The sequence below is a fragment of the Camellia sinensis genome, chromosome 8 (assembly GCF_055761805.1).
Source record: "Camellia sinensis isolate YWXY chromosome 8, ASM5576180v1, whole genome shotgun sequence".
Lineage (NCBI taxonomy): Eukaryota > Viridiplantae > Streptophyta > Magnoliopsida > Ericales > Theaceae > Camellia > Camellia sinensis.
The window spans coordinates 165,988,888-166,047,151 of NC_138968.1; the positions used below are offsets into that span (position 1 = coordinate 165,988,888).

At 37.3% G+C, this 58,264-nt stretch overlaps 1 protein-coding gene and 3 long non-coding RNA genes across 6 annotated transcripts; 3 read left to right on the forward strand and 1 right to left on the reverse strand.

Annotated features, from left to right (window-relative positions):
- Positions 1-20,975: 20,975 nt before the first annotated feature.
- LOC114299465 (putative amino acid permease 7) lies at positions 20,976-26,284 on the forward strand. 2 transcript variants are annotated; one of them, XM_028244205.2, is made up of 7 exons: positions 20,976-21,387; positions 21,506-21,742; positions 22,447-22,540; positions 23,848-24,071; positions 24,410-24,543; positions 24,685-24,912; positions 25,696-26,284. In XM_028244205.2, exons 1-7 carry the CDS (start codon positions 21,291-21,293, stop codon positions 26,095-26,097), a joined length of 1,416 nt encoding a protein of 471 aa, XP_028100006.2. In that variant the 5' UTR covers positions 20,976-21,290; the 3' UTR covers positions 26,098-26,284. The 2 variants fall into 2 exon arrangements, with proteins under 2 accessions (XP_028100006.2, XP_028100017.2); XM_028244216.2 differs by having other exon boundaries at positions 23,857-24,071.
- On the reverse strand, positions 23,435-23,971 carry LOC145797293 (uncharacterized). Its single transcript, XR_014338623.1, has 2 exons — positions 23,832-23,971; positions 23,435-23,599 (listed from the first exon to the last, which is right to left on the reverse strand). It is a non-coding gene; the product is annotated as an uncharacterized LOC145797293 (long non-coding RNA).
- A 406-nt stretch (positions 26,285-26,690) lies between the features above and the next one.
- On the forward strand, positions 26,691-33,892 carry LOC145797292 (uncharacterized). Its single transcript, XR_014338622.1, has 2 exons — positions 26,691-27,391; positions 32,836-33,892. It is a non-coding gene; the product is annotated as an uncharacterized LOC145797292 (long non-coding RNA).
- A 38-nt stretch (positions 33,893-33,930) lies between these two features.
- Positions 33,931-42,845, forward strand: LOC145797291 (uncharacterized). 2 transcript variants are annotated; one of them, XR_014338620.1, is made up of 4 exons: positions 37,684-37,981; positions 38,112-38,382; positions 40,775-40,891; positions 42,599-42,845. It is a non-coding gene; the product is annotated as an uncharacterized LOC145797291 (long non-coding RNA). The 2 variants fall into 2 exon arrangements; XR_014338621.1 differs by lacking the exon at positions 38,112-38,382 and having other exon boundaries at positions 33,931-37,801.
- The last annotated feature ends 15,419 nt before the right edge of the window (positions 42,846-58,264 follow it).

Below are 58,264 nucleotides of genomic sequence, written 5' to 3' on the forward strand. Positions count from 1 at the left end.
ACTTCTAACCACGGTCTGGTGCCTGAACACCTACATATATATATGAGCAGTGAGCTAAAGCCCAGTAAATAACATAATGCGTAAAGAGGTTAGGAATGAATGTCCTTACAGTAATGAAAATAGTTCGTTAATTAAGTATATCAGTCATTCAGTCATATGTGGTACATCCATTAGCATAACAGTACAATAAACAGTAGGTCTTAAAAGACCGAACAGTAAATGATGGCCATCAATCAGTAAACAGTAGTGGTTCCAACAAGGGAACCGACAGAGATCTCTGTAACAGTAACAGTAAATAGTAGTTGCTAAGGATGCCACAATACAGTTCAGAATATAGGACATACATTCATTCAATTAACAGTATCAGTTCAGAAAGCAGTACAGTTTAATTGTTCAGAAGATAATCATTTTGAACATATCTTTGCACAGTTGTTACTCACAGAGTTCTGGGCTACAGTAAAGCTAGAGTGCGTCCCCAATCGCCAACCCTACACAGTTACAGGTTGAACACACACTAAGCCACACAGTCGGGAAAGATAATAACTTAATCCCTAATTTGCCTCGGTGTGTTCTACATCTATATCCTCACTAAGATGTCTTAAACTAGGCCTAAGAATGCCTAGGATGGGATAAGGATGCAAAGATGCATTCAGAAAACATTTTCAGAATTTTCAGAAAACAGGGTCATGCTTGAGCGTAGGTTAATCCGCTTGAGCGGACATCCAGACAAAGGTTTCCGCTCGAGCGTAGACTTACCCGCTCGAGCGTTCTGCAAAACAGTCAAAAGTGTTGGATGGGTGAAAATCACACTCGATTGGGCGCTCGACACCCGCTCGAGCATGAGACACAATGTCCCACTCGAGCGTCAATTATTCCGCTCGAGCGGACATCAAAACAGTGTAAAGTACTGGGAGCACGAATTTCACGCTCGAGCGCTAGTAACCCCGCTCGAGCGTGAGTCCAAATTCTGGAAATTCCAGATCTGAACCTCAAGCTCAAAACCAAGTTTTAAAACATAAATTTCGATCCTCTTGGGCCAATTTTCCAGAAAACATCTCAAAACTCATAGTTTAACATGATTCCAAAGCTCAATTGTAAAATCAAAGCCCAAGGGTGTTTCAAACAACTCAATTTCAAACCAATTTTCACGAATATGAAAAACATGCAAACACGCATGAATTTAAACCATTTCAAAGCTTCAATTTCATGCTCTAATGAGCCAATTCTTTCAAAGACAAGGTGAAAACATGGTTTATGATCAAAACATGGACATGCATGTGGCAAATTCATGAAGAACAAGCTCTAAAATGCAAGAGTATGCCATGCATGCAATAATTAAGCTTCAATTCAACACTATAGAACCAATTCTTGACTTAACTCTTTAAACTACCATGATCCATGCTAGAAGGAACTTAAATACACAATAAGGAGGATGAAATTCATACCTAGGTTCCTTAATTACAGGTCTAGAGGCTCAATTATGCACTTAAGCTTTCAATTCCTCAAGATTCAAGCCAAATCTCTATGTTGAATTCACTACTCTCACTTTCACTCTCTCTTGGTCAGCTAGAGCTCTCAAAAGGCTGAGGAAATGTTGTGGTTCAATGTATATAAGTCTCAAAATGTATAAGGTAGTGGCCACTAAGTGGCACTAATGTAATTAAGTCAAACAATGCAATTTAACACCATTTAGCCTAATTTAATCATACCAAATCAATTTTTAGATAATTACACCATTAAATCACATAAATTCTACTGATCACAAATCATCAATCAATTTCAGATTCGGCCGCCGATAAGGCCTTCAATTCGCAATTTAAACACAAAGGCACGAACAGATAATCAAACAGTCAACAGATAGACATACAATTGAACAGATAAACTTAATCAATTCAGTTCCAGATTTCAGTCAGTCAATCTAGTACTTCAATCAATTCAGTTACCAATCATAATCAGTCTCAGTTTAGCAGTAATCAGTGGTTAATCGGCAAACAGTGACGAGGGTTGTTACAACAATGTGTTGCATGTACCGGATATTCGCAAGAATCTTGTTTCCGGATCTCTGTTGAGTAAGAATAGGTTTAGGCTAGTATTTGAGAGTGATAAATTTGTACTTACAAAAAATGGGATGTATGTTGGAAAAGGTTACATGTTTGATGGCCTTTTCAAATTAAATGTAATGACCGTTGTACCCTCAGTTATTAATAATAATACATCTTCTTCCTACTTGCTTGAGTCTTCAAATTTATGGCATGGTAGATTAGGACATGTTAATTATGGATCTTTGCGTAGATTAATTAATATGGAATGTTTACCTAAATTTGACATTGATTCAAATCATAAATGTGAAATTTGTGTTAAGGCAAAATTATCTAAAACTCATTTTCATTCAATTGAAAGAAGTACAGAACCACTTGAATTAATTCATAGTGACATTTGTGATTTTAAATCAATTCAAACTAGAGGTGGGAAAAAGTATTTTATCACTTTTATAGACGACTATACTAGATATAGTTATGTTTATTTAATTCGAACCAAGGATGAAACTTTGGAAACTTTCATTCAATATAAGAATGAAGTTGAAAATCAACTTGGTAAGAAGATCAAAAAATAAGAAGTGATAGAGGTGGTGAATATGAATCACCTTTTGGTGAATTTTGTAAAGAACATGGAATAATTCATCAAACCACCGCTCCTTACCTCAGCAAAATGGAATTGTTGAAAGGAAAAATAGGACTTTAAAAAAAATGATGACTGCCATGTTAATCAGTTCTGGATTACCTCAGAACTTGTGGGGGGAGGCAATACTTTCTGCTAATTATATACTTAATAAAATATCCCGAAAGAAAGTGAATCAAACACCTTATAAATTGTGACACGGAAGAGTACCATCCTACAAATACTTAAAAGTGTGGGGGTGTTTGGCTAAAGTGGCTATTCCTAGTCCTAAAAAGACTAAGATAGGTCCTAACCCCATTGATAGCATTTTCATTAGTTATGCTAAGAATAGTATTGCATATCGGTTTTGATTCATAAATTAGAACATACCGAAATGCATGTAAATACTATTATTGAGTCTCAGAATGCATCATTCTTTGAACATGTATTTCCAAATAAGACTGGAAAAGAGACTAGTAACGATAAAAGATCTCATAATGCTATTATTAGTCAGGATCAAGAACATGATCAAGAACAAGAGTTAGATCAAAATGAGGAAGAAGAACTTAGCGTAGTAAACGTGCTAGAACCTCAAAATCTTTTGGTCCAGATTTTCTAACATATTTGTTAGAAAATGAGCCTTTAACTTTTAAAGAGGCTATGTCCAGTCCTAAAGCTCCTTTATGGAAAGAAGCTGTTAACAGTGAAGTTGAATCCATCTTGCAAAATCACACTTGGGAACTAGTGGACTTGCCACCAAGTTGTAAACCTCTTGGGTACAAGTGGATTTGCAAAAAGAAAATGAAAGCAGATGGATCAATTAACAAATACAAGGCAAGACTTGTGGTCAAAGGTTTTAGACAAAAAGAAGGTCTTGATTACTTTGACACATACTCACCGGTTACCAGAATAACATCCATTAGAATGTTAATTGCCATTGCATCTCTATACAATCTAGAAATTCATCAAATGGATGTTAAAACCGCTTTCTTAAATGGTGAGTTAGAGGAAAAAATTTACATGGAACAACCAGAAGGGTTTTTTGTTCCAGGGAAAGAAAAGAAAGTGTGTAAATTGATTAAATCGTTATATGGTTTAAAACAAGCGCCAAAGCAATGGCATGAGAAATTTGACAAGGCAATGATGTCAAATGGATTCAAAATTAATGAGTGTGAAAAATGTGTTTATATTAAAAAAAAAAAAAAAAACACAAACAAAGGTTATGTCATTGTATGTCTTTATGTAGATGATATGCTCATCATAGGTAGTAATAATGATATGATTAAAACTACCAAGAAAATGTTAAATAAACATTTTGACATGAAGGACATGGGCATTGCTGATGTAATTCTTGGTATGGAAATTACCAAAACATCAGAAGGATATGCTCTGTCACAATCTCATTACATTGAGAAAATACTTGACAAATTCAGTAAAGATGATGATCATCTTGCTAGAACACCTGTAGATGTTAATTTGTATCTTTCTAAGAATTTACAGGAAAGTATTTCTCAATTAGAGTATGTCCAAATTATTGGAAGCTTAATGTACTTGATGAACTGCACTCGCCCAGATATAGCTTATGCAGTAAGTAAATTAAGTAGATATACGAGTAATCTGGGAGTAGAATACTGGAAAGCAATTATAAGGGTTCTAAGGTATCTCCGATTTACTCGTAATATTGGGTTGAATTATACTAGATATCCAGCAGTACTTGAAGGATACTGTGATGCAAATTGGATATCAGATACTAGAGACTCAAAGTCCACCAGTGGGTATGTCCTTACTCTTGGTGGGGCGGCTGTATCTTGGAAATCTTCCAAACAGACTTGTATTGCTAGGTCTACTATGGAATCAGAATTCATAGCTTTAGACAAAGCTGGGGAAGAAGCAGAATGGCTTCGCCACTTCCTTGAAGATATTCCAATATGGCCAAAATCGATGCCTGCTATATGCATACATTGTGATAGTCAATCAGCAATTGGTAGAGCACAGAGTCATATGTATAACGGTAAGTCCCGACACATTCGTCGTCGACATAATACCGTAAGACAACTACTCTCTAATGGAATTATTTCCATAGAATATGTTAAGTCTAAAGACAACATAATGGATCCACTAACCAAAGGGTTAGCAAGAGAGTTAGTTGAGAATTCATCGAGAGGAATGAGAGTAAAGCCTATTAAATAAAAGTTACCACAATGGCAACCCAACCTGGCTGACTGGAGATCCCAAGATCTAGGTTCAAAGGGACAACTGAGTTGTGAATGACTCAGCAGAATCACTGGGGAGTCCAACTCTTACCCATTTCTATGATGAAATAGCGATGTCTGCAGCGTTTTAGGTTAAGTAAAACTTTTAATGATTCTTATATCTAGGTTAACCTCGTGGAGTATAGCAGGATACTCTTCATAAGAATCACCTATGTGAGTGTGAACTGGGTCGGTTCTGTGAGATTTGTGAAAAGATACAATTTTCTAGAGCACTCATGAAATACCAGGTTGTTCAGAGCCAAAATAAACACAATAGTGAGAACTAAACTGTGTCTGGGGATATACTGTGTGAGTTCTGTTGTCTTGGTTTATACAAACGGCTGAACAGTTCAAGACATCATGTTCACTGGTTAGCTAGTAAATCCGATAGTGTCTCACAAGGGAAGGTTCAAAGCCAAAAGCTACCTATCATTTGCATAATATTTTCAATTTCTGTACTCTCTGTAATTTAGATCATGTTGTTGCATTTTCTCTCCGTCAAATTCCTTTCATGTGGGGGATTGTTGGAAAAATTGGTTTTTATGGCATATTTTGGACAGACTTTGAGGCCAAAATTGAGTGGGCCCCAAACGTCTTTTGGGGTGGGTCCGAATAGGTGACGTGTTCTTTGTCGCGTGGCAAGTCACACGGTGAAGACGGAATGTCAAAACCATTTATGAGTGAATGGGAAGTTGACGTCGTTTTCGGGTCAAACATTAACTTTTTAGATAAAATTCTTTTGAATTTTTTCAATAAAAATTATTGTGGGAATTTAATTTAATTCAATTCAATTCTAAATTCAAATTTTGGGTTCCTAAGTGGTTTCCTAAAGTTTGTAACTGTGGAAACTTAATTTAATTCTAAATTCAAATTTTCGGTTCTTAAGTGGTTTCCTAAAGTTTGTACCTCTTCCTTTATTTATTAAACTATTTCAACAGTTTAATATATATATATTTTAAATAGTTTAATTAATAAAGTTCCAACAGTTTGAAACAGTTCCACTAACGGACCACTTTTCAATTGTTTGAATTTTAGTGTTCCTGTTCAAACGGTCAAAATTGTTTGAATTAAAAAAGTGCATCTGTTCATTCAAATGTGTTATACTTGTTCGGCCTATTAACTGTCACTATGTTGCCTATAAATAGAGAATCTATTCCAGCAGTCTACATACTTAGAGAAATCTGAAAAAACAGTCTGAAAAATAGATATTGCTGTCTAGAATTTTTCCTTTGCATTTTATTCTTCATTCTAGTTTTAGAATAAATATTCAGAGAGTTAGATCACAGGCTTGGTTCGCCGAACAATTTGTTTTGGAGTGCTACTACAAATTGGTTAAGATCATTGTATCCTGGGAGATAGACGTCACTCAACCGTAAGCACCGTAGCGGGGCGAATCTATCTTAAGGACAGAGTGTCACACACTCGACTTGGTCTTTGAATTATTTATTCGGTTCAACAAAATAAATTCTGTAAGTTTTATTTTATTTTATTTGAATTATTTCAAGTTATTTTATTTTACACAGAAGATTGTTCCAACACTTCATCTTATTACTCTACTAGTGATCACTCTTTATCTTTATCATCGTATAAATACTTATCATTTGGTTGATAATTCTATTTGCTTTGAATATATATTATTTCTAGGGATTTTTATTAATAAATTCCATTTAGAAGTGTTCTAACTTAAAAAGTCTACGAAGGAATTTTTTAATCCACTCAATCCCATGTATTTATACTTTTATTCCATAAAATCATTTTTCTTGATTTACACTATTTTCTTAGACTCTTATGCCCTTATATTTAATATTGATATTTAATGTTGGGGGAGGAGAGAGAAGGGAAAGGATCAAGGCATTGAAAATTTCATACACAAATTAAATAACATTGATGTTATTAGTTTATATTATTATATAACGTGAATATATTTTTAAGGACGAATTACACTAACGGTCCCTATAGTTTGGTCTTGTGTCACTTTGGTCCCTAACTTTTCAATTGTGACACATTTGACCCTGAATTTTAAATCTTGTTCCAAATAAAGACAATTAAAGATACTATTGCTCAATTTCAGGGACAAACGTCAATTTGATAAAATATGAACTAATTTGACAAAAATATTTTTAAATTTTTAAAAATTATTTCTACCCACTAAAAATAAAATTATGTAAAATTGATGAATTCTTTAGACATTTATTTATTTACCAAATTATTTTTTATTATGTGTTTGGATGATAATCATGTAATGGGTAGTTGCATTTATTTTCATTAAATTAGTTTTTATTTTTTTTTTTAAAAGTCAAAAATGGCGACAACTTTGATATCATTATTAAACAAATCTATTAAATCAAAAAGTCCAAAACTAAAAATATTTCATATATTAAATATATTGATTACACATTAAAAACCTAACAACTACCCATTACATGGTCATCATTCAAACACATAATAAAAATTAATTTGATAAAATAAATAAATAAATGTCTAAAATATTTATCAATTTTGCATAATTTTATCTTTGGTGTATAGAAATTATTTTTAAAAATTTAAAAATATTTTTTCGACATTTATTTTTGTCAAATTAATTTATATTTCATCAAATTGATGACTTTGCCCTTGAAATTAATCAATAGTATCTTTAATTGTTCTTATTTGGAACAAGATTCAAAATTCAGAGTCAAATGTGTCACAAATAAAAAGTCAAGGACCAAAGTGACATGAGCCCCAAACTACAGGGACTGTTAGTGTAATTTTCCCTATTTTTAATTGACAATACATTAAAAATAATGTGAACATTCGCTCTCATCTAATGTGAATGTTCACAACACCTTTCCAAAAAATTATCTCTCTTCTAATGTAGTGATGTAAACGTTTACCACGTGTGAACTTTTTATTTTTAATTGACAACACATTCTTAATCACAACATGCAGTGATGTGAACGTTCGCATTCATATATTTTAGTATGAATATTCACATAATGTAATTGACAACACAATGACAAAAATTCATTTCAAATTAATGTGAATATAATTATGTGAATATTTATTTCAATTATATGATGTGAATATTCACATCATGTAATTGACAACACAATGACAAAAATTCATTTCAAATTAATATGAATATAATGATAGTCAACATCTTGATACATAGGAACTACCAAAACATGATGACAATAATATTAATAGGGGCATAAGAGATTTAGGATATTTTGGTCTTCTTACATTAAATAGGATCTAATGAAATAGTCCAAAAGAATATGGATTGGATGGAATAAAACTTTTAGAAAGAGGATTTGTAAAAAAAAAATGCTTGAGACCCCTTTTTTTTAAAGACCCTCACTACCCTCCTTGGATTTCAACCATTAATGTATGTGTGAGACCCACTCATATATATGTGGGGCCCACACCATCAATGATTGAGATCCAAAAGGGATTGTGGAGGTCTCCAAAAAAAAAGAGGGTCTCAATTATTATTTTTTATATAAAAAAAAAGGCTCCATTTTTTCTAATTGATTTTGGGGTTTTAATTTTGGGGTGGTTGGATGTTAGTGGGAATGGCTTGTTGAGGCTTGATTGAGTATTGATGGTGGCTGATTTTGGCTTTAATATTTGGTGGTTTGTGGGGTGGGTGGAGGAGGACTGGGTAGGGTTTTTGAGGGGTGGAGATAATACAGTAGGATCAAATTGAAATTAAAGGGTAAGGATCAGACTGTTAACTTTAAAATTATAGAATCAGACTGTTAAATTAAAATTATAGAAATTAAAATAAAATTTAACTCAAATTATATTAGTGAAAAGTGTAATCAATTGTATACACAATGAAGGAGTAATAAATTGACCAGAATATCCTTTTCTTGTGAGTAATAATTAACAAAAATACACTCGGGGATAGAAATTGTGTTCATTTTTGTATGCGTTAATTATCTAAAAGTCCGATTTATAAATATTATGGTAGCTCAAGTCCTATCTAAGATTTTTTGAACCAGTAAGTTCTTTTTAGTAAAAATGAGATATTATCAGTTTTTATAATTTTTAAAACTAAGAATATTATCAATTTTGCATAGTAATGTTCTTGATAATTGTTTCACTAACTGAGAAAAAAAACAGAGTATGAGATTAAATATTTTTGCCCTTCTACTTATTAGTTTGATTTAGCTATCCAATAAAATCGATAACATTATCAATTTTTTCCAATTTTAAAACTAAGAACATTATCAATTTTTTAATTTTAAAAGTTTTTTTTTTTCCAGTTTTGCGATAGGCACAAAATTTTTAATTTTGCACAAAAAATAATTCAGTTTTTTTAATTTTTTCAAATATATATATATATATATATTTTGTACATATTTTTTTTTTTTTAGTTTTTTCAATTTGAAAGTTGATAGTTTTAAAGTTTTGAAAATCAAAATAAATGTCAAATCATCATGTTCATTTATAGATAATCATAAATGATGAATAATCATTATTTGAAGGACAATTCCGACTATTAAAAATTTAATGAGATTTTAAGTTCAAAAAAATTTTAGTTAAGATTTAATGAAATATAAGTTCATAAATAAGGACCGGAGTGTAAATGCCATTTTTTTTAATTTTGGGTTCATTAGTCCAAATTGAAAAGGGAAAATTATTGGAAAGTGCTATTTGGGGGAGTTTTGATCTGAATGGTCCCCTATTTTTTTTAATGAACCATGAAGTCCTATGAAGGGGAACGTGATCCAGGAGGTCCTGTAGGGAAACGTGGTATGGATTTTGGTGATGATTTTGCTCCTTCATTGATGGGGTGGCAAGTTTAGCAGGGATTTTGAATTCCTTCAATCACATTTGGTTATTGTCCACATTTTTTGAAATAATTTATATGGACAAAATCTTTCCGGAGGTAGGGTGTAGGGTTTGGGGTAATTGAAAAGTGTGTCAGTGTGGGGGTGTTGTTTCAAACGTTTGAAGGCATGGGGGTGGTGTGTTTTGTGAACAGTATTCAGTGCTTGTGTGAAAACAGAGGATTGTCTCACGAAATTTCAAGCAGTAATGTGTTTGTTTGTGTTCATTGCCTTTTTTCTGATCTTTTTTAACGTTTGATTTAGTAAGGTTTTGTTCCACATTTAGGTGGCTCGGACATTGATTGGTTCATACAAGGAACAATGTGATGTTTTGCTTTGTTTCATTATTAGGGGATTCCGTGTGGGAGGTTGTGTGTCAACGACGGTGCACAAATTTTTTTTCATTTCAATTGTATTATCGCGAAAACATTAAGTTGCGAGCATGATGTTAGTGTCAGTTTGGATTGTGTTTTTAATGTTGGGTGTTCGACAATTCCACACCCTTACACGTTTCACGTATTGCTGGAACAATCTTCCATGTAATAACAAAAAAATTGAAACACGTATAGAATTTCGTTGCACCAGAAAATGAAATAGCACAATGATGATCAAGCAACACTCTATCCTTAAGATATATTCACAGTCGCATAGGTGTTTACAGATTATCGGCGTCTATCTCCCAAGATACAATAATCACTCTCACAGATTGTAGTAGCACTATAAACAATTTGTCTTGCAAACCAGAACCTGAGTTCTGCACTTTCTAAATTTCTATAAACTAATATGAAGAAACGATGCATAAAAGAAAGAAAAACAGGAAGGAAATCGATGAATGAATCTGCTGAAAAATGTCTTTATTTGTAGGCATTGTGGTAGCTATTTGGAAGGGTAGAAAACCCCTCCAAATAGGTGTGAATTTGAATTGTCGGAAAAGATGAAGGAAGGTGACCGGAGAGGCACTGGTTTGGATAGAAAATTTGAATTTTGAATTTTCACGCAAAAATTGGAATCAATTCGTTTGGAAATTTAAATTTACCCGCAACAATTTGAAAACATTCAAATGAATTTTGTCCAAAAAATTACAAGTAGAACCCGACCCATAACCCATACCACCCGCTTGCCCTGGCACAGCACGGTGGCGTGCGCGTGGTGGATTTAGGTCAAACCCATTTTGTTCATAACTCCCCTCCTTACAAAACTTGGGGTGCCCCTTGGGACCCATTCCAAGTATGCCACCTAGAACTTGTATACTCGTACAAGTTCTCTCATTGTTTCTATGTGAGACAACCAAAACAAGATAACTAACATTTGATTCTTCAACTTTCCATTTCACATAACCAAAAACGACATCAACTTTTCATTCTTCCATAATGGTTTTGACAAACCATTTTCACCATATGACTTGCCATGTGGCTAGGAACATGTCACCACTTGAATCCACCTCAAAAGATGTATGGATCCCACTTAAATTTGGGCTCAAAATTGGCCTAAAATAAGCCTATAAAACCAAAATTTCCAACAGTTTACACCAAAACGAATTTTGTGGACATTTTTTTTGTGTGACTTTTGGCATTGTGTTTATGAATGTGAAACAAATTTTCTCTTCGCACATAAGTTTATATGATTTAAACACCAATTCGTCACACTTTCTGAAATTTTGCTGCTTAAGTTGATTGTCTAGCATCGGTTGAAACATAAACTAGAACAGTGTCTTCGTCAGGTGGGTTCGGTGGACATCGATTAACTCGGATGTGGACACAATTTTCACTATGCCTGTGATGTTAGACTGGTAGTTATATCCAACCTTGTCAACCTCATTGTTCAGAGGTTTAACTTGCTTGAACAGGATACGTCCTTGCATCCTCGACCCAAGCTTGCTCAAAGGCAAACCAAAAAGCCCCGCCTGGTGTAGCCTCTTGCGCGATCTCGTCCATGGGCTCAATGTCCTCACAACTTCTGCAATTGTAATACAACAACACAATTAGTACTGTGTGAGTGATTTTCCGATCACACTACCAACTTAGTATTCAGCTGGAGAATACTGGCAGAATAGATGACACCTGGCTGAGCAGAAAGAGAAGATTCCGGCGGTGGTTCGTCCACCCGGAGGCACTCCGACGATCAAGTCAGTATATCTCTCAAAGATAATCAATAGTGCTAAACTCACTGTTCAGAATATAAATTGCGTACCTTAGACCCATCGGGGGTGCCTTTATTTTATAGTTAACTCAATCCTAGTTCCCCTAGAAGCCTAGCTTCAGTGGACTTCTGCTCAGTGTTTATCCTGGACTCTCCAAGAAATAAAGATAAACTCCCTAGGAGTGTTATCCTTATCCATGCTAAACTCCTTCCTCATTGTAGGACTCTTGTGCCTTATCCGCTTATCTCGGATTCTGATATCTTCGGAGATAACCTCGGCCTAACCGAGATCACCTCGGTGTCATAACCTGGACATGTGGCACCTCGGCTGACACGTCGGCGTCACCTTGGCCACGTGTTGGGACTCAGAAAATATATCCCCATAACTGCCCCCTAGGTTCTATTATCTCGACATTCTGAGGTGATAGAACCTATATCGGTACTTCCTGCCAGTACATCAGATTAAGCTGAGATCATTATTACAGGCCGACATGTCTCCCTAAGGTTAAAAGTTTCCAAGATCTCCTTCACGCGTATGAGCTGTCATGCAAAATAACTCAACCGTTTCAGCCACGCGTCTTCCTTTTACTGGATCGTACTCCGTATGCGCTTGCAAGTCATCTTGCGCCTACATGCGCCGTCTGACGCATTCGTTGTTCCAGGCGCATTAATTGCCCTTTTTGCCGCCGTTTCAAGTTTTGACAAAACTTGTTTCTTTCCCCCCGTCTTTCCACTTTTCACTTTCGCGTCTGAAGCTTTTTTCTCTTTCTAACTTTTCCCTTCAAAATCCTCCATTGCTCAAGCTTCCAAAGCTCTGCAACTTGCTCTGTCCATTTCCTCCGGCGAGGTTCTTGCCAATCTGTTCCGCTGCCATCGTTCTTCTGACTTTGGCGATCTCAACATCGGCTTCTTTTCTCTGGTAAGTCACCATTCCTCCTAGTTTTAGTTCTTGTTGTGCTCCAAGAAATTTTGCTTCATCATTTAGTCGCCATTGCTGTTTTACTCAAATATTTGATTCATGAATCATGCATCTGAGCGTATTTATTTCACGATTTTGTTCTTTGCCCATGTCTTGAATACTCGCACTGCACACAACTTTTCTGCACTTTTGCCACTGTTCTTGACCTTATACCCTTTGTACTTACAATGTTCTTAATAGTCCATCTTTGTTCTTGATTCTGAAGCACATTCTTGTTTTTCTGTTTTTCCAGATTTTGTGCCTTCAATTTTTGTTTCCATAGATCTAGGTTTGGGATTTGCTCGTAGAACCCACGATTATTAGGAAAAACTGAAACTATTTCCATAAATTCTTACCTAGCACATACTTTAGGTTTTTGCCGAAGTCCTAATAACCCTTTCTTAAAGCTCTCTTTTTCTTAAGTCCAGCTCTTCTAATTCAGGCCGTCGTTATGGGTATGTGGAAACATAGGGTAGATACCCCGAGCAAATTAGAGCACTTTAGGTAGGAGTTTGACATCCCGGCCGACGTTCATCTGAGGTTGGCTGGGGAGGATGACTCTATCATGCCCACAGCTGATTCCATGCCCTTTCTTGTTGTAGCTTTCATTGAGTGCGGACTTCGCCTCCCACTCAATATCCTTTTTCGTGAGATCATTCACTACTATAAGTTGAACCCAATGCAGCTTGCCATCAACTCCTACCAAGTTATTAATGGCATCATAGCTTCAGCAAAACAAGAAAACATTAGGGTTACCTTAGCCGATATCCAGTTTTGCTATACCATGTGTGGCCTCAAAAAAGATACGGGCTATGTTTACTACCTCAAGCCGAGATCTACAGAGTACAAAATCGTAGCCGACCTCCCAGACTTCAACAAGGGAGCTGGAGACGACTACTTCATTACCTCGGGAACTGGGAGTTTACTCCAGATAAGGACCTCCATCTTTACCCTCTTCCTCGAACAGTTTTTGTAGAGGGCAATGGTAAGAGCCCTATGTCCATATTAACTTGTTTGTTTTAAAGTCTTCAGTACTTTATTTGTTTCTAATGTCTGCTTCTCTTACAGCTCTTCCTCAGCCACCAAAGGGCTTCTGTCAGTCTTTCTTTCCCAGCAAAGGCTTGAGGAAACTGTTGGATTTTCTAGTCCTCAAACGGAAGGCCCCTCTTCTACTCAATTTCATTCCTACCTACAAGTCAGCTCTTCCCAACGTCCCTAAGAAGAAGAAGAAGAAGAAAAGCCTTTCTCCGCCTTCCGCTACAACTCCTCAAGCAGCCTCCTCATCTCGGCCAGATCAAGGATCGACCTCTGATCCGGCTGAGCAGCCGTCTACCTCAACTCTATATTTGATCCTGATATCCCAGCACCGTCGACGACGCCGAACAATTTTTGCTGCTGAAATGGGCCGCCAAAAAGCAGTTGCCAAGGATCTTTTGGCCAACATTTCATCCTCTGTTGATGCTCAACCAGCTCCAACCCAACCTCCAAAGCCAAAGCAAAAAAGGATAAAGAAGGCTCAGCCAAAGGCAAAAGTGACTCAGGTTGACACTGAGGACACCTTGCCGATCTCCAAACTAGCTGAGAGTGATAAGTCCCACTCTGCCGCGGAGAAGAGGCCTGCCGAGGCCCAACCATCCGAGTTTACCCGATCAAAAAGGCCGAGGTCATCCGCTACAACTACCCCGGGGTCTTCAAAGCACGATGCCCCCTGGGCCCCCCAAATCACACTGGAAGATAAGCCAGTTAAGGCTAGCGACAGTGCCAATGACATTAATGTCGTCGTCGCCCTTAGTACCGCTCTGCTCCTTCTTGGCGATCTCAATCGAAACGCCGAGATAAGCGAATATGAGAACTATGCTCTGATGCTCCAGCACTCTATTCAGGTAAGTCTCTTTATTGGGTAATTTTTCTTTCTTTCTCTTCATTACATACTTACAATATTTTCTAATAACTTCTGTTCACTTTCAGGCCATCCAGCATGCTCATTCCTTCTCAGTGCAAGCCTTTGAGAGTTGGCAGGAGCTGGCCGACAAGAAGAGGGAGGTCTCCAGTCTGCAAAAGACTAACAAAAATCTGTAGTTAAAGATGAAGACTTTGGAGGAACAGGCCGAGGCTGCCATCAAAGCTCAGAACGACGCCGAAGAAAAGGCAGAATCCGCTAAGGCTATCAAGAAGGTCCTTAAGGCCGAAAAGAGGGAGGCCGAGGAAAAGACAGCCCAGGCCCAAAAAGAACTGCAAGAAGCCTTGGCCACGAAGGACGCCGAGCTCCAGGCAGTAGATGAGAAGGGCTACAATGAGGGGGTGGCCGATGTCACGACTGACTATGAAAAGCAGGTGAAGCAGGCATGCAACAAGGGTTTCACCCATGGTTGAATGTCTCTTCTAAAAAAGCTTGAAGTCCCCGAGGACTCACCCCTCAGGAACGCCGACGTCATTCCTCTACCATTCCCTCCAACTCCAACTCAATCCGACGGCGAATCCGAGTCCGAGGAGGAGACCTTGGTGAGGAAATCAAAGGAGGCTGCTAGGACCAAGTCCCCTTCTCTGAATGAGCAAGTCCTGGACTTGACTCAAGATGAGGAGGGTGAGGAAGTCCCCAAGGATGCCACTCCTGAGAAAGCATTATCTGATGTGTCTTTCACCGACAAGAGCCTTGATGTAACCCTTCAAGAAATTGACGCTGAGCTTGCGGCTGAGAAGGCCACCGAGATGTCTTCTCAGCAGTCCTCCGAGGTCCAAACCCAGCCTGCTAATGATGCTGAAGAGTTTTAATTTCATTTTTCTCTTTCTTTTGTGCTCTGTACTTTTGTTTTTCTTTTGAAACAGTGTAAGCTCTGGCTGATATGTCAGCTTTTTAATATAACTCTTTTTTCTGAATGCTTGTATCTTTGTCTTCTCTGTATTACTTTTGTGTTATTCCATACTTAGAATACTTTGCATATCTTTAATATACACTTCAATCTTTGTGCAACCTTCTCGGGGTGGAACACCTCGGTTATACAAACTGATGATTTACCTCGGCAAATACCCATGTACCTTTCTTAGCGTAACCTTGGTTTCAGTTTGTAAATTTTTTCATAAAATTTCAACAAGTGTTTCACCTTAGTCTAACTTCAACCTGTAAACTTTTCTCAAGTTTCAACAAGTGTTAAACATCACCTCGGTTTAACTTTAACTTGTAAACTTTTCTTAAGTTTCAACAAGTATTAAACATCATCTCGATTTAACTTCAACTTGTAAACTTTTCTTAAGTTTTAACAAGTGTTAAACATCATCTCGGTTTAACTTCAACCTGTAAACTTTTCTCAAGTTTCAACAAGTGTTAAACATAATCTCGGTTTAACTTCAACTTGTAAAATTTTCTTAAGTTTTAACAAGTGTTAAACATCATCTCGGTTTAACATCAACTTGTAAACTTTTCTCAAGTTTCAACAAGTGCTAAACATCATCTCGGTTTAACTTCGACTTATAAACTTTTCTCAAGTTTCAACGAGTGTTAAACATAATCTCGGTTTAACTTCAACTTGTAAACTTTTTAAGTTTCAACAAGTGTTTAAACATAATCTCGTTTAACTTCAACTTGTAAACTTTTTAAGTTTCAACAAGTGTTAAACATAATCTCGGTTTAACTTCAACTTGTAAACTTTTCTCAAGTTTCAACAAGTGTTAAACATAATCTCAGTTTAACTTCAACTTGTAAACTTTTTAAGTTTCAACAAGTGTTAAACATAATCTCGGTTTAACTTCAACTTGTAAAATTTTTAAGTTTCAACAAGTGTTTAAACATAATCTCGGTTTAATTTCAACTTGTAAACTTTTTATGTTTCAATAAGTGTTAAACATAATCTCGATTTAACTTCAACTTGTAAACTTTTCTCAAGTTTTAACAAGTGTTAAACATAATCTCGGTTTAACTTCAACTTGTAAACTTTTTAAGTTTCAACAAGTGTTAAAACCATTTTTCTTCTCTCTGCCCCCTAATGTGAACCTAAGTTCCACTTGGGTTCTCACTATACATGTATTCCAGAAACAACATTATGTATCTTTATCAGTCACAAGTGTATAAATCGAATAAATCAAGCTAAAACTTTATTTATTTACTTAGGCAAATGACAAAAGAGCAAAACTTTATTTATTTACTTCGGCAAACACCTCAATATTTTCTCTCAGGAACGCCTCCAACATTTTTTTTTCTCTTCGTCGGCTGAGCTCGAGCCGAGAAGAAAGAAGCATTCTTCATCCCCCTCCTTGTCTTTAATCTCTGCCTTCTCTGGTTCTCGTATGCTGCAGGTGGATTTCATTGCTGCCATGGAGCAGTTCTTTGCCTGCAGCTAATCTCCTCTGACCATTCTCTATCTCATGCTCTGTTGGGAACCGTAATAGTTGATGCAATGTTGAGGGAACAGCCCCCATTGTATGCAACCATGGCCTTCCCAAAATGATGTTGTAAGGAGAGGGTGTGTCAATTACGGTGAACTCTGTTGTTATCTTCCTGGTGCCTGCCTACACCTCTAAGCTGGTTGTTCCCATTGGCCATGTCGGTTTTCCATTGAACCCGACCATTGGGCTATTGGATTACTTCATATCGTCTGGGTAAAGGCCAAGCTCCTTGTAACATCGGGCGTACATGATGTCACAAGAGCTGCCATGGTCAATCAGGATGCACTTTACTTGGCATTCCCCAACCTAGAGGGATACTACCAAGGCATCATTATGCGGATGCTACACCATCTCAAGGTCGGCTTCAGAAAAGGACACTACTGGTCCGTGGCACTCCTCTGCCCGATGTCTCTTCTCCCTGACTTGGTAGACATGCTGCAAGTGCTTCACCTTCTGGGTCTCCCCCCTAATTTTGTTCTCGTTAACCTTCGAGTGAATTACATTAATTACCCGAGGTCCTCCTGCCTGAGGTTGCTGTGCTGGGGGAGGCGGAGCTGCTAGTGCCTGAGGTAGTCTTGCCTGTTCTTCCCTTATTCTAGCCTCAGTGACAAGGTCTCTCAGATGGCTTTGCCTCACCAGGTCTTCCAAGTGTGTTTTCAGGGCTCTGCAGCCCTGAGTCATATGCCTGTCTTCATTGTGGTAAGCACAATGCCTACCAAGGTTTCTTCCTATAAATTCTCCTGGTGCCCTTGCTGGTGTTCTGAAATAGGGTTGATTCGAATTTGATCCAGGACTTTGTGAATTGGGATTCGGAACACAGTTGTCACTGCCTGTGTAGCCCTCAATTCTGTCTCTTGCTTACTCGATCTATTGTTACCTCGGCCTCGCTTCGGCGAGCCGTTTCCTTTCTCTTGCTTGGTCTCCTTAGTTCCTGACGTGTTTTCCTCGGCTCTGGCATACTTCTCGATTCTCACCCTGAGCTCTTCCATGCTTTTTGGCAATGTCTTTGCCAAAGACTTTCGTAGTGGACAGTCGTCTTTAAGGCCGTTTTTGAAAGATACGACCGCCACCTCTTGATTACACTCTGGTATTCGGTTGAACACCTCATAATATCTTTTTGCATAGGCCCTAAGGCCTTCATCTTTACTGATCTTCAGAGCTATCAATGCGTCCATCCTCATTGGCTGCAGCTTGTTCGTCATGAACCTGGCCACAAACATCTCAGCCAAGCCTTCCCAAGTCTTTACGCTTCCCTTTGGTAGTTTGTGGAACCAATCTGATGCAATCTCCTCGAAGGATGAGGGGAACACTTTACAGAGCAACGGCTTGTTCCCATTATACAATGCCATTGAGTTCAAGTATAATCCAACGTGGAAGTTAGGGTTTGACTTACCATCGTATATTTGGAACCTCGGCATACTGAATCTCTTCGGTGCCTCAAATTTGTCCAACTCTACCGAGAATGGTGTTCTCGGCTTAACAGGTGAAGTTACTTCGGCATCGGTATTATGTTGTTTCCTCTTGAGGTAATCTCTCAGGTCTTCCTTGCTCTGCCTAGGAGCTCGGCTATCTCCCGACTTCAGTCTTTTCGGCATACTACTCTCAGCTTCGTTGTGGGCCCTTTTCGACCTTTCTCCATGAGTTGTGTCGAAGCACAGCTCCTGCCTTTGAACATGCCGATGTTCTTTGGGGTCTGCTTCTTTAGTTCGATGTGTCCTTCGTGACTCTTCTTTCCTCAACTCTCCTCGCCCGACCTCCCTGCAAGGCCGGTGAGAGTGTTTTTCTCTTCTGGTGTGCTGAGGGGCTATTGGGATTGGTTTCTGCCCTCCCTTCTGGGTATTGGCCGCTGGAATCGGCGTGTCCTGCAGTGGGAATGGTGGTTGCATGACGTTATTTTACATCATAAAATTGCAGGTCTGCCAACTTGTTTTCCATCTCTTTCACCTCTTCGTCCCTTCGCAGGCATCTATCCTTCCATACCTGGAGGTCGTCCTTGTTGTAGTATCCACTTCGATCTGGTTTCTTTGGCACGTCGCCATCCTGGCCGACGTCTTTCTTGCCGTGATTCTGGTTCTGAGTCTCCTCACTGCGACCATCTTCTTCCACATTTGAGTCAACGTGTTTTCCACTCCCAGCAGGGATTTTGTCTCAAATCTTATCCTTCTGTCCGTCGCTGGCCATCTATTCTCCTTTCTTTCCCACAGACGGCGCCAAATTGTGTGATTGATTTTTTGATCACACTGCCAACTTAGTATTCAGCTAGAGAGTACTGGCAGAATAGATGACACCTGGCTGACCTGCAACAGAAAGAGAAGATCCCGGCGGTGGTTCGTCCACCCGGGGGCACTCCGACGATCAAGTCAGTATATCTCTCAAAGATAATCAATAGTGCTAAACTCACTGTTCAGAATATAAATTGCGTACTTTAGACCCATCGGGGGTGCTTTTCTTTTATAGTTAACTCAATCCTAGTTCCCCTAGAAGCCTAGCTTCAATGGACTTCTGCTCAGTGTTTATCCAGGACTCTCCAAGAAATAAAGATAAACTCCCTAAGAGTGTTATTCTTATCCATGCTAAACTCCTTCCTCATTCTAGGACTCTTGTGCCTTATCTGCTTATCTCGAATTCCGATATCTTCGGAGATAACCTTGGCCTAACCGAGATTACCTCGGCGTCATAACCTGGACACATGGCACCTCGGCTGACACGTCAGCGTCACCTTGGCCACGTGATGGGACTCAGAAAATATATCTCCACAAGTACATATTACACTACAAACTTATATGCCACGTATAATACCAACATGAAATTAACAACACATGTACATATTAGACAAATGTTCGATTCACATTTTTTTCGAAACCTCAATTTGTTCTCTTGATGTGTGCATGCGAATGTGATAATCAACTCACAACTAACGGTACACAACAACAAACCCTACAAATTAGAACCTTCATCAAGCATAGCAATCAAAATTTGACAAACTTACTTTTGCATGATATGGTCATCAGTCTACAATCAGCAAAGTTCACACTCACAAGCCCACCACCCAATGTGTGTCAGTGTCCCAACGTAGCAACACAATTGATGCTCACAACGCCAACTCTAACGTTTTTTTTTTGGGGGGGGGGGGGGTAAAACATGTCTTCGCTAGATTGTGGTCGATTCTGGCATGAACGTTGTTCGATTTGAATTCAAAACCCTAAATTACCGCATAACGTATCTTGATTTTCCAGAATTAGTGGATGATGTTGCCACCTTGGGATGAAATCACAAACGTGGAATGCCTAACCGATATCATCATGACATTCAATTTTCAAACCTCCAAAGAAACGTGACAATGAATCCGGGATCCCCCCTTCCAAGTTGGGTGTGGTGTTTCAGAATGTGGAAGTGCCAAATGTGGGATACCAAAATATGAAACGTGCCCTCCAAAAACTCTATTGTGCGCTTTTTACTGTGGCTGGTATGGAGGGACTGCATTTTAGGTCACACCAATACTGTTACAAACAACAGCAAGATACATGGGTAAATGAGTCAATTCCTTTTCAATGGGACTTCCTTGTTCATTAAAATAAATTTGGGACTGATTGATCCTCAAATTCACTTTTTGGAATTTATGGGTCAATCACCTAATTAAAAATTCAAGATTTTATTTGTTATTTGTAACTTCACCAAAAATTTTTGAAGCTCAAGAATAATTGCACCGACTTATTGTCCAAATTCAACTCCAACTCTATAAAACCTACATACTTTAATCTTTACCGTATCAATCCATTAGCCACCATCATTTTAATTTCCAAAAAAATAAAATACATTGAATGACTAAAATTCTGTTTTGCAAATCACCAATATCTATAACAACTAAAAATCCCCTGAATATGATGCAATGCTTACAATACCTTTTTTTTTCTCTTTTTTCTTTTTTCTTTTTTGTCTTTGAAATTGTTTGACACTTTGACTGGCAGATGTGGGTTCCTTGTAAAGAATGGAAGATAAGATAAGCTAAACTACCCAAAAACCATACCTTCAAATTCCTCAACAAATGCATTTCAATCTAAAAAACTCAGCACATCTGAAATAGCCATGTCGGGCAAAGAAGATGAACAGGCCATTCCATTGCTTTTAGATACTCCATCATCATCATCTTCTGTACAACCTAATGGGCCACTGATAAGAACAGGTATGTATGTATCTATATGAATGCATATCCAATTGAATGTTTATGAGGAATTGAATCCAATGGTGACAGAATAAACAACCCATTTAATTATATTTTGGGTTTGGTTTTGAATGTGAAGGGACTGTTTGGACAGCAATTGCCCATGTAATAACAGGGGTGATAGGATCTGGAGTGCTGTCACTAGCCTGGAGTGTGGCTCAGCTAGGCTGGATTGCAGGTCCTTTGTGCATAATGGTCTTTGGAGTGATTGCTGTAGTTGTTTCATATCTTCTTTGTGATTGCTATAGATCTCCTGATCCACAATTTGGACCTGCTAGAAACCCATCCTATACTGCAGCTGTGAAGTCCTACTTAGGTGAGGACTAGTTATGTATTATTATTGCAATAATATCTCTTTCTTCTTTCTTAAATCACTTTTCTGTATAGAATCATTAAAAAATGCTATAAAACTGACAATTTTTAAAAAATATTTCTTACTATCTGATGTGTCGTGCAATATTGGAACTTTGAAAACTGAAATAGGACTTTTTCAATAATATGATAAGTGTTACATTATTGACTAATAACACTTTGTAAATTTTTTTAGTTTGTATAGCATTACTCTCAAAAAAAATGTCAACCCAACTAGGACTAAAGCGACTATTAGGGATGGCAAAATATATTATCAAAGATTTGGGAAAATGATATTTGTTGCCTAATGAAATTTTACTGATTTTTCACCTCCTATGTGGGTCAGGTGAAAAAAAACAATGTAGTCCACTGCCCTTGTTGATTTATTTCCATGGTTAAGCTAAACCCCTCCATCCTCTACCCCCAAATATTCATTTGAGAAGTTGGCTATTTTTAGTTTTTGACTATTTTAGTAGACTAAAATATTTGTGTTTGGGAAGAGGATTGGATTTTTTGATAGTTAGATTTGATGTTTGTGAGAGAAAAAATGAATGATTATGGATTTGATGTGACATTTTATCTTATTGAATATTTTAATTTATTTTGTCTTTTTGTAGATTTTAGCGTGAAAAGCTAAAAAAAATCCTTTCCCAAACATCTGTATTTCAGGAGAAAAGAGCATGTGGGTGTGTGGAGCTTTTGTTCAAGAGAGCTATTATGGATATGGGATTGCTTACACAATAACAGCTGCCATCAGTATGAGGTCTGCACCCTCAAACTGTTTTGTCATTCAAAAATGATTGAGAGCTCTAATGGTGGGATGCACCATGTGATGTGATGTTTATACTTGTTTTTTTTTTTTTTTCTTCTTCTATGCCACATCACTAAATCTCAAATTACAGCTCTGGTTTTAGAACTCTTAATCACTACTCTTTGTCATTATAGTTCTATGTTGTAAAAATACTTTCTATTTTTTTGTTTGCTGTACATTTAAGTACAACTCCATTGCAAGTTTATGCACCTATAGATACAGAAGAGGCATAGTCGAAGTGGCAGACCTAGATGATTGCTTTAATCATTGGATTTCTTTTGCTTATGGAATGTGATTCAGATTTTTGTATAAATGACTAAAAAGAAGATAAGAGATAGCCATAGCTAGAGGAACTAATGTTTTTCCAACAATATGGCATGGGAATCTAAATAAACTTTCTATATAAGAAACTACGATGACTGAAAATGTCTCAATTAAATTGTCACCTATGTAGGTAAAATAAAAATAATTTTCCCTTTCCCAAAGATTTTATGGTAAAAGCTTCTCTGTGAAAGTCATTTGGTTAGTGAAAATTATCTTTAGGTTATCCAAGTATAACTGGATGAGAGAGGCCAGGAGGAGGGAAGAAATATTTCCAATCTTTCACCCTGAGTTGAAAAGGAAATCGTGGGAGTGGTCTGTCTTCAGCAGGACCGTTTGGAAAAACTGATTTGCAACTTATTAGTTTAGATTTTACGATTCCATGCTTAACCAGGAGTACTTTGAAAATTTAAGATGTTTGGTAAAATTATTTCAGATTTGCAACTTATTTTATTTTTTCAGCTCAAAATAAGTTCAAAAAATTAACTTTTTTTGAAGTTGGGTTTGAGATTTTTTTAAAGCTCCAAATAAGTTTTGCCAAACAGCCTCACTCTTTTCTCTGACACTCCCATCACATAAACAGTATAGTGTTGTTGAAAAATCTTCATATCCCTCTAACATTCTTTCTTTTTGGTTTATTTCTATTCTGCAACTTTCAAGTAGTTAATATTTCTTTTTCAGTAATCTGTACTTAGGCCCCGTTTGGGGACTTATCTTTTTAGCTAAAAAGTCAAAAAGTTATCTTTTTAGCCAAAAAGTCAACAACTCATACCAAAAAGTCAAAGATTCTCTTTTCTCTCTATTTTTTGCACATCTTTTCGTAATTAGCCAAAAAGTCATCCCAAACATATAAGTTTTTTTTACCTACTTTTTTAGCCAAATAGTCAAAAAGTTACTAAATTAACTTGTTCCCAAACGAGACCTTATTAGTTAATTAGTTGTTGCAGAGCAATTCAGAAATCAGACTGTTATCACAAGGAAGGGCACAATGCTCCATGTGACTATGGGGACAGTCTATATATGTTGCTATTTGGAGCAGTTCAGGTTTTCCTCTCTCAGATACGTGACTTCCATAACATGGCATGGCTCTCCATAATTGCTGCAATAATGTCTTTTTCGTATTCCTCCATCGGTTTGGGACTCGGCTTAGCAAAAACAATAGGTAACTCTGACAGTTCATATTGTTAACTATCATCACTTACAGGCATAGTACACCGATGGGCACAACCATATTGGGGTGAATAATTCTTTGTCCAGTGTGGATATGTTTCCTAGTAGCAAGAAATAATTCAAATAGTATATTGTGCTGTTTAATATTTGTGCACCTGAATCGAATTTGTTTCAACTTTTAAGCAAGACAGGCATTGAAAGAAAAAAATTGTGTTGCTGTGTGGATTTATTTATCAATCTATGAGGAAACAGAAAAGCCTCCGGGTGATCCATCTAAGTATGTATTCCTTCATTGCTTTTGCATTTAGTTTTTATAAAATGTAATTGCAGGAGATGGAAAGATTAAAGGGGACATTTATGGAGTGTCTAAAACTACTGTAGTTGAAAAAGTATGGGTTGTTGCTCAAGCAATCGGAGACATCGCTTTTGCTTTCACATACAACATTATTCTTTTGGAGATAGAGGTGTGAGAATTGTCCTACTACTAAAAATATCACACATTTTACTACAACCTTCCATTTTTTTTTTTCTTCAGATGTTAAATGTAAAGAGTTTTAATATAATTTTGAAGCTAAAAAAGTAAACCACAAACTTTCGAGATGAAGGACACCCTGAAGTCGCCACCACCAGAAAATCAGACCATGAAGAAGGCCTCTGCAGCAGCTATTCTTCTTACTACCACCCTCTATCTTTGCTGTGCTTGTTTCGGGTATGCAGCCTTCGGCGACCAAACACCTGGAAATCTGTTGACTGGCTTTGGATTCTATGAACCGTATTGGCTTGTTGACTTCGCTAACGCATGTGTCGTTCTTCATCTCATTGGAGGATATCAGGTGCTCCTTAATTCATGAAGTTAAATATGACATATTTGTGCTGCAATTGAGGTTTAATCATAGATATGCATATGCTCCAACTGTACTTGAATTTAATGTACATCTTTTATACGAATTTCAGTGAACGAATTTACATTGCTACTATAACTTGTTAGGAATTCACAGTGATTTTAAACCTCCTTTCAGTCTTTTCTTCAGTTGAAAAAAAAAAAAAAAACTAAAAATATCCCCACATATACATCAACTTCTATCATATCATACGTTTGTTCCTAAATTTATATTCTAAACAAACAAAACAAAAATATATAATTTTTTTTTTAATCTTTACTGTGTCTATATCCTAACATTTTGAAATTTGTTATGCGCCCCTAGTCTTTTGATCTCGATCACCATTCAGTAGACATAAAAATGAAATTCTTATGCTCTCACATATCCACATACCCAGTTATGGCTAATTCGCATACATATAGTCGCCAAATTTTAACACTAGTCTTAACTTAAAACTATCTAAAAACATAACTATCTGCTTGGAACTAAAAACAAATCAGCTATATGTCCTTTAAATTTATATGCAAGTGTCTTTGGACTAGCTTAAAAATGATTAAGGTGCTTGACGCTTGTTTAAACTAAAGTCAACCAGTACAGCACAAACTGGATTTCGTGGATGCTTATGGTTAAATTCTAAATTCAGGGTTCTTTATTTTATATTTTTTTAATGTGTTTTTCTTACTGTTCTTGCTGGTAAGTATATACTACCTCTCTTAAATATTTTTCATTCGGTAGGTGTACAGCCAGCCATTATTTGCTGAAGCAGAAAGATGGATAACAAAGAAACTACCCGACAACGAATTTGTCAACAATGTTTACACCATCAAGCTCCCAATGCTGCCGGTTTTCAAATTGAATCTTCTCCGGCTATGCTTTAGAACTACTTACGTTGCATCTACCACAGGAATCGCCCTACTGTTTCCTTACTTCAACGATGTTTTAGGAGTACTGGGTGCTTTGAACTTTTGGCCTTTGGCTATATACTTCCCTGTGGACATGTACCTCAGGCAAAGAAATATAAGAGCTTGGACAAGAATGTGGGTTGTGTTTCAGGCCTTTAGAGCAGTTTGCTTGGTTGTGACCATTGTAGCCTTTGTTGGGTCCATGGAGGGGCTTATAACTTCCAAATTGAGCTGAGAAATGTCTTTGCTGCTAGGGTTAGAATAAAGGTTTTGTAGTGAATTTGATGAAGCAAAGCCAGTTAGGCAGTTACTAGTTCATGTAGAACAATTTTTTTGACAAGTCCGTTAATTTTATAGGAAGGTTTCTGTTGAAGTCTCTGCTTTCGGCTATATGCAGAATGTCTTGAATAAGCTGCCCCCCCCCCCCCCCCAAACCCAAAAAAAAAAGACTTTAAACTTTAATTATATTAGGATACAACAATTTGTATTTATTTTTATTTTTTATGGGTGAAAGTCTATTGTTAATTATTAGATTACTTCTTATGGAGATTATTATATATTGGGATACAAAATAGTGGAGGTGTAAAATTGGCAAAATTGATAAATCGATCTTGTTGAAATGATATGTTTTTGTCCTTTTTTTTTTAATATTATAAACGGTTAGGTTATGATTTAAAAAAAAAAAAAATTAAGAATCATTGATTATGATTTTTTTTGAAACTTTATTTTTTCTTGATTATAAAACTCATCATCCACTAATTCTACAAATCCCACAAGGAAACAAAACTTAGTGACTAATATAATCAAATGGTTTAATGATGGGTGACAGAGAAGGTCGTGCGGCAGTTAACAAAGGAGGTTGGCAATCGGTGTTCAGGAAAAGAGGTCGAGTTATTGGAGTAAATTCTGGTATTCATACAGTGTTTGTGGATGATCTACCTGAAGCAATGAGTCCGAAAGGTCTGTTCTCTCTTTTCTCTAAATTTGGGGTAGTGAATGATGTGTTCATTCCAACCAAAAGAAGAAAGGCCACAAGATCAAGATTTGGATTTGTAAGGTTTGATTGCCCAGTAGCAGCGGAAGTAGCAATACAGAAAACAAATGGTGTTTGGCGTGATAATAAAATTCTGAAAGTAAAGAAAGCTGATTTTGGTAAGGTGCAACTGTCAAAAGCAACATATGAACTCTCAAAGGTCACCAGAGAAGCAGTTGGGGAACTAAGGAGGAAGAGTACGTATGCTGAGGTGGTGAAAGGTGATGCACTAAAAAAGGACCAGGACTTGAGATTGCTTGCAGAAGAATATGGGAATGGGTGGCTATTCAACAGCCTGGTGGTCAAGTTGAAAACCCATTTTTCTTTCAGAGATTTTAAGGAGGATCTACAGAACGGAGGCTTACAAAATATTGAAGGAAGGTGGGGGTAGAATGGCATTTGTAACCTTTTCATCAGTTCAAGCTATGAGGAACAGAAGCAGTATTATTAACAAATGGATTGAGGACTGGTGCGAATTGGCTGCGGAATGGGAGATGTTAATATATGAATATAATATACAATTGTATATGAATATAATATAGCCAGACTATATCTGTTAATATAATATAGCCTAGACATCAATTATAGAATAGGATTCCTTTATCAATTACTTTCGGCGCGCGGCCACCTTTCGGCCTCTTTTGCTTATTATATTCAGAGTGTATCATCATAATGTTCTTGTAACAAGCTCCTATATAATGGAGCCTTAATCTTGATTCTCAATCAGAGTTTACATTACAATTTTCATTCAATATTACTCTCTCAATCTGTCTTTCATAATTTGTCTTTCATGGTATCAGAGCAAAGGTATTTTGCTTAAGTTTCTGCATCACATCTTTTGGCAGATTGCTGCGTACCTCTCCCTTACCTAATACACAGATTGAACAGTACCAACACCTTCGTCTCTCCACGACGAAGCCAACGCCACCAGATTCATCCTCATCTGACGTCTCACGCGCCTCCACGCGCCACCAGAACATTCGGCCACGCGCTCGATCGTTCCAGACGCGCTCCACGCGCCTCCTACACTGTCCTGTGCTATTGTGCGCCGCGGCCTCATCTGCTAACGTGAGCCGCGTGTTTCTGACGTCAGCTGACGTCAGCCCTGACTGCTTCCGTGCGCCGTGTGTCTTCGCCTGCTAACGTACGCCGCGCTACACTCTGCTAACGTGCGCCGCGCCATCCTGTTTGACCAGCAGCGTTGACTACTCCATTTTCAGCATTTTTGGTCATATTTTTTGGTCCGTTCACTCATTTTCTGACTAATTTTGACCATCTGAATTCACTGGTACTCTCGGTTTTTTCCGATTCTCCCTCATTTGTGCTATTTTTCGCTCATGGATCGCTTGGACTCCTCTACCCAACCTATTTCTGTTATTCTTGACGGGACTAATTATGTCTTATGGGCACAAGCTATGTCTGGCTTCCTCAAAGGAAAGAAACTTTGGCGCATCATCACTGGGGATGTGTGCAAACCCGTTCAAGGGACCACAGATTCCGCTACCACGGACTCCGCTGCCAAATATATCGATCGACTGGAAGATTGGGATAGTAAAAACTATCAGATCATCACTTGGTTTCGCAATACTTCTATTACATCTATCAGCCTTCAGTTTGGTCGATTCCAACTTGACTCTGCTTCCTCTCCTGCCAAAGCAATCTGGGAATTTTTACAGGAACGCTATCGGACTACTGGTCTTGCTCACCAATATCAGCTTTTGAGTCATCTTCACGGTATGCGTCAAGAACCAACTCAAACCATCAATGATTTTCTCTCCCAAATGTATTATGCTTGGGATCAGCTCGCTCTTTCTGAACCTCAGTGGGATTGTACTAAGGATGCTACCTTGTTTACTGCCTACCGTGACCAAAGCGCTTAGTTCAGTTTCTCATGGCTCTCACTCCCCGATTTGAACCAGTCCGCGCATCTCTCCTTCATCGCACTCCTTTACCCACTCTTGAGCAAGCAATTTCTGAACTCTTGTCCGAGGAAACCAGATTTGGTACTCTCCATCCACACCCTGTGGACTCTGTTCTTGCCACTCCCCAGCTTCGAAGTTCTCCTTCCTCGTCATCACCACAGAGGTCCAATGCCTGCAATTACTGTCACAACCGCAATCTTCCGTCGACTCATCTTCTGGTTAATTGTCCAGTTCGTCTTTGTCGGTTTTGCAACAAGACTGGCCCTGGTCATCTCCAGCAAGATTGCTTCCGCAATCCAGCCCGTGCCTCTCGCAATGGTCCTTCCACCGGGAATTTTTCTCGCAGCCACTCTCACCGTTCTGGGACTCCGTTTAAACCACTGCCTGCTCAACGAACTGCTGCTGCTGCCTCCGAGGATTTACCTTCCTCTGTCCCTATAGACCCTTCCACTCCAGTTTTCTCTCAAACTGACGTCGCAGCCATGTTTCAACATTTTTGGCAGAATTCCGGTACTCCTCCATCTACTGCTTTATCTGTCACCGCAGGTAACACTTCTTGGTACTTTGACTCTGCTTGTTGTAATCACATGACCTTTGACCCTACTATTTTTACTCCTCTCTCTTCTCCTCCTCCTGTTCCTTCTATCCATACTGCTGATGGGTCTCTTCTGTCTGTAAGTCATGTTGGTTCTGTTTCAACCTCTCACTTATCTTTATCCCATGTCTATCTTATGCCTGCTCTTACTTTAAATCTTATCTCCATTAGTCAATTATGTGAGCATGGTCTAACTGTTACCTTTTCCCGTACTGGTTGTTTGGTGCAGGACCCTCGGACGGGGCAAACTCTTGGGATCGGCCGTAAGCATGGACGTCTCTACGAACTCATCCATCTTCATGTTCCAGATTCCTCTCAGATCACAGCTCCTACCACTGCTACCACTGCTACCACTGCTCCTCCCTTATCTCCTTTTCAGCTTTGGCATTGTCGTTTAGGCCATCTTTCTGTTGGTCGTTTAAAATCTCTAATTTCCAGTGGTCATTTAGGTCATGTAAGTTCTGATGTTTTAGATTGTGTGTCCTGTCAACTTGCCAAACAACCTGCTTTGTCGTTTAATAAAAGTGACTCTGTTTCTCTTGCACCATTTGATCTCATTCATTCTGATATTTGGGGACCTTCTCCTACTCCTACTATGGGAGGTGCACGCTATTTTGTTGTTTTTATCGATGATTTTTCTCGTTTCACCTGGTTGTTTCTTATGAAACATCGCTCTGAGCTCAAACAACTTTATTACAATTTTGCTACAATGGTTAAAATACAATTTTCTAAAACTATTAAGCTTTTTCGCTCCGACAATGCCATGGAATATAAAGATTTTGACTTTCTTTCCTTTCTTCAGAGACATGGTACTCAACCTCATCGTTCCTGTCCCGGTACGTCCCAACAAAATGGGCGTGCTGAAAGGAAACATCGACATATTCTTGACACTACTCGAGCTCTCCTTTTGTCTTCCTCTTGTCCGGAACATTTTTGGGGAGAGGCAGCTCTCACTGCTGCTTATACTATCAACTGTATCCCTACACCTGTCATTCATAATCACACTCCTTATGAACGTCTGCATGGCACCCGTCCCCCTTACACCAACCTTAGGGTCTTTGGATCTGCCTGTTTTGTTCTTCTTCAACCTCATGAACGTACCAAACTTGAACCACGTTCTCGCCTTTGTTGCTTCTTAGGGTATGATATTGAACACAAGGGGTATCGTTGTTGGGATCCTCTCTCCCAGCGACTCCGTATCTCTCGTCATGTCATCTTTTGGGAACACAAAATGTTTTCCTCTCTCTCTCTCTTCCGTTTGTCCGTTCCCTCACCCTCTCTGTTTTTTACTGACCCTTCCATGGATCTGTTCTCGGATGAGCTTCCTTCATCGCCCTTGCCAGCCTCTCTCGAGTCCTCTGATGAGCTTACTCCACCACCTCTCGAGACTGCCTTGCCTTCTGGTCTGTCCCATGCACCTGCTCCCTCTGCTGGTCCTGCTCTTGCTCCCTCGGGGTCCTCCCCTCCTGGTGAGTCTCTCCCTCTGGCTCCTCCTGTCTCTACTCGACCACACCGGGTAATACAACCTTCCACTCGTCTTCGTGACTTTATTGTTGGTTCTACTGCTTTTTCTACTTATGAACCGACCTCCTATCGTGAGGCTCGCTCTAATCCTCTTTGGCAGCAAGCTATGACTGATGAATTGCAGGCTTTAGACAAAACTCACACTTGGGACATTGTTGATCTTCCTCCTGGCAAGACTGCCATTGGTTGCAAATGGGTCTACAAAATCAAAACTTGCTCTGATGGTACTATTGAGCGCTACAAAGCCCGCCTTGTTGCAAAAGGCTTCAACCAAGAATATGGTATTGACTATGAGGAGACATTTGCCCCTGTTGCTCGTCTCACCTCTGTTCGCAGCCTGATTGCGGTTGCTACCGCCCGAAACTGGGATCTTTATCAAATGGACGTGAAAAATGCTTTCCTTAATGGTGTTCTTCTTGAGGAAGTCTACATGCAACCTCCCCCTGGGTCTACTTATCCACCTCATAAAGTTTGCAAACTTCAGCGTGCTCTATATGGTCTCAAACAGGCTCCGCGCGCTTGGTTTGCCAAGTTCAGTTCTACTATTCATGACTGTGGTTTCACCTCCAGTTCTTATGATACTGCTCTTTTTATCCGGAAAACTGCTCAAGGGACCACCTTGCTTCTCCTTTATGTGGATGATATGATTATCACCGGTGACGATCTTGATGGTATTGTCTGCCTTAAACAGTTTCTTAGCCGTCATTTCGAGATGAAAGACCTTGGTCCTCTCAGCTATTTCTTGGGTCTTGAAATCTTCCATGATTCTACGGGGTCTTTTCTCTCTCAGGCTAAGTATACCTCTGATCTTCTCACCCGCGCTGGTCTTACGGATTGCAAGACTGTCTCCACTCCCCTGGAGCCTCAGAGTCGTCTTACACCTCTTGATGGCACTCTTCTCTCTGATGCTACCCTATATCGACAGCTGGTTGGCAGCCTTGTCTATCTCACTGTTACTCGTCCTAATATTGCCTATGCTGTTCATATTGTCAGCCAGTTTATGTCCGCTCCTCGTACCCCTCATTATGCTGCATTAGTTCGTATCCTTCGTTATCTCAAAGGTACCTTGTTTCATGGACTTCATTATTCCGCCCGCTCCTCTCTCCAGCTTCGTGCCTTTTCTGATGCTGATTGGGCTGGGGATCCTACTGACCGGCGCTCTACTACAGGGTTCTGTTTTTTCTTGGGTGATTCTCTTATTTCTTGGCGCAGTAAAAAACAATCTCTTACTGCTCGCTCCAGTACTGAGGCTGAATATCGTGCTCTTGCTGATACTACTCAGGAACTTCTCTGGCTTCGTTGGCTTCTTGCTGACATGGGTATTTCCCCCTCTGGCGCTACTGCCCTCTTTTGTGACAATCAAAGTGCTCTTCAAATTGCTCACAATGATGTTTTTCATGATCGCACCAAGCACATTGAGATTGACTGTCATTTTATTCGTCAACACGTCACTCATGGTACTGTCCATCTCCATCCAATCTCCTCTGCTGATCAACCTGCTGATATCTTCACCAAAGCCCATTCTCCTGGCCGCTTCGTTGAACTGGTCTCCAAACTCAAGTTGGTTGATGTTTGTCCTCCTTGAGTTTGAGGGGGCTGTTAATATATGAATATAATATACAATTGTATATGAATATAATATAGCCAGACTATATCTGTTAATATAATATAGCCTAGACATCAATTATAGAATAGGATTCCTTTATCAATTACTTTCGGCGCGCGGCCACCTTTCGGCCTCTTTTGCTTATTATATTCAGAGTGTATCATCATAATGTTCTTGTAACAAGCTCCTATATAATGGAGCCTTAATCTTGATTCTCAATCAGAGTTTACATTACAATTTTCATTCAATATTACTCTCTCAATCTGTCTTTCATAATTTGTCTTTCAGGAGAGATGGATGATAGTCGAAAGTGAAAGATTGATATGGTTGTTTTGTTATGGAGTTCCACCAAATCTGTGGAACACTAAAAACTTTACAAAGATTAGAGAGATGTGGGGTGAAGTGGTGGGCATTCATGATGAAACGTTAAGTATGGAATCACTGAAATGTGGTAAGGTAGAAATTATTACATCACAGATGGAACGTATAGATAATACAGTTATCATGGAGAGCAAGGGCATCTCGTATCCAATAAGAGTGGTGGAGTGTATGCAATGCAACAGAGCCATGGGTATCACTCTGAAGAGGTTGTAAATGGAGGTAAGTCATGGGTGAACGATGGTAGCCATGAGAGAGTTGATCAGAGCTCTGTATTCAAACAGTTGGGCAAAGAAGAAGATAATGCTGACAAGGTTGTTCGTAATGATGACTTGGACGTTCAAGGTGAGGTGGCAGAGAATCAATGGGTTGACATGGAGAAGACGGGGTTAATGCATGATGATAGCTGTAATTCTCTCACTACCTCAATTGTAGAGGAAACGGCTAGAGACTTGGAAATCCAAGTTGCGGCTGTCGACCCTTCTGGTTCCAAGACAAGCATGCAAAGCAAAGCAAATCAGTAGAGAGTAAAGTAGTGGGAAACTGTAGAGTTGTTGAGAATCTTGGGCCTTTCGGCTTGATGAGAAGCCTTAGTGATAATGGAATTGCTAGGCCTACTATTAACTTGGAGGTGGTTTTAAGTCAGGCCCAATATGAAGGGCTTCGTGATGGTTCGGAGTCGGGTTTGGGAAGACAGAATGTGGAGAACCCTGTCCCACTTGCTTTAGTGTCTCTACTTAACCCTGAGGTGGAAGCCCAATCAAATGTTCTTTTTGAAGCCCATGACAACCCAGGTTTTGACCAGCAAATTCTTATTGGATCTGATAAAGGTAAGAAGGTTATGGATGGTTATAATATGTCAGTTTCTAAGCATTTACCCGTCAAAAACAGAGATATGGGGAAGAGAATAATGGTTATGTGGCTCCTGTTGTTTCACATAGGGAGCAACTATTTTTGGCGAGAAAAGAAAAAGGACATAAAGTTGACCAAGCTTCTACCAGTAAAAGAAAGGGGTCAAGTTCAAGAAGGAAAAAGAAATTAAGAGACAATGCACAGTTTTGCAAAGGATTTCAAAGAGGAGCAATATTTAGAGCGGCGGCTTCTGCGATTTCTTCTTCCATGTTAGTCAGCAGTGGTCCGTATAGACAGATTTTGAGCCGAAATGAATCTAAAGCAACTGTTTAGATGGGGTTTGATTTTGGGGATAATGAAGAAAGTGTTATTTGCAAAATCATGGAGATGGAGCATCAAGATGAGGAAAGATTAGCCAAAAAGGGGAATAATGGTGGTGCTTAAGTTTTGCACCTGAAGAGATTTAGGAGTCGGAAGTTTTTACAATGAAAGTGCTATTATGGAATGTTAGAGACTTGGGTAAGCTGGAGAAAAGGAGTCTCAAAAATTTTATAAAGGAAAAAAAGGGTGGATATGGTTTTAATTCAAGAAACGAAGAAGTCAAGCTTTGATGAACTTTTTGTTAGATCTCTTTGGCCAAAAGATGATTTGGGCTATATAGGGGTTAATGCAGAAGGAAGTGTAGGGGCCTTGTTGTGCTTGTGGAAGCCTGATGTTTTTCAGCTTAAGGATTGTTGCGGTTCTAGGAACTTCATTTTGCTATCAGGTTTGGTTTTCCATAGGCTTGATTGTGTCATAGGCAATGTCTATGCCCCTAATGATAGTAGAGATCGAAGTCATCTTTGGGTGATCCTAGCTAATTTAAAAGTATCCTTTCCACAACCGTGGTGTTTAGGGGGGGATTTCAATGAAATCAGAAGTATAGGGGAAAGGAAAGGATGTGTGAGAAGTGATAGGGGGATGTAGGAGTTCAATGAGTTTTTGAATAATCTTCAATTGGTTAATGTTCCTATATGTGGTAGGAAATATACCTGGAGTAATTCGTAGTTAGGAGTATGTTGGAGTAGAATTAATAGATTTCTTTTAAATCTGGAGTAGTTTGAATGGTTTAGCTTTAAGTTATGGGCCCTTCCCAGAACGTTGTCTGATCACTACCCACTCTTATTGAAGGAAGATAAGAGGGATTGGGGTCTAGAGCCATTCAAATTTTTGAATACTTAGGTGCTACATCCTAGTTTTAACAAAGAAATTAAAAAGGTTTGAGATGGTTCACAAGTGGTGGGATGGGTTGGATTCAAACTAATGGTAAAGCTGAGATTACTAAAACAGGCATTGAGGATTTGGAATGTGGAGGTATTCGATAATGTGAAGTCCAAGCTCAAAGCAGCTGAAGCAGAGTTACATTCTTAGGACTTTAACTGCGAAAAAAAGAGATCTTTTAGAAGCTGAAGTTCAAAAACGAATTGAAGTCAGAGATGAAGTATGGAAGCTTAGGAAAAGGAGAGAGTGGATATGGTTGCAAAAATCGAGATTGAATTGGGCCTTAAAAGAGGATAAAAATACCAGGTACTTTCACATAATGGCATCCAGAAGGCAAAGTAGGAATCTCATTGATTCAACAAAGATTAATGGTATTTTATATGAGGATTCTGTGGAGATGAAAAAGGCAGTGTGGGCTTACTTTAAAGAATTGTTCACTGAAGGTTGGAAAAGTAGACCAAGTCTAGGGGGTGAGTTTAGATGCATTGATCAACATCAGCTTCAAAACTGTTTGGTGAAGGATTTCTCAAAAGCAGAGGTGTGGGCTGCAATCAAGGAATGCGATGGAAATAAGGAGCCAGGTCTAGATGGGTTTAACCTGACTTGCATTCAAAAGGGCTGGAAGTTTATGAAGGGTGATATCATGGAGTTCATGAAATAGCTCCATGATAATCGTGTGTTGGGAAATGGAATTAATTGCTCCTTTGTGACCCTAGTCCCCAAAGTTGATAGTCATGAATCAATTAAAGACTTTAGGCCTATCAGTCTTATCAGTTCCATTTATAAAGTGTTGTCTAAAGTGCTGGCTCAAAGGATGAAAGTAGTATTCCCAAGCGTTATTGATAGAGTTTAATCAGCATTCTTGAGTGGGAGGAGTATTATGGATGGAGTTCTTATAGCAAATGAGGTTGTGGACTGGTTGAAGAAGTCTAACAGAAAAGGGCTAATCCTAAACCTCGAATTTGAATAAGCTTATGACACTGTAAACTGGAACTTTCCATTCATATGTTGGAGAATTTTGGGTTTGGATCTACTTGGACCAAATGGATGAAAGGTTACATTGCAAGAGTTTCAGTTCTTATCAATAGGTCACAATCACTTGAGTTCTGCCCTCAAAAAGGTTTAAGGCAAGGTGACCCATTATCTTCATTCTTGTTTAATGTCGTTGCGGAGGGTCTGAATTTACTCATATCAAGAGCTAAGGCATTGGGTCTTTTTAAAGGTGTATCAGTAGAAGGCAATGGTTTGATTATATCTCATTTGCAATTTGCTGATGATACAGTGATTTTCTGTGAGGTTGAATGGTCAGAAATTATGGCTATCAAAAGAATCCCTAGGTGTTTTGAAGTAATCTTAGGTCTAAGGATTAATTTTTATAAAAGTGTTGTGTGTGGAGTGGGAGTGGTAGATGTGGTGGTTGAGGCGTTTGTTGCAAAATTAAATTGTTCAAGTCAAAAGTTACCATTGAAGTATCTAGGGCTCCCATTGGGGGCCAGTCCTAGTAGGAGGGAGACTTGGAGACCAGTTGTGGAGAAATTCAAGAAGAAGTTATCTGAGTGGAAAAGAAGAGTTTTATCTTTTTTTAGGTAGAGTTACATTTATAAAGTCTGTGGTGTCTGCTCTACCTGTATATATTATGTCTCTTTTTAAAATGTCGAAGGGTGTTGCAAAAGAGATTGATAGGATTCAAGCATCATTTTTATGGGGAGATTCAAAGCATAATAGGAAGCTCCATCTAGTAAGTTGGTCTGAGGTTTGCAGGAGTACGAAACAAGGGGGTCTGGGGATCAAGAATACTAAGTTAGCCAATGACAGATTACTATAAAAGTGGTGGTGGAGGTATGGCCAGGAGGATGATGTTCTGTGGAAATTGGTTAATTGTAAGAAGTATGGTTCTATAGAGGGAAGGTGGTTCCCTGTTTTGCTGCTAATGGCTCTACATCGAAGATATGAGAAGATATATTATCTGTGGTTAAAAGGAATGGTAGATTGTTTCATTTCTACAAGCATAATGTGGAAATTTTAATAGGGAATGGAGATAGAGTTAGTTTCTGGAGAGATCCTTGGTTGGGTTCAACAAATCTCTCAAGTTAATTTCCAAGATTGTTCCAGTTGGTAAAAGACAAAGAGTTGTCCTTGAGTCTACAAATAGCTAGAAAATCTAATCAATCTGGGTGGGCCTTCAATTTTAGAAGAGCACTTTGGGCTTGGGAAAAAGATAAGTTGGTCAGATTAACCACTGTTTTGGGAGATGGCCCTATTCTTCGAAGTGACTCAGTTGATTGTTTGGTTTAGAAGTCTACACAGACAAAGGGTTTGATAAATGATGGCCCCATTCAAAGACTAGTTGACCTAATCTGGAGTAACTTCTCACCACCAAAAGTTAAATTTTTCTCTTGGTTAGCTTGGAGAGGGAGGCTGAAAACAAAAGAACTGCTTCACAAGTTTGGCATCTTAGAGGGTGTTGATGTTCTGAATTGCATTTTTTGTCACGAGGCAATTGAATCAGTTGACCATATTTTGCTTCATTATCCTTTTGTTTGGCAAATATGGTTTGCTATTGCTCTATGGTAGGGTTTTCAGTGGGCTATGCCTAGTTCCATTGAAGGGCTGTTACTTTGGTGGTTGGGTTGGAAGTTTAAGAAGAAAGTTAATCAGGTTTGGAGGGCTTTACCTGCAGCAATATTGTGGTATGTATGGAGGTATATGAATGGGTGTGTTTTCCAAGAGGTTCAGCCCAATTTTAATGATCTGTGTGAATGTATCAAGGTGAGAGTAGCAATATGGCTGAGATCTCACATTAGTGGTACCTCATTCTTAGTTAATGATGTTGTTTTCAATTTTAATCAAGTTAGAAATTGTTTGGGGTCCTCTTGAGTTGCCTATGATATGGTGGAGGTGCTGCTGGTTTTTTTTTTTTTTTGCAAATTCACTGCTAATATGGTGGAGGTACTACTAGTTTTTTTTTTTTTTTTTCTCGGTTAATGATCTGTGTGCTACTATTTTTGGCTACTGTCTGTATTTGGTTGCTGCTGTTTTTTTTTGAATTTTTGCTGCTGTTTGTGTTCTGTTTCTGCAGATGTTCTGTTTTTCTGTTCTGTTTGGGTTACTGCCACAGGTGTATTGGTTGTTGGTTGTTTCTGGGTTGAAGTGTGGGCTTTGCCATTGCTGCTAGGTTGTTGTTGTTGTTGTTGAGTTTTGCAGCTGTTGTTGTTTTGCTGGGTGGAGATTATAGTTTTGAAAGGGATATAAAGGCTATTTCCAATTCAATGCTTTGTTCAATCTGGCAATTGAGAAATGAATGTGGTTTAAATGGAAAACAACATAATCTAGAAGAGTTGGGTGAAACAGTTAAGTTATGTTGTTGATGCCAGTAGTCTGATAGTTCCATTGCTACTGCTGATTACCTGCAAGTTGTCTACTGCTGCTAAAGAGCAGTATAAGGCCTAGGGTGTTTACTTTGGGTGTTTACTTGCTGGGTTGAGGGTATCTTTACTTTGGGTGTATTCTGTTATTTCTACTGTTTTTTGTTTTCTTATTATTGGCTGGTTGATTGGATCCTCACCAATCATGGGTGTAGTGCTGGCATATGATTGTGCTACCTCTTCAGTGCCAACCTAGTTGGGATTGTTTGCACTTCCCTACTTTATTGATGTAAATCCTTCATTTGTATATCTTTTTTCATCAATAAAGTTTCACTTTTGCTGATAAAAAAAAAAAAAAGAGCATTTTTTTTTATTAGTTATCCATGAATCTATCTAAACTATTACATAACAACTATAATCAAGTTGTTGTTCACTACAACAAAAAGCAGTTTTGGCGACCAAAAATGTAAATTTCATCGCTGAAAGTAGGGCAATTGGCGACTAAAATTGAATTAGTAGCCAAAAGTGAAGACTTTTGGCGACTAAAACAGTTTAGTAGCCAAATGTATACTTATTGGCGACTAAAAATGAGATTAGTCGCTGATTACATGGGTTTTAGCGACTAAAACAATTTTAGTAGCCAAAAGTGAAGGTTTTTGGCTACTAAAAAAAATTAGTAGCCAAAGGTATAGGTTTTGGGGACTAAAAAATGGTTTGGTCGCCGATTGTAGGTGTTTTACCGACAAAAAAAAATGTTGTAGCCAAAAGTAAAGGTTTTTGGCTACCAAAAAAAATTTAGTAGCTAAAAGTGGACAATTGGTGACTAAAATTGAGTTTAGTCGCAAAAGTAGCAGTTTTGGAGACTAAAAATCAGTTTAGTCGCCGAAAGTGGTTATTTTTAGGCAGAAATTAATTTTTTTTGCGACTAAATTATTGGGTAGTAGCCAAAACTAAGGTTTTTGGCGACTAAATTTTTTTTTAGTCGCCAAAAGAGGCTTCCTTTTTTTTTAATAAATAATTTATTTTTTACATAAATTATATTGAATAAAAATAATTATGTTTATATATATAGTTTAATATTAATACGGGTCAATATAATATATAAATAATATATTTTGCATACATATTCATGTGGTGTTATTATGGCATGGTGGGGAGAGTGTGTTGCTAAAGGGTTAGAAAGTGAAGGTTGGTGGCCCAAAACTTGGGAAGAGCAAAGGGTTAATTTTTTATTTTTTTTTTCTGAAATAACCTTTTGGCTACGAAAAAAATAGTCGGCAAATGTATAAATTAAAAAAAAATAATTCACTATTGATGACTAAAAATTTAGTCGCCAAATATATAATTTAAAAAATATAAATGAGCTTTGGCGACGAAAAATTTAGTCGCTACAGACTTGGTTTTTGGCGACTAAAAGTTTGTTAGCGACTAAAAGTTTGTTAGTCGCCAATACCTTTCGCGACAGTTTTCCAGTGACCAAGCCGGCGACTAAAAAATTTAGTCGGGAAAACTCAAAACCCGACTTTTGGCGACTAAAAATTTAGTCGCCAAATGTGTTTTTTTTTGTAGTGGTTTTTTTTTTTTTTTTTTTTTTTAAGTTTTGAAGACTATTAAGAGACTTCTTTTTTTTTTTTTTCCCCTCATAGAAAAACATATATTACACATCCCATAATAAGTCATCAGTTGATGAGACTTTTTTTGTTTTTCTTTTTCTTTTTTTAAATGTTTAAAATGCACAAACAAGACTTGTTGTGATGCAAAATTAATTAATTAATTATTTTATTTGTTTATTTTTCTTTTTGAAGAATCTGTCAATTGTATTGATTTCATAACACGCCTAGTTGGAGAATTGTCTATTCTCATATTTTAGTTGATTTTTTTTATTTATAAAAATATATATATATATAAAAATAAAAAGAATGATGTGATAACATTTAACACTTTCTAACTTTTTGACTAAAAAAATATGATCCCCAAACGGTACCTGCAGGTGCCGATAGAAGTGCACCATCTGTTTCCATTGTGAAAAAACTGGGAGCAATAAAGCATTCTTAACAATTGGTTAAATGGGCATGGCTTGGGTTTCTTCTTGATTTGCTTAGTTTTGTAGCTCATAATAAATTCTGAATTGTTCCGTCTAGCAAAGAACTATTTGTGTCGTTGTAATTACATCCAGTGCTTCATCAATGCCATGCCATGCATTTGTTAATAAAGAAATACACCTTTTAATACCTTATAACTTGCATATCCTTTCAAAGGGTTTTCTGGATATATATGCATATTATATTAATTCATTATTCAAATAATGTGTTTATGTTTTTGTTCTTTGGGTGAATTACCCCTTAACTCCTTTTGTTTTTTATTGTGTTGCACACAGATTCCGTTTTGTGTGGTTTGTGGATGGTTCTTAGGGCATCCTATGGACTTAAATTTTCAACTTTCGGAGACAACAACTCTTTTCATGACAGTTTTAGTTGTAGCCTTCATGCTACAGGTTTGTCCATTGACGAAGATATATTTTCCTTATTTTCCATTACTGCCCTTTCTTTTGTTTATTTATTTATTTTTTTTTTCTTTTTAATTGCGATAAAGTTTCTATTTAATTTTAAATAATTTGAAGTAAAGAATAATTTTCCAATATCATTTTTTTGAAGCATTTGAACGCCTCATCTTTTGCATGGTTCATTCTATAGTCATTCTTCATTGTGCTTGCAGGAGGGGACTTCTAATTACTTCAAGGCCATGTTTGTTTGGGCGGACTAGATTAGCATTCCCATGACTAATAGTCCTAAGATTACGAATCCGTTGGATTATGTATCCTATCTTAACTAATAGTCAAGTTTAAAATAATGAATCCATTGTTTAACCAAACATCGGATTAATAATTTTATTGGACTATTAGTCCAATCCCAAGCACATGTCCACCCAAACAAACATGGCCCAAGGGACTAATGCTCCTCCTCTGCTATATGATAGTTGCTGCAAGTTTCTTTGTACATATAGATCCTGAATTCATACATGAGTTTCTACCCCTTTTCCCTGTCCAGTGGACAAATGAGAGCATAAAAAGTTTGTTGAATTCAAACATTTTGAACTTTTGGCTTTTATAGTTTTATAGTTTTATTTTTATTATAGCTTTGATTGCCTGCATTTATGTGTTTTACTTTTCAAGCTTGTGAAATTTTTGTTAGAATTGGTTTTGAAGTTTTGGAAAAATGATTTTTCCTTAACCCCCCACACCAAACTACAGCACCCTATTCTACTCCAATTTTCGTTCTTCTCTGCTGCAATTGTTATTGCAGATTAACTATCACAATGAATACAAATAGCTGGCACAGGTTTTGGCCACATTGGAATGTCTTCTAAGAAATGACGAAGCCATTCTGCTTCTTCTCCTGCTTTGTCTAAAGTAATGAACTCGAACAAACTTAGTGTAAACTCTCTTTATGGATTAAAACAAGCACCTAAGCAATAGCATGAAAAATTTGATTATGTGCGAGAGGTCCCGAGTTCGTTTCTCAAAATACACGACATAGAACGCGTTACCACCTTGAGTTCAGTTTGAATGAACAGATATGGCACTGTTTGGGTTTGAATTTGAACAGATACTCCACCATTCCTTGGGATTTCCAATCAAATTAGCCTCAGACACCACAACAGAGATATTGCAGATTGACTATCACAATGAATACAAATAGCTAGCACAGGTTTTGACCACATTGGAATGTCTTCTAAGAAGTGGCGAAGCTATTCTGCTTCTTCTTCTACTTTGTCTAAAGGAATGAACTCGAACACACTTAGTGTAAAATCTCTTTATGGATTAAAACAAACTTTTACGTGGGACCCATGTATCGAATTTCACGGGAGATGGAAGCAGAAAATGCTGTTTTATCTTACAACTCTAAATCTTTAAGGAAAAATCAGATTTTTCCAAAACTTCAAAACCATTTCTAACAATTTTTTGGAATATTATCCACTTTTCTTTTTATAGCTCATTTCATGGAATCCCCTTAGAGGAATATTCAATTATTGAAATCCCCTTAGAGGAATAGCCAATTATTGAAATCTCCTTATTTCCGTTAATAAACTATCTCTAGATGACTTTTCTCATTCATGTCTATACTTTGAATTTGAGGTTCTTCCATTAATTTTTTACTTGTGATGTTTGAAAGAATGATACACTCAACATGTCATTTTTCAGGGGATTAGCCCAAAACATAGATGAGAAAGTGCAGAGAATTTATGAAGTCCAGCTGAAGCACAAAGTCCATTCAATGCTAATAAGGGATTGCCAATGCAAGAGATGAGCCCTTCGAAAACTTGTTGAATTTGTTAAAATTAATGCCATATTTACATTAGTTACATTGGATACAATGGGTTCATGCATTCTTTGTATTCATGTATTTTTATATTCATGTATTTTATATTTCTTAGTTCATTGTCTAGAATATATTCATGTACCTAGTTAGTTGTAAGGTTGTTCATTGAACTTATGTATAACTTTCTCTATATAAAAAGATGTAAGCCTATGGGCAAAGAGTAGAATATATAAGAGAAAAAATTCAAGATCAATACAAGTTAAATTCTATACAAAATAATAGTTCATTCTAGTGAGAGTTTTATCGAAAGTTAACAGAAGTGGTATCAGAGCTTTGGTTGGATCAAGAACAAGCCGGGCGTAGAGATTGGTTAAGGGAAAACAAGCCCCAAAGAAGAACAAGCTGACGTCCATGGTGAATTCCAATAACCAAAATGTATCTACTCCTATTTTTAATGGTGAAAATTTTGATTTTTGGTATGTGAAAATAAGAACTATTTTTGTCTATACGGATCTTTGGGATCTTGTTGAGAATGGGTTTGAGGAACCTGAAGATGAAGGAGCTTTGACAAATCCCCAAAAGTACCTATTGAAAGAGCAAAGGAAGAAGGATTCAAATGCTCTCTCTTTGATTTAACAAGGAGTTTCAAAAGCAATCTTTCCAAGAATTATCAATGCTACAAAAGCAACGGAGGCATGGGATATTCTTCAAAAAGAGTATAGAGGCAACTTGAAGGTAAGAACCATCAAAATTCAATCACTGAAAAGAGATTTTGAAAATTTAAAGATGAAGGACGTGGAATTATTGAAGGATCATTTTCCGGTATAGCAAAAATACAGCTTTGAAGATGGATGTGATTGATAATTCATGGCTTTGGCATAGAAGATTTGGGCACTTGAATTTTCAAAGCTTGAAGCATCTACAACAAAAGAATATGGTTTTTGGGTTGCCAACCATTCATGAAGTGCAACATATTTGTAAAGGTTGTGCACTTGGAATGCATCACCAGGAGTCATTTCCAAAGGAGAAAGCATGGAGAGCTAAAGCATCATTGGAGCTTGTCCATACTGATGTGCGCGGACCTATGGATACACCAACTCATGAAGGTAACAAGTACTTCATTATTTTTATTGATGATTTTACTAGAATGACTTGGGTATATTTCATGAGACAAAGGAGTGAAGTTTTCTCTATCTTCAAGAAATTTCAAAATCTTGTTGAAAGACGAAGTGGTTGTTTGATGAAAGTATTGAGAAGTGATTGAGGCAGAGAATACAACTCAAATGAGTTTATGAAATTTTGTGAAGATATTGGTATGGAAGGGCAATTGACCATTGGGTACACTCCACAAAAAAATTGGTGTAGCGGAAAGGAAGAATAGAACTATAGAGAAGATGTCCAAGTCTATGCTACATGAGAAGGGCTACCCAAAACTTTTTAGGGTGAGGCCGTGTATACAGCAGTTTACTTGATGAATAGATGTCCTACAAAAGCTCTTAAGGACAAAACTCCATTTGAAGCTTGGAGTGGAAGGAAACCATTCATGAATCACTTGAAGGTGTTTGGTTACATTTATTATGCTCATGTTCCAAAAGAAGTGAGGCACAAGCTTGATGAAAATAGTAAGAAATGCATCTGTGTGGGTTATAGCTCGAAATCCAATGGTTATAGACTCTTCAGTTTGGATCAAAAGAAGGTGATTATTTATAGAGATGTTCTCTTTGATGAGAAGGCATCTTTTTATTCAAAGGAAAAGAAAGTCCAAGATCAAAGCATTGCTTTCAATGAAGAATCAAAAAGTCCACAAGTTGAAGATGTTGCAACGCTTGGATCTGCACAAAGATTGTCACCAATTGCTAGTTCACAATTTTCTCCAAGTTCAAGTTCAAGTTCAACTCCAATAAATATAAGGAGTCTTAGTGATGTGTATGCAAGGTACAATTTATGCTTTGTTAAACCTGAAAATTTTGAAGAGGCAATTAAAGATGAAGCATGGAAGAACGCAATGGAAAATGAAATTCATGTGATTGAGAAGAACAAGACTTGGGAGCTAGTTGAGAAACTGAAAGGAAAAGAAATAATTGGTATGAAGTGGATTTTCAAAACAAAGTTCAATCCAAATGGCTCTATTCAAAATAACAAAGCAAGATTTGTGGCGAAAGGGTATTCACAACAACCCATAATTGATTTCCAAGAAACTTTTGCTCCTATGGCTCGACTTGAAACAATTAGAGCTATCATTGCTTTAGCAGCTCAAAAGGGTTGGTTCTTGCACCAACTTGATGTAAAATTAGCATTTTTGAATGGAAAATTAGAAGAAGAGGTGTATGTTGATCAACCTCAAGGCTTTGTTGTCAAAAGTAAAGAAGATAAAGTGTACAAGTTGAAGAAGGCTTTATATGGCCTAAAGCAAGCACTTGGGGCATGGTATAGTGAAATTGATACTTACTTCAATGAAAAGGGTTTTCAAAGAAGCAAAAGTGAGCCAACTTTGTACATCAAGAGGCAAGATACAACCGGTATTCTCGTTGTTTCACTTTATGTTGATGATTTGGCTTTTACCGATAATGATGAAAAAATGGTTGAAGATTTTAAAAGGGAAATGATGAAGAAATATGAAATGAGTGAATTGGGGCAATTGCATCGTTTTTTAAGCATTGAAATCTACCAAAACAATGGTGGTGTTTTTATTTGCCAAAAGAAGTCTGCTCAAACACTTCTTGAGAAATTCAAAATGAAGAATTGCAAATCAATTGCTACTCCCTTGATTGTGAATGAAAAGTTTTCAAAATAAGATAGAAGCAAAGAAGCTGAAGCATCTTGTTATAGAAGTTTGGTTAGAAGTTTGTTGTACTTGACTGCTACAAGACCGAACATCATGTATGCTATAAGTTTATTGTCACGATTTATGCACAGTCCAAGCCAAATTCATTTTGGGGTTGCAAAAAGAGTGTTGAGATACATTCAAGGTACACTTGATTATGGAGTTTTTTATAAGAAATTTGTTGATGCAAAGTTACGTGGATTTTGTGATAGTGATTCGGTCGGATGTGTTGAGGATATAAGAAGCACTTCTGGATGCATTTTCTCTTGGATCAAGCGTAATTTCATGGTCATCCAAGAAACAACAAACTGTGGCACAATCATCCGCAAAGGCCAAATATATTTCAGCATCATTGGCAACTACATAAGCAATTTAGCTAAGAAGAATTTTGGATGATTTTGGTGAGAAGCAATGTGAAGCTACTCCAATTATGTGTGATAACAAGTCTACTATTGCTATGACAAAGAATCCCGTCTATCATTCTCGTACCAAACACATTGCTATCAAACGTCATTTCATTAGAGAAGTTATGGAAGATGATGAGATTCAAATCAAGTATTGGAAGACTGAAGATCAAGTTGTGGACATCTTCACCAAAGCTCTACCAAGGGACAAGTTTGAATTTTTTTAGAGAATTATTGGGTGTCACACAATATGGCATTAAGGGAGAGTGTTAAAATTAATGCCATATTTACATTAGCTACATTGGATACATTGGGTTCATGCATTCTTTGTATTCATGTATTTTTATATTCATGTGTTTTATAATTATTAGGTTCATTGTCTAGATTACATTCATGTACCTAGTTAGTTGTAAAGTTGTTCATTGAACATATGTATAACTTTCTTTATATAAAAGGATGTACGCTTATGGGCAAAGCGTAGAATATATAAGAGAAAAAATTCAAGATCAATATAAGTTAAATTCTATACAGAATAATAGTTCATTCTAGAGAGAGTTTTATCAAAAGCTAACAGAATTGAGGACCTCTGGTATTTCACTATATAGTTTTAGAAATAGATCCACGCCTTTTGTTAATCCGACTTCTACGAAGGCACTGTCAATGCAATTTTTTGTTAAGGCAGCCAGCGGTCGGTTTTTTGGCCAAAACAAAGATGGTTGTATATAGTTGATAGTGTTCATATTCGATTTAGGGGTAAGTAGTGAAAGTCAATGATACATAAAGAAAATGCAACATACATTCACTTCTCTTGTCAACACTAGTCTTATACCATAAGTGTAAGTATGCCATTTCATCATGTCAGGTATGTTTCTTTTTTTCACCTTTCTATATTGAGTTTTGCTTCCTAGTCTATATTGCTCTTTATATCTATACTATTATATAAAGTAAAAGAATGCCGGTTTGTGTGAACATGAAAATGAAATTGTGACACTATTAAAAAATAAATAAATTCCATTTATGACTATTAAAAAATAAATAAATTCCTTGATATTGTGGGTGGTGGCGGCGGCGGTGGTGGTGGTACTGCAATAGATGAAGCTACTACCTTCTTTCTCTGCATGGTTGTTATGTTGGTGTCGATCATATCAGTGATCATCTTTGCTTGTGGTTTGTCTGATCACAAACCAAATGTCTATGGCAGTGACATTGCTGCTGTGAGTGGGAGTGGTGGTTGTGGTGGTGGGGGTGGGGGTTGTGGTGGTAGGGGTGGTGGTGGTGGAAATTGATGAACCGTTTGGTGTTTGTTGGAGTTTCAAGAAATATAGATACTTTCTTGTTTGTTTTCTTTTTTTATGTTTTGGAAAATTTCATCTCTCTCTTTTTTTTGATCGGCAAAACAAAGAAGCTTTATTGATGAAAGTATAGTACAAAGTACAAGATAAAATGCATCAATAAAGAAAGGCGAGTGCAAAAGCATCACAATGGGCTCAATCATCCCAACTAGGTTAGCACAAAAAAGCCCATCCTATCATTTGCTAACGCCCCCAAGGTTGGTGAGCAACCAACCGAAAAAGCAGAAAAGAAAACAAAAAGCAGCAGAGCTGCTGCTACAAAACCATTACAACAATACAAAAGCTACTGCAACAATTCAAAAGCCCCATCAAACAATCCAAAAAACCCCAGACCAAACTAACACCCACTACAGCACTACAGATGCTGCTGCATAACCAACAGGTAGGACATCAACAGATAGACCATCAGCATAGCATAGTGCAGAATCCCCCAAACATAAGTGCAACAGAGTAGACTCAAAACAGTCATCAACCAGAACCAAAGCAAAATACCAGACAAGATCAGCACACCAAATATAGCAACCAACAGATAGAATATCAACAACCAGACCATCAGCAGAGCACAGTGCAGAATCACCCCCCCAAACATAAGTGCACCAGTGCAGACTAAAAACAGTCATCAACAAGAACAAAATACAACAGCAGAAGCAGACTAGATCAGCCACTGAAGCAAACCAAAGCAAAATACCAGACTAGATCAGCTACTGCAGCAGTACAGACCAACACAAAAACCCAATACAGCAAAACAGAACTTGGCCAAGCACAACAAACCAGCCCAGGGTAAAATAGACCAGCCACACCAGCTTAACAGATTAGATCAGATCAGCCACCATGTCTGAGGCAGAATAAGACCTGTTGCAGGTTTGAAGCAATGTCGCTGGCAGAAAACACCAGAGAGGGTGTTGAGGCCTTGACCTACAGTGCTATTCTCATCTTAACAATATCACAAAACACCTCCTGGTTAGGTTGAGCACCATTAAAAACACATTCATTTCAGAGTTTCCAAATGAACCAGAGGACAGCAAGAGGGATAGTCAACCAGATTTTCTTTTCTAGATTTTTCATCATGCAGCCAGACCACCAGTTCAATAAGTCAGGCACAGAGCCAGGTAAAACCCACTGGAGACCGCACCACCGAACAATGTTTGACCAAATCAGCCAAACAAATGGGCAGAACAAGAGGATATGATTCACAGATTCAACTTCGTTATGACAAAAAATACATGCTTGATTAACATTTATATCCAGGACCCCAATTCTGCAGAGAAAGCTGGCAGTCTTGACCTTGCCATGCCAAGCTAACCATCCAAAAAATTGGGCTTTGGGAGGGGCACAGTTATTCCATATTATATTAGTACAGCTCAGAGCATGCCCAAGAGAAGATTCCCACCAATTGTAAGCTAAGGACACAGTGAAGAAGCTTGAAGGACCAGCAGACCAAGATAGTGTGTCTGGTTGGGAACTGCATGAAACAGGTGCAATTCTAAGAAAATCATATAACCTATACACCTCCTCTTCCTCCCAAGCCAATAAAGCTCTTCTAAAACCGATATTCCAATCAACAGAACCAGCTCTTCTCTGATAGTAGGCATCAACCACACCCATCTTATCAGTGGATAAGGTGAATAACCTTGGGAATGCCTCCTTAGGACAAACATTTCATGCCCATTTATCCCACCAGAATAAAGATCTCTTACCATCCCCCAACACAATAGTGGAGTTATTAACATAAAAGTTCTGCAGCACTGAGTTTGATAAAACAAAAGTTAAAATATCAGACCAGATTCTGGAGCCACTGCCACCCAAACTAGGAGTCCGGCTGCCACCCCTTAAGTTGTACTTATTACAAATTACTGCTTTCCAAAGAGAGTGATCCTCAGTCCCAAAGCGCCACCACCATTTTAGTAGAAAGCAAACATTCATAATATTAATTTTTCTCACCCCCAAGCCACCAAACCTTTTATTTAATGTGACCGCATCCCACTTGACCAAATCCACCTTTCTTCTTAAATCAGATCCACCCCAGAGGAAAGAGGATTGCAATTTCTCTATCTCCTTAGCCACTCCAGCAGGTATTTTAAACAGAGAGAGGTAGTAAGTGGGTAAACTAGACATAACAGATTTTATTAAGGCCAACCTTCCAGCAAAGGAGAGAAGTCTCTTCTTCCATAAGGCTAGTTTCAACTTGAGCTTCTCAAGGACAGGTTTCCAGGTGCTTTTCCGGCCTGGATTTGCTCCCAGGGGCAACCCTAAGTACTTAAGGGGTAACTTATGGTGCAGGCAATTGGGTCTGTTAGCAAAGCAATGCAACATATCCTCGTCCACCCCAATACCACTAATTACACTCTTATGATAATTACTTTTTAAACTCGAGAGTAACTCAAAGTATCTTAAAATTCTTTTGATATTCATCACTTCCTCCCAAGTAGCTTCACAAAACAGGATAGTGTCGTCCGCAAATTGTAAATGGGATATAGAAAATCCAGATAGTCCCACTTGAGCTCCTTTTAAAAAACCCAACACTTTTGCTTTAGACAACAGAATGTTAAGGGCCTTAGATACAATATTGAAAATGAAAGGTGACAAGGGATCACCCTGCCTTAAACCCCTTTGTGGGTGGAATTCAGAGGTTGGTGAACCATTGACCAGAACTGAAATCCTCGCAGAAGACATACAAGCTTTGATTCATTTGATCCATTTATCACCAAACCCAAAATTATAGAGCGTGGAAAATAAGAAATCCCAATTAACGGAATCAAACGCTTTGTTGAAGTCCAGTTTGAGAATAAGGCCTACTTTTTTCGATTTTCTCCACTCATCAGCAATCTCATTTGCAATTAGAACCCCATCAAGTATATTTCGGCCACCCACAAAAGCTGACTAAACCTCACCAATGATCCTAGGCATACCCAATTTCAATCTATTAGATAACACCTTAGCAAGGATTTTGTAGAGGGAGATAATCAAACTAATTGGCCTAAAATCATTTAGAGAAGCAGGACTATCCGATTTGGGAATCAAAGCAATGGATGAGCCGTTTATTCCTCCAACAAAACATGCATTACGGTGAAACTCACTTATGAAATTAACCACATCGGATTTCACAATGCTCCAACATTTCTTAAAGAATGCCATGTTAAAACCGTCAGGCCCAGGGGCTTTATTGCCCTCACAAGTCATGATGACACGTTTAATTTCCTCTTCAGTGAACTCAACCTCTAACGAGGCTATAGCTTGTGCACTACCAATGTTCTTAAAGGGGCCAGATAGTTTAGGTCTGGATCCCCAAGATTCAGAAAAGAGCCTGGAAAAGTGATTAAAAACTGCAGCCCGAACCTCCCTAGGCTCCTCACTCCGAGAGCCATTCACAAATAGTGAGCCCAAGGTGTTTCTACTATTTCTGCTACATGCCATGATGTGAAAAAACTTTGTATTTCTGTCCCCTTTCAGAGCCCAGCTTTGTCTAGATTTCTGTAGCCAAATCCATTCTAACATTTTGTTCAATCTTCAAGTTTCACCCCTAATTTCCTTACTTCTACATGATTCTGTGGGAAGCAATGGCCTTTCCTCAGCTAGCAAATCCAAAGCATGAGCTTCTTCCTCAAGACTTTTTAACTTAGGTTCAACCCTCCCAAACACCTCCAAATTCCATTGTTTTAATACCTGTTTCAGAGCTTTGAATTTCATAAGACATTTATATCCTGCCCACCCTTCTGCATCCATCTCGGACCAGTTTTGTTTCACAAAAGGTATGAACTTAGGATGTAAGAGCCAAGCTTTGAGAAATCTAAATGGTCAGGGACCCCAATCTCTATCATCCTCCATCAAAATAATTGGGCAATGATCTGACATTTGTCTAGGAAGACCCCAGAGTTTAAGAGAAAAGTTTTGGATCCATTCATGATGAACTAGGAATCTATCAATTCTACTCCAATTAGCCCTATCCTGAGAGTTGCACAAGGTAAATTTCCTCCCTAGCATGGGCATGTCCATTAGATCCATTTGCTCTTTCACGGTGTTGAAGTCCCGCATTCCTCTATCTTTGCTGGAACATCCAACTCTCTCAGATAATATGTTGTAAACTAAATAATTGTTGGAACTTAATTCCTCCATGTGTTTCAATATATATTGTCTGCTGGAAAATCCATATTGGCAAACAATTCTTGTAAATTTATTTGATGCAAAAAATAAAAATTATAAAGAAGTTACTGAATAGACTAGTTGTGGGGGTGACGTTGAATATAGTTTTATCTTCTTTTTTTTTAAAGACAATGCTATCGTAAATTAATATTTTATCTTTTTTTTTTTATTATAAAACACAAAGTAATGCGTTTCATGGAAAATTTTAAAAAATTTCAAGTCAACAAAATTAAAGAACAACACATAAAACTCAAATCTAGTTGTGATCACTTAGAAAACTAGCCACAATGACAATGGTCTTAAGCCCCGTTTGTTTGGAGAGTTAGGAGGGGGATTAAGATTAGTAGTGAGGTGGGACTCACTAATATTGTGTTTGTTTTAAGAGATGAGAAGGGATTGATAGTGAGTTTCGGATTAGGATGGGCCTCCCCAAGGAGATTCAGATGGGCCGTCAGGACTTGGTATTAGAAAAATAGTTTAACGGACTAGAAATTTTTTATTTTTATTTATTTTTTATTTTATTTTTTACATGTCGGGCATTTGTTTTTGAACATTAATATTTAATTTTTTTTATTTTTTGTTAAGTAAAAATCATTATTTTATTTATTTTATTTTGTTCTGGAAATTTTTTATTTTATTTTTAATTTTTTATATGTTGTGCATTTTTTTTAAAACATTAATGTTTAATGTTTTTTTTATTTTTTTTATTATTTTATATAAAAATAATTTAACAATCCCTACACTAACAACTATTATCAAAACATATACAATTTTACTTAATCCCCTCACTATCAATCCCCTCACTAGCAATTCCCTCACTATTAATCTCATCACTATCAATCTCCTCCATTCTACCTCTGAAAACAAACGGGGCCTTAGAGCACTAGTCCCAATTTAACTAAAGACTCATTTTTACGCTCCGTTCGTTTTGTATTTTCAACATAGATTGTTTATTCTAAAATAAAGGATTAATAGAGAGAGAAAAAAAATAAATTTTATTAAGATCCTCATACAAATAAAAACATTCATGAAAGCAATGTCAACCTAACGTTCTCAAATCTATTTTTGGACCCACAAACACGTCTGAAATTGTAATTGGAGTCTTCTCAATTGTAGTTGTGGTCAATGCAAGAAAACTAGCCACCATGATAGTGATCCTAAGTTTCATTGTGTACACACATAAACATTCATTCAAAAAAAATTATGTGATTCAAATTTAATTTGGGTGTAATATCCATCACACCTAACATAAATTTGGATTACATCTTAAGTTTTCTTTGCACATTTATATATTTTGTTTATTTAAAAGGAACATTATTGTTATCACATTATAGTGATATTGATTTAATAGGTATTGTCGTATCAATATAATAATAAATATCATAAATAAATAAATATAATTGCTCTATATTATTATTTCTTAGAAAGACCCTAATTTAAATTCCTAGGAGTTGGCCTAATAATGTAGACTTAGGATTTAGGAGTTTGCTCCTCTCTAGGTTTCATATTCGAAATCTCTTATCAATTCCTCTGTTGGCTCGTCCATACAGAGTTTTGCTGTGATTGTAATTGAACCCCCGCTAGTGGACGATGGGCACCACAAGAAAATACACTTTTGGCAACTAAAATATTAGTCGCCAAAAGTACTGATTTTAGTCGCCAAAAGACTTTACCGACCAAAGATTTTGGTCGTTGGGTTCGTCGGGGATACATCGTCGCCGAAGGTATTGGCGACCAAAGAACATTTAGTCGCCAAAAGCACTACAAAATTACCGACTAACACGTTAGTAGGCAAAAGTAACAGCTATTAGCGACGCAAATTAATTTAGTTGCCGATAACTCACATTACCGACTAAAAGATTTGTCGCCCAAAGGGTCTATGAATTTGTTTAACTCACTTGTTTAGCTACTAAATATTTTGTCGCGAAAACTGAAAACATCTACAGCGACCAAATCTGTTGTCGCCAATACTGTTATTTCAGCTACTAAATTTGTAGTCACGGAAAGGGCCATTGTTGTTTGGCTACTAAACAGGTTAGTCAGGTATGTTTTTTAATTATGTTTTGGCGACTAAAAATGTTGTTGGCAAAAGTGATTTCCATTTGTTTTGGAGACTAAAAATGTTGTCGCCAAAAGTGTTTTGATTTCTAGCTACTAAACAGTTAGTCGCCAAAAGTGTTTCGATTTGTTTTAGCTACTAAATATTTAGTCGCCAAAAAATTTATTTCTTTTTGGGCTACTAATTGTTTTGTCACCAAAAACGTCATTTTATATTTTTATTTTGTTTTTTTCATTTTAATAAATTTTGTTAAAACCTGTATCCACCGCAACCTGTAATAGGTATACAACCTATATATATTATCACCTATGCCGTAATGCATGTTTCACTTACAACCATCAAACAAAAAAGAACACCTGCTAATGTAAACTTATATAGAAACCAACTATATATATTTCAATTACAAATAACAACATCATACATTCCAAATACGTTACCAAAACAATGTCCTCCTTACACAACATTTTTACTATACTACGCATTGTAATGACCATTTGCCAAGGTACAAATTACCATGGTAATATGTACCACGACAAAAGGTAATCTATGTATATACCACCAGAGTAATTAATACATGTGGAACAACAGCAAATGTGAATGATCTATGTACCCCGTCATTGATTCTATACAACTAGAGTAATTAATAGAAGCTCCAAAAATACTATGTATCCCGTAAAAAATTATATGTACAATTGGTCCACAGTCCACACAAAAAGTATAGGACGACAAAAAGCTTCTGAAATGTGAGTGTGAATGATCTTCCGGACAAAAAATAGAAGATCCACATGTCAATACCAAACGCCATCTACATAACAAAAATTACACCCATTAGTTCCATTGTAAACAAAAAGTTATAGCCATCTACAAAACACAAATTGCAAGGATGTCTATTGTAATTGAAATTGTATTTAACAAATTCGATTTCCTTGTATTGTTATGCTCTTTCTTGGGTGTTATTTTCATCTCTGTGCAGGGAGGTCTAGCCATTGCAGTAAGTCCTCAACTCTTCAATCCGAGAAAAAAAACACACACACACACACACACACACACAGACACTGATTTCAGAACTATGCTTGGCTTGGTTCACAATTAATTTTGTCTATGGTGATAAATGATGATCATGATTAGGTAAGCATATCAATTTTCAAGATCCTGATACAAATAACAAGGCCTAAAACAGTCATGTTGGGGAACATACCCGGGACTGACATTTATCGCAATATTCAACAATACAAAGAGGCTGCCAGAATCCCAGGCTTCCTCATTTTAAGCATTGAAGCTCCAATTAACTTTGCCAACATCAGCTACCTCAATGAAAGGTACAAACTAACTTGCCAGTATATATGGTTACTTTAAATATAGCTCCTTAACAACTTTTGTTTATTATGCCGCATCTCTTTCTCTCCCTATTGTATTGTAACTCTTTTAAAATCGTAATGAAACTGCAAAGATTGTGGACGTAGAATACCCTTATTGTGGGGTGAACTAAACCACATAAATCTTTATAGTCTTGTGTGCTTAATTTTGATTTTTGTTCAATTACTGTTTGTTATCCTTGATTTGTCAAGCAGGCCAAAAAGCAGTCAAACCTCAGATTTGTTATCCTTGATTTGTCAGGTTAGTTCATTAATTAAGCATAATTTTTAATTTAGGCATGAATCCCAAGTTCTTGTCCAAAGCAACAAAGGGAACCAAAGTCTATATTACCAATAGGTCATACTTTTAAAACTTATTAACTATTAAGTCCTATTAATAAATTTATCAAATGATAAATTTATTAATCTCCCTTATTTTTATGAATAAATTTGCAGTGATAAATTTATCAACAAGACTTGTAGGTAAATAAATCTAATTGATAGAACTGATTGGTAAGTGCCTCAATATTTTATTTTAAAATGATTAATTAAGCTAAATTTTAGTGTTTTTGGTAATTTTAAAAAAAAAAATAAATCAAAAGCAATATTGAAAGATAAACTCGATAGAGATACTTAAAAAGGAGCTAGTAACTTTAATGTATAATTACTAGCCAGTTCTAAAGATCGGACTTATTTACAAAGCAGCTGGTAATTAAATATTGCAACAGAGGTTCAAAGCAAATGCTAACAATGGAAACAATTTAAATATTGCAACAAAAACTAGTCAAGACTTGTGGTAAATGTCAAGTATCTTATCTTTCAACTTCGGAAGTCAATATAAGCTTTAATATATATTTGGTCTAGCTTTATAGCGTTTCTCACGCCAACTCTCAACGTACGCGTGCAAATTACGTCCCGTCTGACCCCACAGGTCCTATTTCACATGAGGAAGCTACTCGTGCCATCCCTACAGTGGTTGGGGGGCTGCTTTCAATTTTCAGCCCTCGAATGCCTTTTTTCGGCTAAGTTTATGGTGTTTTTCACGCCAACTCCCTACGTACACATGCTAATTACGTCCCGTTTGTCCCCACAGGTCCTATTTTACACCAGCAAGCTACCCGTGCCATCCCTACAGTGGTTCGGGGGCTGCTTTCATTTTTTAACCCTCCAATGCCTTTTTCGGCTAAGACCGATTGACTCGACTAAAACATGCCTTTATAGAAGCGTTACAAATTTAAGTACCGATTGACTCAACTAAAATGTGTCGAGTGTTTCTAACTTAAAAAATTCAAATAACATTTTAGTTTTTTAAAAAATCAATTTTCTGTACCTTTTAATGCTCTCAATTTGCATTGTATCTTCACAGCTCTTCTCTCTCTCAAACTCATCACTGTGAACCAATCATGGCTTCTATGCACTTTAGAACGGTCAAGTTGTACTAGTTATATTGTACTAAATCAAAATTCATTCCAATTTAATTGGCTGTTGCAATTAGTCTTAAATTTGAGATAACATTCAATTGGATATCACTGCTAATATAGTAACTGGCCTCATATTCATAGGCTCATCGTATTTGATTTTGGGGAACTTAATATTTCATTGAAATCATGTGGTTACCTTATGGATATCATATTACGGTCCTTTCTGTAATGTAGCAAAACACCACGTCGGCTGCTGCAAAGTCTACTCACTTTATGCCTCAAAACCTATTTGAAGCACATAACAAAAACAAAATTTTCATAGCAACTTTAGAAAAGAATTCTATGTGAATATGATCCATATTTTTTGTAGAAGTTGAACTAGCTTGTCAAACAAAATTCTGTTTACTGAATAGTAGGATGACCATCTGAACCCTCCAAGAAGGTTGTAAGCCGTGACGCCACGTCGTTCAAATGATTGAGTTGTACTTGTTGTGCCTCCCGTGCTTTTTTTTCTTCATCGACCTGTTTGAAGAGCTACTCTCTTTCTTTCATAATTTCCTCCCGATCTCTTTGTCACTCCTCTTTCTCCTTTAATAGCTCCTCGTGATCTCTTTGGCGCTCCTCTTTCTCCTTCAATAGCTCCTCGTGATCTCTTCGGCGCTCCTCTTTCTCCTCTTGCACATAAATATTATTATAGTTTTCAAGCACAAACTTTTGGAAGCAAACAAGTGAGCTCATTTAAAGATAGGTTAGGAATTCCTAGATTTGTCCCTTTCACCTTATGAGTTTTTTTTCTTCCATCATTTGTGACCCAAAAGTTTGCCAAACACTTAGAATCATGTGATCATGCAAGTAGAGGTATAATTACTGATAAAGTATGATAGCAGAGGTATTTGAAAAATTGTCATCAATTAAGACATCTGCACCACCACTGGAAATAAGTTTTGGCTTGGCTTTTCCGGAAAGAACAACTGAATATCTCCATGCTGGAACTAGTGATCTGACATATAGACACAAATCTCAGATCTGCAAGATTTTCCTTATAGAATGAAGCAGCTCGTTTTTTGTTAATTTGTTGACCTGGAGATCAGGTTTTGATTTTTTCAAATTTCAAGAAAGTTGGACAAATTTACCTATAAGGTGCTGCACCCACTCTGTAAAATAGCTGGTATTTGGCTAAGAGCAGGTGGAGTTCTAGAGATGCCCATAGGTTTGAAAATTTTATTATTGAAGATATTTCTCAAACTACAATTAAGCAGTAATGAAAAAATAATTAAGCTTGAGCATTGGGGGAAGTAAAGAAACCAACTTTCTCACTGTTAATGCAAAATGGAGAACCAACAATTTATTTCAATGATCATCAACTCATAAATTACAATAAAACAAAACAATTTCTAATTAATTCATAATCCATAGAGACCAAACTTAATCCAAGTTTCATATCAAAAATTGGATTCAAGTGATCTTTTTTTTGTTTTGTTTTTGATAAATAGATCCAAGTGATCATATTCCTTTGACATATGGAAATCTAGAGAATATTGTTGCCCCTAACCTTCTCGTACATATTGTGAATTACTTCTTTGGCCTATGGAAGAAATCCCTAGAATGACAGAGTCAAAGGCGAGAATATTCCTTCTAATTCTAAGTATGCCCTGTGTTTAGTTGCCATCAAGTACAGATGGCCCTGATGCAAGGCTTGAGGCAAATAGCTTCAACTACCTTGATTTGAATATTATCTAACTCAGCTCTAGAACTAATGACCCTGGCAGACACATCACTGAAATCATTTTTATTAAGATTTTTTAACACAGGTTTAAGAGACATAAGTTTGCAGGAAATCCTAAACATATGTTTGCCCTGCACTGAGTTGCACTAGATCAGTAGGCAGAGATTCTTGGTGATCAGCCCAAAAACTGAGTTATTTAAAAGATTTCTGAGACCTAGCCGTGTTTGAATGATGGTCAAAACAGCAGGAGAATGATGAGATGGCCCT

What these genes read in the sequence shown, in the direction of transcription:
- LOC114299465 (XM_028244205.2), top strand. Translation starts at nt 21,291, where the DNA reads ATGTCGGGCAAAGAAGATGAACAGGCCATTCCATTGCTTTTAGATACT. An exon ending in TGGGCCACTGATAAGAACAG is followed by an intron (nt 21,388 to 21,505) that starts GTATGTATGTAT and finishes TTGAATGTGAAG; the next exon opens with GGACTGTTTGGACAGCAATT. An exon ending in TTATTCTTTTGGAGATAGAG is followed by an intron (nt 24,544 to 24,684) that starts GTGTGAGAATTG and finishes TTCGAGATGAAG; the next exon opens with GACACCCTGAAGTCGCCACC.